Here is a 72,089-nt window from a genome sequence, read left to right as displayed (position 1 = left end):
TTTCCACATTCTTGTGCAACATTATTAGTAATAGTAAAGTCATCAAAGTTACGAAATAACACAAGGAATTATGGGAATGATGCGATGACAAATATGTGACACAACTGGAAACTTTTATATTTGAACTTCTTCATCTATACATCAAAATACATTCTTTTGGAAATCATGCTCAAAAAAGACATTACATTTTTAAAATCCTAATTTTAATTACAAGAGATATATTAGGATACAAATGATATGTTAATAAAGAATGATATAGGAAAAAAAAAAAATTTAACTGTAATGGACAGCTCAAACATTTAGTAGAGATTTAAAATAAAATAATATAAACAAAGTATAAAAATGAAATGTACCACAAAATTAATTTCATCTACACTATTTTATTATTTTTATTTTTTAAGCACTTTGAATTACCAGTGTGTATGAAATGTGCTATATAATAACTTGCTTTGCCTACAAAATACAAATAAATATATATATGATATATATATATATGGGAATGATGTGGTGCCTAAAACATGCAAAACAATTTGAAACTTGAAGCTTCTTTGTCTAAAGAAGAATTCATTCTGGGTGGTTTTTTGAACACTACTGAAGGAGGAACATGTGCGATGAGCAATTCCTGGAGCTTTCACACTATGCACTTCAAATTTTCCATTAAATAATAATAAAACTTGATTTGAGACTTGATTTGATTCATATAGGCTCTGTTTCACTGTTTATATTTATTTACAACACTACAACACTACAACTGAAGTCTGCAAGTCAAGAGGCCTTAAAGATCATGAGAAACAAGATGTTTAAAGTTGCAAAACGCTCTACAGATGACATTCACATCACCAACCATATCTCTGCAGAAGACCACATCAGACATTTCAATTAATCACTGTATGAGAAACAAGTACACAAATACATGATTGGATGGAAAAACTTTCTCTGTGTTCTTTTTTTTTGCCTGCAGCTATGAGTCTTAGAAATGATGCTTGTGTAAGCAGACTTTATTTCCTCCTGACCTTATTATGTGTAGTTTATCACAAGGGCATTTATATTTAATCATCTTTCAGGGATGAGCTGTCTAGTTCTAGCCATTAATGCTGCAAAGCTTTTGTGGTTAGATTTGATGATAAGAGGTCAGGGAACATTGTCAAAGTTAACCAAGAGTCTTGAGGAGGACAAAGATTTTAATCATCAAACCGACAGTTCACTCAGACATGAAAACTGTCATCAATTACTCACTCTCATGTTGCTTCAAACCTGACTTCTGTGAAACACAAGGGGATTGTTAAAAAAATCTTCATGTGCTTTTAAGCATACAAAACGTTATCTGCTGTAGCTTTCAAATATCATACATATTAGCTAAATCCAATAATTCAGTCTGTTCCTCACTCAAAACTAATATACAAATTCAAAAGACTCAGAATATAGTGCTCAAGTCATAAAATAAACAGCCAAAACAAATAAAAAGTCTTCAGTTCCAAGTTGAAAACTGTGTCGTGTAAACGGCCCCTAAAGTGTGCTTGATGAGAAGCAGCAGGATTGAAAACCAATGGTTTTTGGTGTTTTCACTTTTCAGAAGCTTGACAGCTGCTTTTGTTGTGTGGGAAACATCTTAGATGAAGATCATAGATTTCCATTGTGCTGCACAGGAAAAATAAAGTCATACGGGTCTGGAAGAACATCATGCGGGTGTGTGAGACAAAACTTTGATTTTTGAGTGAACTATTGAGTTGGTAAGGGATCATCTGATTATGGGAGACTGGGGGTTTAACACTCAGTTTAACTAAAAGGTGATAACTAATCATTGATAACTAACCATTATCATAATGCAGCAGTACAAGCCATAAGTCTTTGTATATAGATATAAAGGTTTTTGTGGACTAAAACCAATTTTAAAATGGGAAAAAATCAATATTTTTTATATTGGGTTATAATTTGTTATGCATGCTAAATGACAATTAGACAACATGCTTCTATATTAACAGATTATCTTGTTTAACATTATATATAACATTATATTGTATGACACTCTAAAAAATGCTGGGTTGGGTTGAAAAGGACAAACCCAACAATTGGGTTGTTTTAACCCAGCGGTTGGGTTAAATGTTTGCCCAACTTGCTAATAGTTTTATTTAACTCAACTATTGTTTAAAAATTACTGTATTGCTTGCTTAAAATGAACCTAAAGTATGTTGGAAATGAACAATTATTAATACACATTTATTAAATTGCTTATTAACACATGTTCTTTTGATTATTATTGTTGCCTCTAGTAATTATGTGTCTGATCTTTAATTTCCAAACTAATTTGGGTTCATTTTAAGCCAGCTTTATAGTAATTTTTAAACAATAGTTGGGTTAAATAAAACTGCCCAGCACGTTGGGCAAACGTTTAACACAACCGCTGGGTTTGTCCACTTTCAACCCAACTTGGGTTGTTTTAACCCAGCATTTTTTTAGAGTGTACATTACTCAAATCTTTAACCTAAATGTAAAAAAAAGCTAAAATATCATGTCTCATCAGACAAGGAGGGATGTGACATGACAAAGACTGAAGAAATTAGAGAAATTTCAGAGATAAAGCCAATTGTAAAGAGTGACTAAAGATAGTATCTAAATGGGTACATTTCACCTATAAAAACTGCTTTTAAAAAGTAGATTTGACTAACAAATACATTTTACACTGATGTATTATATTAGTGACAATGGGTCAGTTGTAACCAGTGTTGGGGGTTATGCATTACAAGTAACTTGAGTTACATAATCAGATTACTTTTTCAAGTAACTAGTAAAGTAACTATTTTTTTTTTTTCAATTTACAAAAAAATATCCAAGTTACTTTTTCAAATAAGTAACGCAAGCTACTTTTTCATATTTATTGACTGACAGCTCTCCTCTCCCCATGTTGAGAGAAATAAAGTGCAGAGGTGTTATGTGCGCTGTGTGAACATTCAGTATTCCTCAAAATGAATAAAAACTCTGAAATGCAATCTCAGAATTTTACACAAACCTGTAATAATTAACTATATTAAATTACACAAAAAAAAAAACCTCACTTTATTAAGCAATGTCTTTGCTGCGGACCTTCAGTGATCTACTGTAATTAAACCATACTAATAAGCAAAAATTACTTTAGATTAGATTTAGAAATAAGAGGGCTGAACTTCCTTCTCCTGTATCCTATTCTTCTTTAATCCAGAAAGGCTGAAAGACTTGTTTGAGCTGCGCCCTCTACTGTACAGACATAAATATCCATTTCCTTCAGCCTGGGGCTTATTCATTTCACTTTTGGAGTGAAAGTACCTTAACATTTGCCAAAAATATAACTTTTTTGTTGTTATTAAAAAACAAACAAGCAAGCCCAGCCCAGGTGAGAAAAAGTAACGCAAAAGTAATGTAACACATTACTTTCCATAAAAAGTAACTACGCAATTAGTTACTTTTTTAGGGAGTAACGCAATATTGTAATGCATTACTTTTAAAAGTTACTTTCCCCAACACTGGTAGTAACTACCTAATTTACACAGTTTTAAGCTGTAAATTAAAAAACAACACATTCATTTGTTGCAGATAAAAGTCGGAAAATCATATCACAGTTTGTTGTGCTATTCAGTGAAAAAAACAGTGAATACATCATTATTTCAAAACTACAGGGACAAGTAATTTCTTTGCCATCAGTTTCATGGGAAAGTGGGACTGAACCTGGAATTACTGGAAATATTTTTCAACTGTATAACTGCTTCCTGATAGCGAGACCAGACATGAACACTACTAGTGTAAACATATTCCAGAAAACTTTTACAGTTTTTTCCAAATTCCACCAAAACCAACACCATACAAAACTGGGATAAGAAGTAAGAAAGGTAGAATGATAACGATATTTGCTCAAATAAAGTTCAACACGCTTGGATTGACTTTCTGACATTCCCATTTGAATGTGGCCAGTCTTTGGTCTGTAGTGTTTGTCTAGTGTACGTCTCAGAGATTTGACATAGTCTGAGACATACACCTCAAACAGACGTGAAAATCCTCTCACACCCACTATATACACAAACACACCTTTTGTGAGACGCATTTGAGTAATGAGCCTGCTGACTACACCTGTACACAGACCTGATTTTGAATCAAATCACAGCACGTACTCACACACTACACAATTAAACACACATTTGTGGCTTTGTGTAAAACTGCAGACAGATTACTTGCAATTCCAACTTTTACAAGAATAATTACTGTTATTTTGGTTTCCATCTGACTAAATCAAACAGTTCATATTAAGCAGATGTTGTATTGCACAGCACTGGCTTGCAAAGGAAGTATCATGTCTTAACACGCATTACGCAGATGACAATATTCAAGTGACGTGCACAGAAAGAACTGATAATAAATGTGAGATGTGTGCTGGCATGAGCCACACTTTTTCCTGGAGTGCTGAAAGTTCTCGCAAAAAAAACAAAAAAAAAACAGCATTGACTGCAACTTTGTCTGCAGCCCAAATATAGCACAGGTTGCATACCGTGGCAGTGTGATGCACAAATACACCTGGAACATACAGTGATGGTCATATCATGATACTGTGAGAACCAGATTTATGTACTATGGTATTTTTAGGTTATTTCAAAAAGTGACATGGCACATGTCCACAAGAGTTGCATGTACATTGTACTGTTTGCTATCCATGCATGCATATTTTGTCATGCATAAGAGTCACATTAGGCTGCAGATCTATATTGGTTCTTGTTACTTTTATGATGTTTAATTAAATGCATTTAATTATTACTGTTTATACAAAGTGGTGCATTTCTTTGCAATGACATATAAACGTGTTCACAGGCTTTTTATTGCAGCACACAGGGAGTGTAAACTTATTTACATAAGAATCACAATCAGGCCATAAATGCAGTCAAGCTAGTCACTTGTTCTATGTCAGGATTTCTTAAAATTTATGGAATGTTACAGTATTTATTATAAATGATTTATCCGTGCACTTAATTTTTGTTTAAAATTCATGTGCCTAGTAATCTTTAAAGGTGCCCAAGAATGCTTTTTCACAAGATGTAATATAAGTCTAAGGTGTCTCCTGAATGTGTCTGTGAAGTTTCAGCTCAAAATACCCCATAGATTTTTTTAAATTAATTTTTTTAACTGCCTATTTTGGGCATCATTAACAATGCACTGATTTACACTCGGCGCCGCCCCCTTAAATCGCAAGCTCCCTGCCACACCAGCTGTCGACTATATTACAGCGCATTTACAAAGTTCACACAGCTAATATAACCCTCAAATGGATCTTTACAAGATGTTCGTCATGCATGCTGCATGCATGCTTCGAATTATGTGAGTAAAGTATTTATTTGGATGTTTACGTTTTATTCTGAGTGAATTTGAGGCTGTCCTCCGTGGCTAACGGCTAATGCTACACTGTTGGAGAGATTTATAAAGAATGAAGTTGTGTTTATGCATTATACAGACTGCAAGTGTTTAAAAAATGAAAATAGCGACGGCTCTTGTCTCCGTGAATACAGTAAGAAATGATGTTAACTTTAACCTCATTTAACAGTACATTAGCAACATGCTAACGAAACATTTAGAAAGACAATTTACAAATATCAGTAAAAATATCATGCTATCATGGATTATGTCAGTTATTATTGCTCCATCTGCCATTTTTCGCTGTTGTTCTTGCTTACCTAGTCTGATGATTCGGCTGTGTGCAGCTCCAGACGTTAATACTGGCTGCCCTTGTCTAATGCCTTTTATAATGTTGGGAACATCATGGGCTGGCATTATGCAAATATTGGGGGCGTACACCCCGACTGTTACGTAACAGTCGGTGTTATGTTGAGATTCGCCTGTTCTTCGGAGGTCGTTTAAACAAATGAGATTTATATAAGAAGGAGGAAACAATGGTGTTTGAGACTCACTGTATATGTCTTTTCCATGTACTGAACTCTTGTTATTTAACTATGCTAAGGTAAATTCAATTTTTGAATCTAGGGCACCTTTAATCGAAATAACTTCCCCTCCCTCTTGCAGTGACTTCTCTTCTTTGATGATGAGGGCGGGCAACCTGTCAATTATATGAGATCCACTAATAGCAAACCACAACCATCCAACCCATTCCCCATGAAGCTGTTTCATTCTGATTTATGTCACAATATGGAAGAAAAAGCTATTGCAACGGTTTAATGTCAACTTTAACTCTGGCCTTGAAGATCACTGTCCAACCTCCAAACCCAATCAAACTCCCCTGCATGTAATTTTCTAGTAATCCTGAAGACATTGATTAGCTTGTTCAGGTGTTTGATTAGGGTTGAAGCTAAGGTCTGTAAGGACCAGAGTTGAGACACCTCAATGTAGGTTGACCAGTTTCAACACCTTCTTGTTGCTGGACTAACAGATTGGATTGGAAAGATGGGAAATTTTGGACATTGTATTTTTATTTAACACTCTAGAAAAAGGGCTACCAAGAATACCAAGAATTTTAATCAATATCTTTAGGCAAAAAAAAAAAAAATTATAAAATGCATAACGAGAGGAAGATTGACCAATCAATTTACAAGCAGTTCATTCAAATCTACTTTAATTCTTCCTCTATAAATTTTACTCTATTGTATTTCTTTCCAGATGAATCTACACATACATTTAAATGTCTTCTGTAAAACATTCAAAAAGTTGCTATATAAATTAATAAAGTTTTCAGATGGTAGGTGGTGCAAGCAACATCAAGATAAGAGGTTCGATTCCCAGATAACGTAATGTGTATACTGAATGCTTCTATTAAAGGCAGAAATGTGCATTTATATTATGCATAAAACACAGATATGGTACTAATACAGCGAATAAAAATTAAGTAATTTAAGCTAATTGACCAGATTTCTCAACATCTCTGTTGCTGTAATCACAGTGATAATTATTAACTAACTTCACACGGATGACCGAAACAGATAAGACTGAAACGACTATTAGCCTACCTTCTGAGACGTCCAGTGGCTGAAACAGCTATGAATGAAAGCGAAGTTTATACGTTCCCTTTTCTTTCTTTCTCAGTTCCTCCACAGGTAATTCAGTGTTTCCTGGTGCTCTCACTGCGGTCGTCTCTCGTTCCTCTCGATAGTCCACATAGTTCTGTGGCTCTTTATACACTCTGTTCAGCCTCATGTCTCGGCGTGTTATCAGTCCCTCTCTCTCCCTGTCTGTCTGTCTGTAAGTATGGAGAGGTGGAGTTTATCTTTCCTGTCTTCGCCTTCATCGTATCATATCATTTGATCATCTGTGTCCTAAAATATTTCGAAATATGCAGCTATAAATGACTCACTTCCAATAAAAATGTAACTCGAGCGCACACACATCAAGAACCTCCCTCTTGTTAGGAATTATAAACTCCTGAATCAGCATCCTGCACTCGTACAGTTGCTTGTGTAAACTTGTGTTGGCACACACAAGTATACACATTTGCTTGGGTAGTAGGCTAGGCCTACTAAAATAAACGAGACCAAGCCATTGACTTTTGTCCTTAGTACGGTGTACATATTAGGACATCTTCACACTTCAGTCATACAACGAAAAGGAGTCATGCCTCAGACTAAAAGGCTTCAGTCATTGGAAAAATTCTGTCAGGTGTCAGGTCTTGTACAATTAGGAATCGACGAATCTCAGAATAAAAGGCATCAGACAAAAAGGCATCATTTTTTTTTTTTTTTTGGCCATGATTTTTTGTATAACTTTTTATTGGGTCCGTGTACATTTTGATAGTTTGTTTTCTAATTTGAAATGAAATACGCAGAAACGAGAAAACGGTCGTTTCCCGTTTTATTGGTTTGTTAAAAAAAACGGGAAAACGAGATTTTGACTCGATCTTTTTTTTCGGGTCACGGATAGAAAACGGAAACACGACTTCAAAACTCATTTTCCACATGTGGGCAGTCATTACACGCCCCTTTCAGCCGATTGGTCTATCAAATCTGAGCCAGTGACGTCATCTTCAGTTCGTTCAACAAAATAATAGTCCTCTGCCACTATATCAGTAGATGTCATAAATCGGCTTTCTTCTGTGCAACCTAACGCGTATTTCATAGAAATATGTTTGCACAGATAAAAAGTTTTAAAAACCTACAGTAAATTTAATTAAGTCTGTTTTTAAGCTGTCATTGTGTTTTTAAAATGTAAAATGTAAATGCCTCTACATCTGTTACCAAGCGCATGCCATCCTTTGGGCTACTACCACCGATCAATAGGCTATACATAATGATAGACTATTCTCTATTATAGATCAGTGGCTAGTGCACTCATTTTTTTGTCTTATTTTAATGTTTTGTTTACATTTTATACATTTAAAGTTCAATCATTTAGCAGACGCATTCCTTGCAGTAGACTATGCAGTCATATTAGAAAATAGGCTATCCACTAGGTGGCAACACCTAATAACGTTATCACCATCGGGGGGCTTTTTAGTTTTCCTTAGCTTATAAATGGCCATACAGATTTTATCTCTTAAATTAAACACTTTTATGAACACAGTGAACATTATTATATGTCACAGTTTTCTTGCTATTCTCACTTTTTCTGTCTTTCCTTCGCTTTTGAATGAATTAGCTATAAATGGCCCTGAACATTTTACTTTCAATTTCGATTTAACGGCTATTGGCGATTCTGCGTCAATTGCTTTAGTGGACACCAGCAAAACAAAAACTCTCGTATATTAAACATAGAACTTTTATTATCTTCGTAATTATTTTATTATCTTTTATCATCTTTGTAATTATTTTATTTTGTAAATATTCGTGGCTTAAACAGCGGGAAAATTTACGGTATGCAGTTCTGTGGATGTTTTGAAAAACTTAAACTAAACGAAAATTATTGTTGCCTTGTCAATATAATTTCTGTTTTTCCCTCTGACTTTAAACTGACGCGATCATCGTTTCATTAACCAACAAGATTATATTAAATTAGAATTAAACGAAATTTGATAAATGTCTGTGAATCATTAAACAAATCCCAGGGGTTTAGTTTTAGCCTATATGAACAAATAGCAGAATAAACAACAGAACATGAGGATCCATCATCATCACGCACCTGCAGCGCTTCTGTGAACGGAGAACAAAGGATTCAATTATATATAAAATAAATAAATAGCCTATGCGCGAAATTTATTTCACTTAAGTAATTAACATATTACCAAAATGAAAGGGGAAAAAATGCGACAATATGAGTGTCGGTTCATTTTTGAGAAGTTCACAGAAAGGAAACTGAGACGGCAGAAAATTTCTTTGTTTATTTTACGAGCAATGTTTTGTTTTTATTGTGAGTGTACAAAAATAATAGGCCTATTTAACCCTTCACAGATTCGAATGGTGTTACATATATTTGACCATAAATGTCTGAGTATTTTAAGTTGTTTCCGCTTTTATAAGAAAATTCAAGTGAACGCGTCGGCGCCTCACGCGCACAACATCAGTTTTAGTAACTTGACATAACAGCCTGTTAACTGTCAAAATTCAACCAAATATATAAAAAGTTATACTGCTCATTTTAAGTAGTCTGTGTACAATAAAAGCGTTTAAATAATAAATATAGTTTAGCCTCCAAATCGTGAATATTGAAACATTTGGATTTGTGTCAAATTACAGAGGTAGCCTAGGTTATAACGCCGGTTTCTGTTTCAGTTCAGCTTTAAATTAATTAGTTTTGGCTTAACATTTATATATTATTTTTGTGATAACTAAAATAGCTATGTAGCTGTAATTTTGATCTTTAATGTTTGATCTTTACATATTCCCTCAATCTTTTAACCAAAGGGTTATTAACATTAGCCTATATTCAGCAGGCAATGTTAGGCTATATAAAATAAATAAATAAAGAGAGATGAGCTATTGTTCGTATTTCAAAATTGCTTACACTATTTATTGTGATTTATTCTATTTATTCAAAATAGAATAAAATAAAAACTGTAGTTTTTCTTTTTTTTTTTTTTTTATCTGTGCTTTTCATCCAGTCCTCTGTGTGGGTAGTGCAGTTTCACTATGCATATTAAACTACAAACCGCATTACAACAGTCTGTGTGCTGATTAACATTTCTGAAATAAATATTTCTGTGAAATAGGCTACACGTTAGGTTGCACAGAAGAAAACCGATTTATGACATCTACTGATATAGCGGCAGAGGACTGTTATTTTGTTGAACTAACTGAAGATGACGTCACTGACTCAGATTTGATTGACCAATCGGCTGAAAGGGGCGTGTAATGACCGCCCACATGTGGAAAACGAGTTTTGAAGTCGTGTTTCCGTTTTATATCCGTGACCCGAAAAAAACGAAAATCGAGTCAAAATCTCGTTTTTCCGTTTTTTTAACAAACGAAAAAACGGGAAACGACCGTTTTCTCGTTTCTGCATATTTCATTTCAAATTGGAAAACAAACTATCAAAACGTACACGGACCTTATTGGCTTTTATCCCATCATAATGCAATGCTTCAGTTATCTTTTTATTTCTCCCCTTTTTATATTTATCTGTAACTATTCCCAAATTGATTTAATTGATCTAATAGCTCAAAAGATTTTTTACTTCCCTTATGAAAATTAACCATTTGAGTATTGAGCCGTTGACTACACCTGTACACAGACCTGATTTTGAATCAAATCACAGCACGTACTCACACACTACACAATTAAACACACATTTGTGGCTTTGTGTAAAACTGCAGACAGATTACTTGCAATTCCAACTTTTACAAGAATAATTATTGTTATTTTGGTTTCTATCTGACTAAATCAGTTCATATTAAGCAGATGTTGTATTGCACAGCACTGGCTTGCAAAGGAAGTATCATGTCTTAACACGCATTACGCACATGACAATATTCAAGTGACGTGCACAGAAAGAACTGATACTAAATGTGAGATGTGTGCTGGCATGAGCCACACTTTTTCCTGGAGTGCTGAAAGAAAAAAAAAAACAGCACTGACTGCAACTTTTTCTGCAGCCCAAATATAGCACAGGTTGCTGCATACCGTGGCAGTGTGATGCACAAATACACCTGGAACATACAGTGATGAACATATCATGATACTGTGAGAACCAGAATTATGTACTGTGGTATTTTTAGGTTATTTCAAAAAGTGACATGGCACATGTCCACAAGAGTTGCATGTACATTGTACTGTTTGCTATGCATGCATGCACATTTTGTCATGCATAAGAGTCACATTAGGCTGCAGATCTATATTGGTTTGTGTTACTTTTATTATGTTTAATTAAATGCATTTAATTATTACTGTTTATACAAAGTGGTGCATTTCTTTATAATGACATATCGTTAAACGTGTTCACAGGCTTTTTATTGCTGCACACAGGGAGTGTAAACTTATTTACATAAGAATCACAATCAGGCCATAAATGCAGTCGTAGTAAAAATGCATAAATGCAAAGTAGCTGTGCTTATAACAATGCAGTCTAATAGCTCGAAAGATTTTTTACTTCCCTTATGAAAATTAACCATGATTTTACTACAAAAACAAAAAAACAAAAAAACATGGTTATTGTAGTTAACCACAGTAACCACAAATTAACCATGGTTTTGCTACACTATATAGTTTATGGTATTTGTTGTCAAACTATTGTTATACAAATAGTATCAATCTGACAAAAAAAAAAAAAAAAAATCATAGTTACCACACATTACCTACGGAAGAGGATTAAGGCCAAGCAATAAAAAAAAAAAAATTAAACCATATCAAGATTAAAGTTGTTAAATTTAGAGAAAAAAGTTGAGATAAAACATTGAGAATAAAGTCATTAAATTACGAGAAAAAAGTTGTTAAATTACGAGAACAAATTCGTTAAATTATGAGAAAAATGTCGTTAAATTTCGAGAAAAAAAAAGTCGAGATAAAATGTTGAGAATAAACTCAATAAATTATGAGAAAAAAGTCGTTAAATTTCGAGAAAAAAAGTCGAGATAAAATGTTGAGAATAAACATTAAATTATGAGAAAAAAAGTGTTAAATTACAAGAACAATTTCGTTAAATTATGAGAAAAAAGTCGTTAAATTTCGAGGAAAAAAAGTTGAGATAAAATGTTGAGAATAAACATTAAATTATGAGGAAAAAAAAGTGTTAAATTACGAGAACAAATTCGTTAAATTACTTTATTCTCAACATTTTATCTTGACTTTTTTTCTCAATTTAACGAATTTGTTCTCATAATCTAACGACTTTTTTCTCGTAATTTAATGACTTTATTCTCAACATTTTATCTCGACCTTTTTCTCGAAATTTAACGAGTTTATTCTCAACATTTTATCTCGACCTTTTTCTCGAAATTTAACGAGTTTTTTCTCGAAATTTAACAACTTTAATCTCGAGATAGTTTTATTTTTAAGCAATAATAAATTGCTTGGCCTTAATCCTCTTCCGTAATCTCCAGGTCCCAGGGCAGATACAAAAATTCAACACCACAAGTTTCAAAATAACAGAAGATTAAACAAACTGTAGGAATTAAAAGTCTTCAGGAGGGGAGAGGCCAAAAACAACAAAACAAAAGAACATTCTCACTAAGGTTAAGGGATAATTTACCTACCAAAAGAAAATGAAATAAAAATACAAAACACAATTCCCTAACTCCCTTTCTACATAAACACAGGAGAAAATATGGTTCTTAAATAAGACAAAGGCATCCACCTCCCTTCAAAAATTAATAAGAAAAGACTTAAAGTAACAAGAAAATTAAAGCAACAAAATAGAATATGGGCTGTTCACAAATCAAACTTAAATTAACTGGAAAACTCAGTACTGCTCAGATTACACTCAAGTCTCAGGATTGTGAATGTTAGCTGAAACACTAAAACAGCTCAGATACACCACAGTTAGCTGAAACACACTTAACCCTCTACAGAACAGTGTTGCCCTCAGGCAACAGAAAGTTTTCTTAAGCCCTATGTTTAATAAATTTTTCTTTAAATGATAACAACCAATTAGAAAGGTCGAGAAAGTACCAAAGAACAGTTCAGTAAGGTGTTGGAGTCAATATCAAGTACCATTTAAAGGTGGGACGTCCTGTTCTGACACATGGTCACAGGAGCACATGATGTGAGAAGAAGGCAATATTATTTGCTTTAGTAATCTTATTTAAAACGACATGAACTGTACATAAAAAATATGTGTGTGTATGAAGGTGTAGAGAAGCCTTTTGTCAGGTTTTATGAATTTTTTTTTTATTTTGCATGTTCAGAAATTTTAGAGAGTACCTCTCATTGGCCACAATGTATTATAAGATGGGAAGATGCAAGATTCCTGGGTGTGCAGGAACACCCAAAGTGATGTGCAAAAATTGTAACATACACCGCTATGCAACAGCAGAGAAGAAGTGCTTTTTGAAGTTTCGTACGGAGTGAAATCTTATTACATGAAGTACATTATATTGCATAGCACACTACATGATACAGACATATGCATGTATCAAATTTAATATATCAATGTCTTTCAAGTGTTTTTCCCTTTTTACTTAATGATTTCTTGATTTTATTTTATTTTTTTTAATTGATTTTGATGATAATTTTCTCTATGACTCTGTACCATTGTCGCACAACGTTGCCCTGAGGCAACGAAAAAATATTTTGGGATTGGGGGAGGGTGGGGGGAAATATTTTTTTTTAATCAATAAAATGTTCCCAAATGAACCAAAAAATTATGTGGAATATTTTTTTTTCATGTGCCATCAACATGTGTGCAGTAGAGGGTTAATTGCTCAGGTTGTTGTAAAGAATTAGATATACACCAGTTGGCTGAGACACTTCACAGCTCTTTACCTGAACACTACAGGCAAAACAATATACACAAAGAACAACAGCACTGGGACCAGAAGATGTTAGTATCTCTCAGATAAAAGCCTCAGTCTCTCTTGTGGACTGGAAGTCTTTGGGTTCCTTGGTACTCCACCTAATGAGCTGCAGCAGGATTCAGGTGGCACTCTTGAGCCTGTCAAGCAGACAGTAGTAAGAGCAACCACCCCTTTAAGCAATGTTGCCGGGCAATGTTACAGACTGATGTTGCTTGGGCACTTTCCCACTGAGAATGGGCAACAAAAAATTTCCATCTGGATACTCGAAATATGTTGCCTGTTCTCAATGGAAAAGTGCCCAAGCAACATCGCTCTGCATGTTTCTAGAATTGTTTTTTTTTTATTTATTTTTTTTTGCAGGTTACATTACACTCAGGGTTGCCAAGTTTTCACAGCAAAACCTGCCCAATTGCTACTCAAAACTAGCCCATTCACGTTTCAGGGGGGTCCAGGGGACACATTCCAGGGGCTAAATATCATGTTATTTGGAGTCTTTCCAACCCACAGACATGAAATACAACCCGTGGCAACAGTGTAAAAGTAGCCCAATGCCGCAGGAAAACCACAGACTTGGCAACACTCGTTATACGTTGGATACTTAAGACAAATGGCGATAAGATTTACGAATGAGTGTTTGAATCATTCACTGAACCAAACTGCTTCGTTTAAAATACTAAGGAGACCACTGATCTAAATAACCAACATTAGTCATACAGAACAGTGATGCCCTAACTGTTGGTCGTGTATCACTAGGGTTTTGAGTTGATGGAAAGCTAATTGAATTACTTCATAAAATGTAAAATAAAATGAATACATATTTTTAAAATAAACGCAATCAAAATTTAACAAAATTGCGCAAAACCCTGAAATATTTCATTTGTTTACCTACATGTCATGTGACCATTAACTGACATCATAGTACCATAAACATGTTATTTTATTTATTTATTTATTGTTTGTTTGAAATGTTAGGCTAATTTAAAACCTTCAAGAAAATATTTTAGGGGTGCGGCAGATGGAAAAGTAGGGAATCCTTGATGTGGTGTTTCGAGATGCAAGTTTGGAACTATTTTTGTGTTACGTAGGCTAAGTCTTATGCAAGATGTAAATGTAAGATGAATAGTTGTGTTATGTATGGGAGACTTCAGATTTCAGTGAGATTTCAGGGGATTTTTTTTTTTTTTTTTGGGACAAATGTTTCCTTGTACAGAAAACACATTTAGGATAAATTTAATTTCTTTCCAATCAACTGTAGCTTCATGGTCAGGTTTCCTGTCAGGTTTTGTTTACATCAGGGTAAAGCTGCTTTATGAGGGTCTTGACAGGGAAATGATGTGTGGTGGTGTGATACTGTATAAGTATGTCTGAGTGCAGATTTAATGGATGGTATGAAAAAGGTCCTTTTACAAGTAGAAGGATCGATGTGAATTGTGAAAGGATGACTCATTGTGGGTTGTATAGATCATGCCTGGGGAAATTCTCTTTCCATAGAAATCTATTCTAGTACTTACTGTAATCTTGTGATTCCACTCACACTTGGAAAACTGCTGCTGAACATTGCTTCCAAGTAATTAGAGAAATTATTGTTCATAAATTGTAGACAACAAATCTTAAAAATCATGAAAAAAAATCATTATGTTAATGTCCATCCTGGAGTAAATGGCTGTTTCCACAAGTCTGTCAGAAGATGTCACTCATGCAACATGAAACTAAAGGAGGTCTAAAATACCTTGAGAAAACCGTTTAAAGGGCACCTATTATGCAAAATTCACTTTTACATGGTGTTTGACCATAAATGTGTGTTGGCAGTGTGTGAGCAAAACCACCCTAGAATGAGAAAAATCCACCCAGTGTTTTTTTTTTACAATCTCAATAATTCATAAGCACTGTCTCAGAACGCCCTGTTCTAAGATTGCTCTCACTGTGACGTAGAATTGCGCTAAGCCCCACCCACGTGGTTTGATTGACAATCTGGTTTTGGCATAGACCCCGCCCTTGGTGATCTGTCAACCATCCTCCATTGTTTCAACAACAGCCGGTAATGTCTCCTAAGAAACATAAGTGTTCTGTTGTGGGATGTAATAATGAACATAGTAGTTTTCACTTACTTCCGACATCAGAGCCACTGAAAACGCAGTGGATGGATTTTATTTACGAAGGAAAGGCGCCACTCAAAATTCCAAAATACCTTTATGTTTGCGCGAATCATTTTTTGACTGACTGTTTTGAGAACGAGGGTCAATTCAAAGCAGGTCTTGCTTCAAAGTTAATCCTCAAGTGTGGATCGTTGCCTACTGTTCGCGATCCAACGTCACCTCCAGAAGAAGTAAGTGTATTTAATGTTTTTTGAGCAAATAGTCATTTCAGTCGATGTCAGCCAATTCAATAACAAATGCGTCTAAAGTTGTTGTCGTCGTCGTCGTAGAATGTCTGTGTATATAATTTAAACCTTGTTTGTATAGTGTGTATCCACACGTATATATATATATTTTTTAAAGATATTGTATTAAAAACTGTGTATGTTTACTTAGCAAACGTTATCACAGTATTTGTGTTTGTAGTTTCAAAAAATTGCGCGAACGTTATCACAGTGTGTGTGTGTGTGTTGCACATCCATAATTGCAAAGGGGACGCGATTAAAACTCTATAAGTACATAAATGTATCAAATAACCATTCAGAGACGTCCTGCTCCATTCTCAATTGTGTTTCTTCTGCCGGAGTCTCTTCATCATCTGGGTCTGATTCCGGTTCAAACATGTACAGCTGAATGCCATACAAAACAGCGGGTCTCTCACTCTCAGCCATTCTGCTTCTACCGACTGTTTATTGCCATAGGTATGCAAGTTACGCCCTCATCCAAAGGCAGGGCGGGGATATGCAGCTCATTTATATTTAAGGTGGTACACACCAAAACAGCTCTTTTTAAAACAGGCCCCAAAATGACATTTTCAAATGGTTATAATAAATTAACTGTGGGGTATTTTGTGCTGAAACTTCACAAATACATTCTGGGGACACCCAAGACCAATATTACATCTTGTAAAAAGGGGCATAATATGTGCCCTTTAAGTTTCTACAGATAAAATTTTTTGCAATTCAAATGTTAAAATTCATTTAATTATAACACATTATATTCACATATAACAGTTTTTTTTCCTTCTAGAAGAGATTTCTATATTATTTGTTCCTATTTGTTACGATTCAGTTGTGGCAGAGATGAAGCTTAAACGGACTTCTACAAAAGATGAGTTTATTTACAAGGAGTGCAGCACAACTAAAGTGAACAATAGAACAGATAAGGAGTGAAGGGAGTGAGTCCATAATAAAGGGAGTGCAGATGATCAGGAGCAGGTGCAGGTAATCCGTGATGATGGGGCGATGACGAGGAAGTAAGTGCAGGTGTGGAAACAAGGAGGATCATGGGATATGGAGTCCGGGACAGAAGGGAACTGTGACACTATTATTATCACTTTCTTTTTTAAAAGATGCTGATGGAGGTTGAATGATGGTTCTTTTTGGATGTTTGATAGGCATGTGTCTGGACAAGTTAGGGTTTGTAGGTGTGTGGATTTATTACACTATAATAATTAGTCAATAATTAGTAAAGCAAAAGAGGAAACAAGGCAAAGCAAAAGGGTTTTTTGTTTGTTTGTTTGTTTGTTTTTTAGTTTAATTTAGCAGCACTGAGTGCATCTTTAAATAGGACATAACAAAGCAGCATACATTTAATTATTATGAGCAGTGTTCTGTGCTGGAGGGATCGGGGGACCCCCATAAGGCATTAGGGATCCCCCCATAAGTAAAAAATAATAATAATAATAGACTTAAGGGGGTCACCCTATTTTTCTAGTAAAGATAACAAAGACAAATCTGATTAAATTCACACAGTTAGGATAAGGTAAATTCTGTGAATTAATTATTTACAATCATTCATGTGACTGAAGTCTGTTTTTAGGCTAGTTGTCATGTTTATTTAAAATGTAAACACCCCTACATCTTAAAGGTAGGGTAGGCAATTGCGAAGAGGCTAGCAACAGCAAGTTAGCTTTGAAAGCATGAGATCCCACCCTCCCTTCAGAGCATCTCCAAAGCCACGCCTCCTTCAAAACACATGAACACATACAGCAGATTGCAATGAATGCAATGATTGGATGAGCGTTTTTTAGGCCTGAGGCACCTATAAAAGATATACAGTATGTACATGTTTAAATATTTAGACCACTTCTGTTATTGATTGCTATCAGGATGTGAAGAGAGTTTCAACCAGTATAACAAAAAGTGTTTATAAAACAAACTGCCTACCCTACATTTAAGACTGCTAAGTGCATGCTTGCTTGGCACCACTCCAGTGAAGCTAACTTAAAAAAAGAAAAAAGACTAATAAACCGGAGTCGATAAGAGAAAGCTTCTTAGACTACTGACTTTTTTGAGGGGTAATTTTTTTCCTCTTTATCTTTCTGCTATATTTATCCAGTCCATGTCAAGGCTTACATAAAGATAGGCCAAAGGGACAGTTAGCACCATTGCTCAGTAAGGCAGAAATTGTGACATTTTCCTCTCAATGTATTTTGCAGTCATATGTTTTTGTGGGTCTTCAAGTGCCTTATATCTAGTCAAGTCACTTTTATTTTTATAGCGCATTATACAATACAGATGCAGCTTCGCAGGAAAATAGCAGAATCGATTATGGAAACTCAACTATGGAGAGCTATGGCTATAAATCAGCTCTAAAAGACAACAGTGTCTTAATTTAGCTCAAATTTAGCTTATATGTAGTCATCCACTTCTTTTGCTATTGTTTCCCTTTTGAGGCTGCTGCTTTGTCAGCCTCTAAATCAAGTATTTCTTAGAGTAAGCCATTTAAAAGAAGAATCGCTCTGTTATATATATACCATTGCTTGGACTGAAAATGTGTGTGTGTGTGAGATATATATATATATATATATATATATATATATATATATATATATATATATATATATATATATATATATATATGAAGACTTCAGATGCAAAAGCCTCTAAGTGCCGTCTGAAATTTTCTTCTAAAATAAGCATTTTTATCAAGCTCGTATGTTTATGTTCAGTTCTTTCACTTTAATGGCAATGAAAAGGACCTATTAATTGCCGTACGCATGGTTTTATATTTACCGAGGTGACATGTATTATGCTAGGGGGGGTTCGGGGGCATGCTCCCCAGAGAAAATTTTGATTTGCTTTGTGTACATATATGCATTTTAAGACGTTTTAAGGCCAACTAATTGGATAACAATAGCTTTAAAACCATGTCAATAAATACATACATGCACGCAGTTTTGAGGCAGCTTTAATCGCATGTTTGGTAATTCCATATGACTTAATTTACCTCAGAATAATGAGGGCGCATGCCCGTAGTTTCTTTAGCGCTTTAGTTAAACTATAATAAAGTAATATGCAGCGCACGCCGGCGCATTTGCGCGAGCAATTCTTGAGTTCACGCGAGCAGAGTAGGCTATAGCCTAACGGCTGATTGGAGTTTTACTGACATAGCCTGACAACATCTCATCTGACCGCTGTTCACTGTTGTTCAGCTGAAGCTCCCTTTTCCGCGCTCGTTGACTTGCGCCTGGCGCTGAGGCGAAGTCGGAACGCGCGTCTGAAAAGTGTCCCGTTTGTTGTGGTCGTAAAGAGACATTTCTTTATAAACGCAGCGTTTTACTTGGCGATGTTTTAAAAAATATTTTTATTTTTGGTATTTATTATGCTCTGTTGGTGGTTTGTGGAGTAGCATCACCTGAGGGGGATTAGACAAATGCTGAATTAGAGACGGTAAAAGTGAGTGGGTCCAATATCATTGGTCTTAAAAAAAAATATGGTTCCGACGCCCATGCATATATATATATATATATATATATATATATATATATATATATATATATATATATATCAGGGGCGTTTCCTCCTAGTAGGCAAGGGAGGCAGTGCCTCCTCAAAAAAAAAAAAAAAATAGGATGAGAAAATAATCCATATTACATATAAAACAACACAAATATGACAAATTATGACATTAAAAAGAGCGCAAATCATGCGTATTTCTTAAGGAACACTTCCCAACAGCGACACCCGCAGGTAAAGGTACACAGAGGAGTCATGCTTTACAGTCTATGGAGTCATGCCTCCCTTTCCTCTCATAGAAAACCATTTAAAATCATCAGACCCCCGGCGTGCGGTGGGTTTTGTGGGGGTAATTGAGAATGACTGGGGGAAAGTCACGTGAGAGGAGGCAATGTCTCCATCGCGCTATGATTGGATGTAATTGGTTGTGATTGGATATGATTGGCTTGTGCGATAGATCCCGCCTCTCGTTGACGTGCGCGTTCCGCGCGTCAGTTTGACTGAACAAATAATGGCGTCAATCGGAAGACTAATTGAAAAGTAAGTAAACAGATCACAGTTATATATCACCGCTCTATGTCACGTCAAAATCAAACTTGAAATGGACTGAAAACATGATGACTGCGGGGTTTTTAGTGCAATCAGTTTGGTGAAATTAAAAATACAATTCGTTTCTGTGACAGACGGTGTTTAAGGAGCATGACTGATGATCCAAAATATCCTAGGTTGACAATTAAAAAGAAAAACCGCAATACACAAATAAAATATATTGTTTATATTATTATTGGCTTCAGTTATTATTTTGAAATGAATGTAGAAATGCTTAAAACACTAACTTGATGAGACTGACTTGGTTCTGAGAACATTACATTGTTAATATAAAATTACAAAATAGAATTGTATTTTGTTTCTTTTTTTTCTTTTTTGGTGTACTGTAAAGTAATGTTTATTTAACAAGGAAGATGTGTCAACTTTAAGAGTAATGCACATGAATTTGCATTGATTCATAAAAAAAAAGTGCCTCCTCATTTCAGAACACCACTGCACACCACTGATATATATATATATATATATATATATATATATATATATATATATATATATATATATATATATATATATTAAATATAGTGTATAAATATATTTTATATTGCAAGACTAACAATAACCTAACCCCCCACCCTGAAAAAAGGGATGAGATCCCCCATAAGACTTGATTCAATTCGAGCACTGATTATGAGTATTCTTTTTTATGTAAGCTACATGTTTGTATGTACAGCTGTATTAATTCATGTTGCACTGGGGCCATCTGCTGGACAGAAGCTCACCTTACATGGTTATCTGACACACCTTTAACTCTATTAAAGGGTTAGTGCGGAGGTCGGCAACCCGCGGCTCTAGAGCCGCATGCGGCTCTTTAGCGCCCCCTACGGAGCCCCTAAAGGGACATGGTGGTAGAAAAAAAAATGGGAAGGAAGGAAATTTTACTTGGTGGTGGAAAAAAAATTTGGGATGGGAGGAATTTTTTTTTTTTCAAATCTTTTGCGTTCCCTCGCAAAGATTGCGTTCCCTCGCAAAGATGTTTTGCGTTCCCTCGCAAAGATGTTTTGCGTTCCCTCGCAAAGATTGCGTTCCCTCGCAAAGATGTTTTGCGTTCCCTCGCAAAGATGTTTTGCGTTCCCTCGCAAAGTTATAATCGTTCCCTTGCTGTGAGCTCAGACAAACACTTCCTCTTTAATGTCCCGCTGGCTGGCAGTAGTGTTTTAGTTAGTAACATAATGCACACAAATAATGCGCGGCTCATAGAGTTTGAACTTGTTGGACTCAAAAATGAATGCAGTCAGTGCTTATGTCAAGCAGTTCGGTTGGTAATATAGGCTACTTTTCAGACGGTCCCTTCAGGCGTGTATCTCCGCCGCCTGCTCATAGAGACCAATTTATTATAAAACACATTTGAGGAAAATTGGGTTGTTGTAGCTTGTTGTCTAGGCTACTATGATTGGAAGTAGCTGCATTTGTGTTTTAACAACGTTGAGCTCACGAGTTATTAATCCGGGAAGCTCGAATCTGTGAATATATTGCCAACCGAACTGCTTGACATAAGCACTGACTGCATTTCTTCATTTTTGAGTCCAACAAGTTCAAACTCTATGAGGCGCATTATTTGTGTGCATTATTAACGTATGTTACTAACTGAAACACTACTGTCAGCCAGCGGGACATTAAAGAGGAAGTGTTTGTCCGATTATAACTTTGCGAGGGAACGCAAACATCTTTGCGTGGGAACGCAAAAGTTTTGCGTGGGAACGCAAAACATCTTTGCGAGGGAACGCAATCTTTGCGAGGGAACGCAAAACATCTTTGCAAGGGAACGCAAAACATCTTTGCGAGGGAACGCAAAAGATTTGAAAAAAAAAATTCCTCCCATCCCAAATTTTTTTCCACCACCACGTAAAATTTCCTTCCTTCCCTTTTTTTTTTTCTACCACCATGTCCCTTTAGGGGCTCCGTATCCCCTATTGGCTCCCTGGAGCGTTTTCAAAAATGTATGAAAATGGAAGAAAATGGAAAAAAATGGAAAAAAATGGGAAAAAAAGGGGGGGGGGGGGCGGTTATATATTTTTGTTTTCATATGGTTTCTGTAGGAGGACAAACATGACACAAACATTCTTAACGTTTTCCAATGCTGTAAAAATGTGTATAATAAATATTAAATTTCAACATTTCTGTCAACGAAGATTTGCGTCATAGCCTGCGACACACGTTTCAGCGCGGCGCATATGCATCGACGTCACTTTCCCGCCAAAAGCGCGCTCCCTCAGCTGGACTGAGTGGCAAAAGAACCTGCTGCATGACTAGATTAAATAGGGGAAACTGCGAAAACGCGAGTAAAAACAAACGAATTACACTAAAGGTTGGACTCGAAAGTGTTTCTTACAACTTGTCAAATAAACCTAATCCATGGATATTGACATGTAGCCAGGAGTCGTGTTTCCTGACATTTATATGTGCCTGATTTGACGCCAGGGAAATACATAAAGCAAATCTGCCTGTGAATATTTTATATAACTACAATACAGGTAGGTTTAAATCCGCGTTATCAATGTTATATATATATCGTCATATTGTCCAGCCCTAAAACATATAGTTTTATAGTATAGTTTTTGTCAGTGTTTATTATAAAACACACAATTATGCAGAATATAAGATGGAAAATATTTAATTGATGATACCTCATTATGTATTTGTAGCCTACTTAGTCATTTTGAGAGTAGGCTAATATAGCTAATAAACACTTACAGCCTGTGTTGCCTTCATATAAGGCTTATATAAGGCTTTTCATTTTTTGCGTCTCCAGACAGATTTGTTTTTTGTTTGTTTTTTTGGTCCAATATGGCTCTTTGAACATTTTGGGTTGCTGACCCCTGTGCTAGACATTTGACCCAGAGACTAGAGACATTTTCTTAACATTTGCAGAGTTTGAGAGAGTAATCCATATGTTCATTTCATCTGGACTTGACTATTGTTCTCTTTATTTTGGAATGAGGATATATTAGTCGTCTTTCAGATGGCCATGTTTTAGAGTTAGTATATGTAGAAAAAAGGTTTTTAGCGTTTTGAAATGTAGTTTGTATTTATTGAACAAAATTTGGTTTTAATGAACTGTTTGGCTAACTGTGTGGTGTATTGCTGTGTTAAAAGTTTAGAAAAAGCATTGGTAAATGCTTGTTACCAAAAAAAAAAAAAAAAAACCTTTCATGCTAATGTATAGTTAACCTGATAGCTGAAGAGCCACATTAAAAAGAATGGCAGCTGGTTAGCATATTAACCGATTAGCATGTTTATTTAATTAGCGTAAGACAACAAACAGTCATGATCTACTTCAGAGAGGTATTTCTCAGGAACGGTATAGTGAAAAATCCGTTCAGTCATTTCTGTACGACTCAGTCCAAAGATCATCTGAGCCGATTTTGAACAAAATTGGGAAAGATTTGATCGAGTGGTGGGAAAAAAATTAATTTACTTCAATATGGTGGACATGCAAATTGATGGAAAATGAAAAATGACATATCATCAGAATCTGCATAAACCAAGGAATGTAATGACACAAAGAAAACAAATTTTGGATAAAGTTGTAAAACAACAACAACAAAAGAAAACATATCTCTGGACCACTAGGTGATGCTGTGTTCAAACTACTCAGGTACCTTTAGGACATCCTGTCAATTAACCTTACTAAATTTTGTGTAGTTTATAAAATATCACAGTTTATGACTGTTCGGTTATCAATCCCAAGGCGTGCCTCATCCCAGTCCTCTTAATTGGCAATTAAGCACTGAGGGAGAGTATAAAGTCTAATTTTTATTTAGCTGGGTCAGAGATTATAAAGAAAGAGTACAAGACGTGTAGTATGGATTTAACCAATGAGAGAGAGAGAGTACATCATAAGCTCATGGTATAGGAAAGTGATACATATAGAAAAACAAGTCTAAATATGGTCAACTTCCGGCCATGTACCCATGCCTTACTGGGGATCCAAGAAGGCCCTCTTCCATACTTGCAATACAAAAGGCAGGGACCATTCCCTGTCTCCCCATTTGGCCCAAGTAGAGTTGTTCCAGTAGATAAAGAAAACCAGGGGCCTGTACCATGAAGCTGGATTAGCTGGCTATCCAGGTAAGTTTCAGATTAGTTTGCGCCAATCCTGGGTTTTAGATACCATGAAAGTAACTTGACTTTTAGCGGTGTTCATCGCCATGGTAACCTGCGCTCCACGGCTAACCTGCTCCGGGGCAGGTTATGTTCTGGTTCAGAGATCTCAAATTGAAATTGGAACAATCAGATGTGAGCAAAGTGACACTGACACACCCAACACAATAAAGTCACTCCCCCAGTTTCTCTTCCTCCAGATTAAATGTCATTATATAGTAAAAACAAATATTTAACAATGAAATTGTCTGGTTTTTAATTATAATTACTTTTTTTTCACTTACTATTTTATGATTTATATATGATTTGTATAATTATTTATATGTTATTTAGCATTTAGTTTCAATGAATATTAATATATATATATATATATAGATCATATGTAATATAAATAAGGTGTAAATATACTCTTTAAATATGACTACATGTGACCTTGTATGTTTGAGTCTCTATTGCTATATATTATCAACTATATAAACTAACTTCACAACTTTCACTTGCACTGATAGAAAAAGATCATTTCTTTTATTTGTCTTTCACAGACAAGTATTTTCCATTAGTGTAAATGTGTTTAAATTCTTCATTTTCAGCAAAAGAGTTTTGAATTAGTGATGGGATTTATGGCTCTTTGAGGGGATCCGGATCTTCGCGATCCGTTCCTTTCAAAGAGCCGTTCAAAAGAACGGCTCTTTTGGCTCTTTTTAAATATTTAGTCAGTTTTAAGAAGCCAGCTTGGGGGCATCTCAGTTTATCCTGGAAATAATCACTGGGAGGAATGATGAGGTGAGATTTGTAGTCAAACAATTAAAACTCGGATATCACACACCAATATCTGAGTTTGAATTATTCTGAAATATTGATTATTACCTCATTTGTCATGTGTGGACTATATTCCATAGGGTTGCACAAATCCCTCTGCTTAGACAGTGACATCACTATTTTGGATTTACCTTTAGTACAAAGTGTGTGTGTGTGTGTGTGTAAAGCTACGTTGACTTATGTTATTCATACAATACCTACTCACAAATAAACATCAAAAACAAAGCCGGCTGCAATGAATTTCTGTGCAAAACAGCTTTTACAAACACTTCCACACAAGAACATTGTTATCACACAAGAACATTTTGATAGAAAACAAAAAATATTTAAAGTAGATAAAATTAGAATAAATAAAATGGAAATGTCTACATACTACATACTATTACTACTGTAAACTTTGCAAATAGGACATCAGCCCCTTCAACTTCCACTCCTACCCAATGACAGAGGAACGCAGGGTTTTTTTCCACTGGAGTACTCACGTGAAGGATGCGTGCACAACTAATAACTAATATAATCATCACGCTATAAAGGGTTGGCCTGCGCTGGGTGCGCCCCTCCCCCTATAACTGTTCTGTCTCGCGGAGGAGCTCATTTGTGTGCATCTGTGTGAAACACGCATAGGAAAAAAGAACGACAGAAAGAACGGCTCCCCTCCAGCCGCGACTCGGCTCCCATCGTTCATGTTTATGAGCCGTTCAAAAGAATCGGTTCGTTCGCGAACGTCACAACTCTATTTTGAATGGTGCTGACTCTTGAGCGCGAGAAGTGAATCATAGTTTATCTCTGTTGCAAGGCATGTGATTGTTCACCACTGATGTCACGCATTCATGTGCACGTGCTCCACAAACTCAGGATCAAAGCCTGAGAAAGTTGATGATCAACATCATGGTATACCAATAAAGCCGGATTGGAGTGGTTTGGTTTTGTCAACTCGAAACTAATCCTATAACCCTGAGTTTGTTCAACTACCGTCATGGTACAGGCCCCAGATGTTATAGTATAGAATACAGCTTCAACAGAGGACAAAAGACCTTCTGTCTACATTCCTTCAATGCTGAGACCAACACTTTAAACATAAAATCTTTCAATGACAAATTTTAAAATGGCAGAAAGATGATTTGTCAGATCCTGGCATGGATCTATGATACATGGAATCCATAGATCCATAGAGTCTTAATCATTCATTTTATTAAATAGGTTTTCAATATAAACTTGGAATATTATAGCACTTGTTGCTTGTGTCACGGACTCACACACGAAGACGAGAGACAGATCCAATTGCAGGTAATTTATTAGGGAAATCCAAAATCGTAGTCCACAACAAGCATGAGTCAAAAACCAGGTATCAGTCCATAAAAAAATAACAAAAACAAAACACGGGAACAGGAAACAACACAGACTGGGAAAGTGAACTGAAAACTCCAGGAAGTGAACAGAAACAGACAGGGTATAAATAGACAGACACTGATTAAATGATACATGACAGCTGGTGGTAATGAAGTGATAATGGGATAATGAGTCCGGCAGTGCGTTATGGGTAGTGTAGTCAATGGGTGAAAGAGTCCAGGATGGAGTGCCCTCAAGTGGCAGATAGGGCACTCACACTATCGATCGTGACAGCTTGTTGACAGTGTAAGATAAATGATTTGACATTAAGCTTAAACATGTTTTTACACTGGAGTAAATAAACCAAACACACTCCTCATTTTGAAACACTAACACAAACCACTGGATGAGATTATCTATTACAGGAATAATTTTGAAAAAAGTCCACTCAGTTCATTTCCTGGCCACTAGGATTCGCTAAATCACTCATGCCCAAAGGGCCCTAGATACTAAGGATACATTATGCTTTTTCACCTCACAATAATGTTCAGTAGGCTATGTTACGGGGGTTAAATATAAGGGACATATATTCTTGTGCCCTCTCAACTACAACTATTCCGTTCTCATAGGTGGCTGCTGCTCCCATCAATATTGCATCAGACACTGAATCAGCTTCTGTTGCTGCATCCCATCCTGTAGCTCCTCCTGCAATGAATCCTGAAAGAGTTGCAACTGAAAGAGTAACACCGGCAGCATATGTACTAACCCCTGCACCTGCTGCAGTTCCTCCTGTGACCCCTGCATTTAGCGTAGCTGCTGCAATACCTGACCCTGCTGCTCTTGTTACTTCTGTAAGGCAGGTCCCCACTATTGCAACACAAAAGCCAATGCCCATTAAAAAAGCACCAGTTAGAGCCCCTGCTGATGCACCTGCAAATTTCATCAGAAGATTATCATGAACAGTCCTTTCCGCTCTTTCTCGCTGCTGGTTTGGAGACACATTGTCTTCATTTGTATTCATCATCTCCACTTGAATCATCCTCTCCACACTTTGAAGCAACTCATTGGTGTAGCGACGGCCGTTCCTTTGCACCATCCTGTTTATGGTATCCAGCAGATTTTTCACCTGAACCCAGTTGCTTTTGTACCCACAACTACAGGGGCAATGGAGACATTTTCTCCAGTATTTATTGTCAATGACATGACAGCGACCTCCACATCTATTAACAAGCTCCTGCAGGTTTGGATTTCTCTGGATAAATTCTTCGATGGTTTGACCCTCTAGTTCTTCACCATGAGTGAATAAAACCACTGCATGTCTAAAAGTATCCTCTCCCCAATATTCAACAATTCTATCCACAATCTCCATTTCTTGTCTTGTGTACCTTTTAACTTTTAGAACAATGACAAAGGCATCAATACCTGCAGTGCAATTAATAATGGACCTAATGATCTCAGATTTGATGGTCTCATCATCACGATCTGTGTCAAAGACTCCAGGTGTGTCGATAACGGTGATCTTTTGCCCATAAACATTTCTCTCTCCTCTTACAGATGTAACTGTTATGGAATTAGGTGAAGCGTCAGGTGTGAAACTGTTTTTTCTGAGGATTGTATTTCCAGCACTGCTTTTTCCATGTCCAGTTTTCCCAAGAAGGACGATATTTTTGTCTGTTGAAGACACGCTCGCTATTTGAAGAAGACATTTGTTATATAATGGTAATCTTTATAAGACAGGTATTATGTTTTTACAGCATTTCTTTTTACAGAGTACTTACCTCCCATTACCTAATTGATGTGAGTCTCTGCAATAAAAATAATACAGAGGTTATTCATGATTCTGACCCAAATGACCCTTTGCCAGGAGTTTGATTGGCAGGCAATCTAACCAGTCATAATGTCATAATGCCGAATCTGCCGTTATGTCCGACAAAGCAGTCAGGGGAGTTATGCTGCTCATGTGCAACTGGAAATTTGATAATTCCCACTTCTGAAATCGTGGTTACAAGCTCATCGCATTCAATTTTCAAAATGGGAGGGCATTCATGTGCAATATTTACCTAGGAAACTCGGATTTACAATAATTCCAAGAGCACGTGAAAGCTTGAACTTGGTTGGCTTGAAAATGGTGTGTACTGACATCTTTCTGTGGTTACAACAACATTTCTTCTGATGTTCATTCATGTTTATTTAATGCTATAAATTAACTAGATTAACTTAAATTAAGTTTGGCCATTAACTTAAGGTTAGTTCTCCCAAAAATGAAAATTCTCTCATTAATTACTTGCCCTCGTGTCGTTCCACACCCATAAGACCTTTGTTCATCTTCGTAACACACAAATTAAGATATTTTTGATACCAGAGAGACCTGAATTGCCAGCAAGACAATTAACACCATTTAAAACAATTCATGTGACTACAGTGATTCAATCTTAATGTTAAGAAGTGACGAGAATACTTTTTGTGCTCCAAAAAACTTTATTCAACAATGTCTAGTGATGGGCGATTTCAAAACACTGCTTCATGAAGCTTCATACTTTACAAATCTTTTGTTTCGAATCAGTGGTTCGGAGCGTGTATCAAACTGCCAAAGTCACGCGCCCCAGTGGTGAACCAATGAAATTTCAAAACACTTATGATGCAACGAAGCATCGTTTACTGAAATTACGTGACTTTGGCAGTCTGATACATGCTCTGAAACACTGATTCAAAACAAAAGATTCGTAAAGCTTCATGAAGCAAAGTTTTGAAATCACCCCTCACTAAATACGTTGAATAAAGTCATTATTTTGTTTTTTTGGCGAACAAAAAGTATTATCGTCACTTCGTAACATTAAGATTGAACCACTGTAGTCACATGAACTGTTTTAAATACGTCTTTAGTACCTTGGGCATTGAAAGTGTTAATAATCTTGCTGGCAATAGGCCTCTCTGAGCCATCGGATTTTATCAAAAATATCTTAATTTGTGTTCCGAAGATGAACGAAGGTCTTACAGGTGTGGAACGACATGAGGGTGAGTAATTAACCCTTTCGCACGTAAGTTTAAAATATTCTGACTGACCCCCCAGCGTGAGTTTTTTAAGGCGACTGTTATTTAGAACTTATTGCTTTATGGTTTCCATGGTGACGCGTCATTGCTTGTTACGTGACACACTGCAGCTGTAAGACTGATGATCTCCTTTTATTTAATTTTTCCTTTTTATTCAAAATATTCACAAAATTGTTAGCTATAGCATGAAATATCTAATATTCCGATTGCCAAATATGTGAAAATGGATGTGTTTTGCTGTTTAAACACCTTTATAACGATCATGTTAGTTGAGCCATATCCGCGATGGGCGCCGCCATGTTAGTTTGCGCCGCACAAAGAATCGGATCTGTTGGATTTACAACCCGTGAATTCATCCACTTCTCCCGAAATACATGACACTAAGTGAGTCGGTGAACTGGGGAAGAATAGAGTAAGCTTTAAAGTTACTTTCACAATGTGTATCTGATATGAATAAAATGTGTCGTCTAATTAATGGAAAGGGTTGTTATTTCCGCTTCTATAGACATCATTGTGTATTTTACAAACTCTAAATATATTGTTTTGTTAGTACTCATGTGTATTTAAATGTCTGAAAACTAAGCGCGCACGCACATTTGAATTTGGCAGTTGATCGTGATGCGCTGAACGTTCTAATCACACCGGTGTGATCGTACGCGTTAAAGGGTTAATGACAGAATTTTCATTTTGGGGTGGACTAAGTCAACTGTATTTATTATTTAATTTATTTGTTTCATATCAAAAGTAACCTGCTCTGTTTTGACTTCGACACGTTGTCAGTGTCCTCTTTGCTCCGCGGTGTATTTTTTACTGCGCAAGAACATGTGCGGCGTGAGAGTGGCATAGCTTGTCGGACATAGCAACAGTAACTAAATAGAGGAACAATTATACCCATCAGATTTATTGATATGTGCTCTTCACTATGATATTAAACATTACAATACATAACATTTATGTCAAACATCATTTTAAGTTTGCAGTGCAATATTAAAGGGAAAATGGTATTTTAAGAAAAAGGAAAATATGTTCTTACTGAACTGTTTTGCAAGTTCTATATTCATTTACTCTTCTGCTGTGTTTATTTATTTATTTGAAAGGAAACATTGAAAAAGTGTGTATTTTGAGGAACAGGTGTGTGATCTTGGATTGTACCGAACATACACATTGCTACTCTGGTGTACAATGTGAGTGTGCAATAACAGTGTGAGTGTTTCCAAGTAGCAAACGTGACGCAGGAACAGGGTAACCAGGTGATCAATACAAACAGAACGATGAATTCCAGAAGGTTTAGAACTGCAGTGGTATTATGGAAATCTTTTTTATAAATATTGACAACATAAGTCAATAAACAGGATAAGGAAATGTCCTACAGGTGTAAATCACATTATCATATCAGATTTTATGGTAACTATGGACGTTAGTTAACCCCCTTTGGAAAAACCTGTGTCAGTGGGGAAAAAAGAGCTATAATTCCCATCTGATTTACTATGTTCTTCTCAGTTAAAAAATTATATATGCACTGACCGGTATTTATGTTTTTAGAATTTTAATTAAATGGCCTTTTATGTATTCCTTTGCTGATGTGTGCACAAATAATAATATATTTTGATTTATTCACTTGTATGAATTAGCAGTGCCAATATGTTTATTTATGAAGTAATAATAATCTATAAAGAAAAAAATGCAAACATTTAGACACCTGGCAATACTTGAAATAAGCAATACATTTTTGAAAATTGTGAGACTTACCACATGAATCCAGGCAGAAGTTGTAGAGGATGTATAAGGGGTGTAACAGGATTTATGGCCCTGACTTTCACTTTCTCTATACTTATTATGCGAAGCTCTACATTTAGTTTTGTTCTCTTTGTTTTGCATGTATTCTATAAATTGACTGCTTCTGCTGCTTCAGGGAGGTGCCAACCTTTTTCTTATTAGACATACAGTATTAAGAATTGTGCCTTAAGCAAGGCACTAAACCCATTTATTTTATGGGTTTTAGTTAATAACATAACAACAGGCTACCAAAAAAATAAAAATAAAATGCAACTTCTTTTACTACTTGTACAATGAGCAAATAAACAATACAACATTTTCACTATTTCTATAGCACATTTAAAAAAATAAATAATAAAAACAGCAGCCATTGACCAGTTGACATTGACAAGTGCTTTCCAGCATAATAAATACAATATAAGCAATTACATACATCCACACAAATACAATTAAATCCTGTTCACTAAGATCTAAAAGCTATACTAAAAAGATACTTCTTCAAACTAGACCACAGATGGGGAAGATTTAATATGCATTAAAAAAGGCCCTATAACCGAGGAGCAACCCCAGAAATTAATGACTACTCTAGAAACAGGCTATTTTTAGACATATAGGCCTATAGAACCCTAAAACACCAAAACAGCACTTAACTGAAGCTAATTAGAGTTTGTTTTGGACAAAGACTGTTATCGTAAAGAAAGAGCAGAGAGGGAAATAAAGAAAAAATAACTATTTTTAAAAAGTTTCAAAACACATTTTAGTAATCCACCAATAGGAATTCAAGGAAAGATACAAAGCAACCAATAACGTTGTTGAATAGGCTAAGGTGTGGGCTGCCACAAACCTGCCGCACATCAGCTTGTTTTTCCAATTATAAACCTAATGTTAACCACAATTTAACATATTCTACGGTGTACCATAGTCAAGCCACATAGGATCCTCAATTGTGTGTGTGCCATCATGCATAACGTGTTGTGCGGTCTTCTGGGCCTTAAAGGTGCAATGTGTATGTTTAGTGACATCTAGCGAGGAGGTTGGGAACTGCAACTAATGGCTCACACCCCTCGCAAAACAGATGACTATTACTACTACTATTTCGTGCTGCCTATTCAATGTAGTGACGATGCAAGCTGCCTCTAAAAACATGAACGATTTAGAAGAACAACATAGTTACGAAACATGCTCTGTTGAGTGTTTGTCAATTTAGGGCTGCTGTAGAAAGATATCGGTGCATAATAGTGAATTGACATGGAGGGGGGACCTGTAGTACGGTGTACATTTTAAGACTTCCTCACAACTCAGTCATACAACGAAAAGGAGTCATGCCTCAGACTAAAAGGTTTCAGTCATGACTCAGAAGTGTTGTGTGCGTTGTGTGTAAACATTATTATAGTTTCGTTCACATGCATCTACTCATCTCACTTGCACGAAAACATTCAGTATTCCTCAAAATGAACAAAAACAGTTTTTTACGCAAATCTGTAATAATTTAAGGCACAATATGGATTAAAATACCCAAAAACCACTAGAACAATGTTATATATTTTGTTGACTTTGTACTTATATTATACCAAATGCTTCCAAGAATGTTTGAATCCAGAGAAATAAGCAATTTTAACCATCTATGCTAATATTAGTCTCTCTGTTTATCCCGACACGACCACAACGCAGCCATGAAGTATCAGCAGAGATTGAGTCAACTAGATCATCCACTGTGAGGGCCACATCAACACGACAGCCAGTGGCACAACTCCTCAACAAACCGTCCATACTGGCGTGATGAATATGATCCTCAACTGGATGGAACTGGATTAAATATTTTGACTCCCAATTTGACTTCTGACCTGACACTGACACTTGTGTAGAGGCCTGAACAAATGTTTAGATTTCTAAATTTGTAACTGTGTTTGGGTTTGAAATGATACACACATATGCTGACAAAATATAAATTGATTTTGGTTTTATTTGTAATTTTTTTTTTTTTTTACAAGACATGTTTCTAAAAAGGGTTTTCAAATATGTGTGTTTAAAATAATATAAGAATTGTGTTTTATTGTGTTTTCTGAGAACGTAATTTTGCCCTATGAGAGCTGTGGACTTTGACCCCTCAAGTTCAAGGGGCGGAGTCAGAAAAACAACGGGGAATGAGTTTTCGCGTGCAGAGAGATCAGTTCAGAGAAAAAAAGAGTTGATTTGAACACAGATAAAGTTGATCAGCGTGGAGAAAAGCTGATATTATTCAACGCTCACGGACATTCTGAGTGGCAGCTCGGTTGAGAAAGTTGGCCTTGCATCAGTTTGCAGATTGCAGCACGGGGGAAAATACTTCAGGAGAATTAGGCAAGAGGCCGCGCACTTCAGTCGTGAGTTGAATCGATGGATGAGAACTAGCACGTGAGATAATCTTATTTGAAATCGTTAAATATATTTGTTTTATTAGATTCATATTTACAAATCACCCGGAAGAATATTCCCGTGTTTATTTTCAAGTTCAGTGTTGCAGTTATAATAAGGTGCTTAATTCGGTTGTAATCCGGAAGAATATACACGTGTTTATTTTAATAATTCAGTGTAAAAGTACCACAGTGGTGTGCAGAGTTCATGTCAATTGCGTGCATAGTGTGTTTAAGAGAGTTCATCGAGTCAAGATCGGGAGTTCTGGGAAATTTCGTGGATGCACCACCAGTTCGAGGAGGGAGGAGTTCATCGGGATCCATTCAGCGTCATCGTGGGATGCGTCATGGATGCTGTTATCATCTCGTTGGGGAGTGAGGATTAGAGTTTGGTATTCTTTCTGCACTTGAAACCTCAATTTCTTTGGATTTGTGAGTACATTTGTTTGCATCAAAAGAGCTCCAACTAGCGCGCCATCTGTGTACTGAAAATCCCAGCTGGGTAAAATTATTATACTGACATTTGATTTTTGTTTTTACTACTTTTTGGTTATTGTTATCATTGTGACTTTGTGAATTGAATTGTTTGATCATTTAAAGCAACACAAAAAGGGGAAAAAATCACAAAGACAAAATAGTAATAGAAGAATAAATACATTTATTGATTTTCCATAATTTTGAGTGGTTTCCTGTGGGAAAAAAATAGTTTGTTAATTTGTTTTTTTCCTGTGAGGGATATTTAATTTCAAATTAATTTCAAATGTTTTAATTTTTTTTAAAAATAGAGAACATAAATCTGACACTATCAAGTGAAAATCTGAGATCTGGGTTGTGTGATTAACAGAAATTAAGAAAATTTAGAAATGTGCCTCTCACCAGAATAATTTAGAAGTTCCCCTGGACATAATTCCTACATTTGAGCCATATTTATTGGTGAGAGGGCTACACTTGATATTCAACAATGTTTTTGATCTGCCTACATTGACACCATTCTATGCAAATTGAACTGAGCAGTGACATCACTGACAGTGACATCACTGTTTTCTCCAGAGCTGCTGTATAGATAAATGAACTACAATGGAATGAATCAATAAAGTTGGACAATGACACAGTTTTCTTCTAGAGCTGCTGTACAGCCAAAATTATATACCAGTTATCACTGTAAAGCTGCTTTGACACAATCTGCACTGTAAAAAGTGCTATATAAATAAAGGTGACTTGACACACACACACACACAGAGAGAGAGAGAGAGAGCGCAGTGTTTGCTGGTTTCTAGGCTAAGCTGTTGTTTTTTTAATAAACAAATAACACAAATTAATTGCATCATACTGTATTTTGCACTGTAACACAAAGGCACAAACAACAAAGATGGGACTGTTTAAGTTTTTTCACACTAGTGTGTAATATATGACAGTTTACAGTAACCATGTGAATAGTTTGAAAGAGTTATACATTTTTTATGCAATGGATTGTATTGGTTTATGTCACTAGAAGGCAGCACTGTTGTAAAAATGTATATCTCAAAACCTACAAGTTTAAAGAAACTCAAGCAGTGCCTTTCACATTATTTATTTTCCCTGATAGGTAATATCCATGATCTCACTTTGAGTTATTTTAGCTTTGGTCTTTATTTTTATTGACAAAGCTATTAATAGAAAGACAAACATATTAAGAAGGACAACTGTATCCTTTCAAATGGCTACACTGTTGTCCACATTTTTGGGGTTCAGATAGATGTAGGGAAGCTCCAACTTCTTGTTCCGCTCCTCGATGAGATCTGACAACTCCCTCAGATCCTTTTGAAACTCTTCAATGAGCTTGCAGGGGACTTCTTCATCATACAGATTTTCTGGGAAATATCCCAGAGGGTACTAGGGACAGGGTAACAAGATTGTAATCATAAATCATAAATAGCATGTTGATAATAAACATGTTTATATCCATGTTTAACACATTACATATGACAGCACACTAATACTCTTAAAGTGCCCACTGCAACACTATGCGTACAGTGTGCTAAATGTCCTTTATAATGTAACCATCAGATAATGCACACCAGAGGAATGGAAGCCGTGTAAGTAGCCATTGTCATCCAGAGTAATATGATGGCATACACAAGAATTTTTTCACAGCTAAATTGTCATGTCTTTGAACCTTGATGACGTACAAACTCACATGGTCTGCAGAATCCTTGCTCAGCAGTCTCAGGACAGCCATCCCGTTCACCGTGGTGCTCACATCAGGCAGGGTCTCCAGGATTGAGTCCTCAGTGGTCTGACCTTTCACCTTGGGAGGGGGCTTTCTGAGGGCAGTGGGGAAGTTAGGCATCCACCCGCCTAGGTCAAACTGGGGGGAAAGAATCGGTGAAAAATGTGACACAAACACCAAATATTCAGAAAGACTTATAAGAGCACATAATTAACATCCCTTAGGCCATGAAAAGTGGAAATGGAAAGGTTTTTCTTGTGGAATATTTGCTCTTGAAGCATCTTGAGGAAATGTTAATAACAGACAACAGTTAAAAGGCCACAAAGAGTCCACAAATCTGTTTCGCAAAAGGTTGTTGATATTCAAGCTCAATAGCCAATCAACTGAAACCCCTCCCCTTCATGCTCCTGAAGCTTGATTGGCTGGTGTTGTTTATGGCTGAGGCCAAACCACTATGTTTGTTTCTTATTCACAGAACCAGGACAACAGAGGGCTTTTTGAGCTCGGACACTGAACAGACAGCTAGAGGAATGTATGGAGCAATACGCCGGATTTGAGAAAAATGGTATGGGATTAAGATCACGGACTGCAGCTTTAATGGCTCTGTGTGACTGGAAGTGAATTGACTTGTACTAACTGACCTGTCCATTGTTTACAGCGGCATGTTGGGCTGATGCAGTGAAGATCACCATGGTGACAAACTTGACAAGCTCTGTCACAGTCTGAAAAGATGATGGTATTCCTGGGAAGAAGAAAGAAAGGCTGTTTCTGTGTGGAACTCAGTTTAGGATGTTTATACATGCACAAACACACACACACACACACACACGCACGTACACGCGCACACACACACACACACACAACTGAAATGGAGAGTTGAGCCATAAACTATAAACTACTTTTGTCTGTTGACCTGGTTCAATTCTTTTCCACAAAACAGTGAATTACAGTGGGGTTTACAAAACAGGTTGTGTCTTAAAGCAAAAATATCTGTGCAAATACTGAGCTGAACATAAAAACAGAAAGGAAACCTTTGTTGGATTAAATGTCCTGATATGGCAACAGTTCCTTTGGAAATGCATACTCATTCGTCTAGCCCATTTCATTTCCTTTAATCGCTGCCTATTCTAGCTTATGCTCGTGTCTATTTGCCTCTTCACGATTAATCACTTGTTGTATTCCTCACTTGTAAGTCACTTTGGATAAAAGCATCTGCCAAATTAATAAATGTAATGGTAAATGATAACAGACCTGAGCCATCTCTTCCCAGAAAGCCATTGGTGAATATCTCACTGATCCACCGATGCAGCTCTGTGTCCTTCTGCACGTGTGCATCACTTTGATAGTAGTGTGACAAGAAAGCCGCAACAAACCTGTAAGCAACCTCACAGTCAGATGTTTTCAGGCTTTACATATTTACAGCTTTACTTTTTTTGGTAGATTTGCTTTGCAATTATTTCTTAAGCTGGAATTTATTCAAAGTGATTTGCAACACAATACAGCATGTTCTTACTGACTATAAAACCGATGAACCTGTATAATTGACACTGTATTTGTTGAAATATGAATCAGTGCACCAGGATGTATTGGTTCAGCCCTAAAAATCTGGATGTATTATGTAACACACATACACACATAGTTAGAGAGTATAAAGCATAATGCCTATTTTAAAAAAAACACTAGAATAAACTCCACTGGTAGTCATACTTGTTGATGATATTCCACAGTTTCATCCCATCATCTCTGTAGTAGTAGTGGGGAACACTCTCCAGGCCTCTCTCAGAGATGTTCTCAGGAAGACAGAGGGTGCTGTAGGTCAGCGAGGCAGTAGCACGCTTCAGCAACTTTACCAATGACTCTCCACCTACTCCTGAATACTGCGAGCGGAAACAAGAGAGAAAAGACACAAAAAAAGACAAAGAGAGAAGACACATGACATAAAGTTAGGTTAAAGGCTATAAACCAAGTACTGGCACCACAAATCCCTTAATAATTTCCCCCAAAGTTAAAAAAACAATAATTAATTTAGGAAAAGAGTAGATTGCTCAAGAAGTCAGTCATCACAGAAAACATTAAATATTTATTATGCATTTTTTACCAATCTTACAAGATATGTCTGCAGGTAGCTAGGATCATGAGGAGAAATTTGCTGAATTCAACAAAAAAGTATATTGGATTATAATTGAAGATTGAACTTTTAGTGCCTATTTAACAATGTAATATGCATACCATGGTAATGGCCCCATCCTTGGATATCAGGTCATTCCGGGCCATGATGTTGATCTGGAGCGTGTATCGGATATGGGGAAAGAGGAGCTACAAATGGAAAAGTAAGTAAGAGATTTGCATTCATCAGCTTACATTCTTTCAAGATAAAAAATATATGAATGAATAAGGAATTTTAATTTCTTGTGTGTGAGTGTGTGCGCTATTGCACGTGTGAGTGTGTTTGTGTGTGGTGCACCCGCAAGCCTTCTTTTGTAGGTGACTTAAACAAAAATTTACAGGAAGATGAATGGGTTTGAGTGAGACATCAGTGAGCCTTCATGTACTAATCAGGGCTCTACGGTAACATTTTCTTTAGGACCATTTTTTGATTAATAACAGACATTAACTTTCCCATTACAGGGCAATATTTGCCCCTTTAAATTAATTTCCTGGGGCATTTGTACCATTATAAGAGCAATTTTTCTAATCTTATTAAATGTATGCATTATATTTAATCAATTTCTTAAAGTTTTAAAATGTTAAACAATAAATTCAATTACAACAATAAGACCCAATCAGACTGTTTAACAATCAAAAGAAATCATCAAATAATCCATCTTTGCACTGGAGAAGTGGTATTATTTAGACATTTACATAGACTGCTTAATGCAGCTCATTGGTAAATAATGTTGCATGAATGTTTTTAAATATATATATTTTTTTTTTTGAATTTAGAAATATGTAAAAAAAAAAAAAAAAAAAATCTTTAAACGTTCAATATTTTTAGTAAAAATATCTATGTAAAGTGTAAATATGAAATTAAATGTAAATATGAAAATAAAACAGCCAGTAGGTGGCGGTAAATCTTAATGTGCGAGTCATTCATTCAGTCGTTCAAAACGCAGAATCATTCAGGAATCACCGTCGCTTGGAGATGCGCAACAGTTCTGGTGTGGCTTTGTTTGAAACTATTTTTATGAAATCGAGCAAAAACAGAGAGTATTGTGGCTAAAATTGTCACTTAATATCAGCTTGTTTACTGGACTTCAATCAGATCAGTAAGTATCAGATTTGCAATCATGCCATCTCTCGGAGAAACAGGAGTATATTCGTGTGATACATAACTTACAGATATTAGGCTTGCTGAGATCGACAGCGTTACGGTGTTCAGCAGCAACACCGGTTATATCACTTGCCCACCATGACCGCGACACCGTCCCCACTGTCTTTTGTATAGTAATAATAATAATCATGTAGTAAAACAGATGCTACAGTTAAAACGGAGTGCATCTGCTCAATTCAGAGCAGCAGGAGTCAGATTTCACACGCCCATTTCGCCTCACTTTTATGAATGACAAGACGATGGATGAAAATTTGGTTGACAAGCAAAATGTAAAAGCGCATATTTAAGCAAGTTTGTCATTGTACTGTTTTGTTGTTGTGTTTTTCATTAAGAATAATAATGAACCCACCCACCATTCAAGCAATTGCTGCCTCCGAATTGCCTCTCAAAAGTGAAATTAGTATGTGCACAGACATTCATAACGTTTTTTTTTTTTAAATCAGTTTTTGGAGGCATTTTAATTTGACTGTGATTAAGATAATTACATGTAGTTTTTACAATTAATTTGGCTGCAAAGAAACAGCAGCATGAGATGGTCTGTAAGTCACACCGGTTGCGCCTTGTAAACAATCTTTGGGGTGTAGGGTTAGTCCGGACCACACGTCTTTTGCACTTGCTCTGCTGATTGAAACAAAGTCTTTGAATTAAGGCATGAAAAGCAGCCGATTGCAGTACGAAGCATAACTGTTGTTCAGTTTAGATGCATATTGGGAGTTATACTTTTTATTCCGATTGTAGATCTATTCACGAGTATTGATCGGGTCACTCGCACCAGTGTGCCTAAATACAGTTGCACGCAGTTGTTTTTCGGAGCAAATGCGAGTGAAATGGGCGCACTGTAGAGCCCTGCTAATGTTCTGTGTAGTCAGTGTCCCCAGGCTATAGATGAGTCAGTCATGCTCTCCAAAAGGCAAATCATGAAGGGGAGGCTTTTTCACAAAGCAACATCTCTGAGACCACAGACTACAACTGCAAAAACTCCCCTACCGTCAAATAGTAGAAAACATACATTATTTAACTCGCTATCATTCTCTCTCTCTGTGGATGTGGCATGTCTGGGACATGCCCCTGTTTTTCTCAGAGCCCTCACCGTTAACACGTCAAACCAACTCATGTGTGACAGATTCAATACCTTGTAGAGAGGGTGTGGAGAGGGAAGATTGCGCAACGTCGCCACAGTGAACACTTCTGCCAGCAGGTGAGTTCTCAGCAGGTGAAAGTTGACCTCGTGAACGCCAAACTCTGCATTTCGGACGAAGATCTTGGCCAGTTTCCAGTCAGCCTTTGAATCCGTTGGGATGAAGATGGGATTCTCTTTGCTGGGCTCTTGCTTTAACTGTGCAGATTTAATTTGAACATGCGTGAAAATTGTACAAATGGTTCCTGAGGGAATCTAGGTTATAATTTTTCCCTTTTTTAAGAAAATGATAAAGGATTTCCATGGCATCTGTCATAATTACTCTATGAAGAAATTGACATCCTAAAAAAAGAGGTTTATTTAATGTTTAATTATTCAGACAATTCTGCCTACTCATCATTTGTACATTACATTTCACCTTTCCTTTGTTTCTTTTTAATAATTTGATTGTTTACCTCATCTTTAAAGATTTATTCATCTGTATTTAATGTATGACATTTGGCGCCCAGGTATTCCCAGGTCCTCTTTCGATCAAAGCACATCAGTGTCACCCTGTATGGGATTCCGCGTCTTGAGCATTTCCCAGCTGAAGCAAATTCTAATCCCACTATGGCCGTGTCAGTTTTAAAGCTGGTACATGCAAATGTTTCTGTCTCTTTCACTTCTTCAATTTGTCCTAGACAGCTGAGCTGTTGGAAGCCTTTTCATTGCACTTAAGCATTCCCGGGTTAGAATGCTTGAAGACTTTTAAGTGCTATCATCTCCAGCAGACTTCTGTCCCTAGTCGAGCCATCTTCAAGCATGGATTTGAAGAACTTCAAGAGGTGTCCGCCGCCATGCGGATGGTGCATTCACCGCGCCGACCCTCATCTCCTGTGTGTGTTCTGTCTGGGGAAGGAGCAGAGCATGTGAGCGAAGCGGAGTGGTGTGACGATATTCTTTTCTATGCCAGCGCACTCCGCTCATGGCCCAAGCGAGCGCTCCACTCGTGTACTCCTCACGCTTACCGGTAAAACGATGTTCGCTCAAATCCCGCTCCAACATTAAATTTCGATGTACTGTACTATACGTGTTGTAGCCTTTGTTGATGTTTTAAGGCATGTGGGCATTTACCATTTTGTATAGATGGCCTCAGCACATTACAGTAGCCTATGAATAACGCTTTCTGCCTGTGGGTGTGATCACATTAACATTATTAGCTGCAGCCAGGAAAAACTGTGTATCTCTTTAGTTTCAAACAGATTACATTGCAGGGGAATATTTGTTTTAAATGTGAATTGTTTTATTTAAAAGTAAACATTTTAAGTTTTATTTAGACATATGTTTCTTGTTTATGTGATAAGTATTCATGAGTTTCAGTTCATTTTAAGAAGTGTTTCATAAAAATTATCACAGAGAAAGAGACAGCTGAAAACGCACCCTGTTTATTTTCTTAACTTTACAAAAGCGGCCATTTTAGCATGTCATGTAGGTTGGGGTGGAGTTACTCCAGGTTCGCATTCACTGGCTATGTGATTTCTCAAAGGTGATCATCGATTACAGTCTCCTCCCTCCGTCACGGTCCCTCTGTGGGACCTTGCTCTGGTGCTCAGAGCAATGACCGCAGTGCCTTTTGAGCCATTAGATGAGGTCAGCCTTAAAATGATCTCAATAAAAACCACCCTCTCCCTGGCTATAACCTTGGTCAAGTGTGTCAGAGATCTGACCACTCCATCTGTGAATCTGAACTGTTTAAAGTTTGCAGAAGGGGATTCTAAAGGTAATCTTTCATCCCAATCTGTTTTATTAACATAAAGTCTTCATACCTGACTTTAGATCTAGAATTATTGAACTGCCTGCACTAACGTTTATCCCTCAGAGGGAGTAGTGGCTCCATGCTTTGTGCCCAGTGAACATTCCTGTGGCTTGTTCTGTATTGTCTGTATCTTGGCCTTAGGCTTAGTGGGCTTTGACTTTACAGGTAGATGTTGGCCTGCTATGGCACTGCTGCCTGACACACCTCCAGGCTGCCCAGGACCTTGCTGTGTCTCCACCTGTAACACTATTGGGAGAGCAGCTTCCTTCCTGGCACTTCCAGGTGCAGATTAAGGGGGCAGGGGAGTGTGACGTATGTGGTTCTGATTAGGAAGCTTAGCCTTGTTGTGGCATCTTCCACAGATCCACCTTACTGATGGTACGGCCGATGACACCTTCCCAAGTTGTCCATCCCCCTTGGTGTCCCTGAGACACAGCCTTGATGCTGTAGTGCTCGTTCTCCATCCTCACCACCTCTGACACCAACAGCTCCTTCCTCTTTTTCTGGCTTGGCTTTGACCATAACAGCGGTTCTTGAAGAAGCTGGCATATATCGGGATTGTGCTAGTACTGTCATTCTCACTGAGGTGCTGTGCTAGAAATCTCCCATACAGGTTGACGATCCCTCTCCGATCTCTGAGGGAGAACACGAGATGTTCCCTTTGTCTGCATCAGTGCTCACAATTGTTGAAGTGCAGGAAAGAGGCAGAACCAGTGGTGTGTACCGACTTTAAAGCCGGCTGAAGTGGCAGAGAGAATCAGCACGCTGCTGCTACACAGCAGGGTTAGAATTGGCTTCAGCTGGGACATGCTCAAGGAGCAATATCTCATACAGGGTGACATCTCATGTTCTCCCTCTGAGAACCAAGGTTATATACTTAACCCATGTATTTCTGCACTTCAAATGCAAGATACTTTACCTGAATGGCGATAGGCAGCATCATGCCATGAGGGTTACAGTACAGCAGAACCAGGGGAGCTGTGAGATACTGCTGCCTGCCACTGACTACATTTCCCACCAGCCCGTCCAACATCTTATAGTCAGACAGGAAGATGTTTCCTTTCTAGGTGTGGTGGTAGATCACACCAAATAATGAAAAAACACAGAAAATTAGACAAACCCAATGCAAACCATACCCAGTAATTCCAAATCATGCCAGTAGCAAGTAGTGTACCTTCATCTCCTGCTCCAAGCTACTCCCTCTTAGGAGTCTTTGACCATGTCATCTGTGACGGGGAAATTCACGGGCAGCTTTGAGCAGCGCTGGATCATCATTGGATTGAGGCCATTCAGAAACTGGTAGCCAAAGAACTCGTCCTCATCCCAGTGCTCCTGAGTGTATTCTGCAAAGGATACTATGTCAGAACATATGCTACAGTACAGACAGTACGTTATTTGCAATACAGTCATTTTGAATAGTTCATTTGTTTAAGATGAGTACCAATGGTTTTCCCTCTGTTTTCACAAATAATTACTCCCAGTTGGCTGATGCTTTCCCACGATTTTCTGCTGTCAGCTAATCCAGTTAGCTTCAGAGCAGCTAACCTACACACATAATACACAGGTACAAACATTATTACTGGGACTGACCTTGATATACCACCTATGATCCATCCTAGTTAGTTGTGGGCATCTTTGTAGTCATTATTAGATATTATTACTGTGTTCAATAAGACAAGGCTATTTTGCTAATGCCATCCACTTACATTCAAAATACACTGAATATACATGGATCATTTTTTAAATCACCACAGTTAATTTTAAAATAAAGCATACATAAAATTAAATGTAGCTATAAATATTCAGCATTTCCACCATTGCTATCTAAAACTAAAAACACACCATATTTAGGCTAACCTACAAAAAAAAAAAAAAAAAAAAAAAGAGACAGCCCATTGTCCAAACAATAATGGTGAAATGGTTAAGCTTGCCTATCATGGGCCCACTTACTCTCTGCTTTTAGCTGAGTATACATGGTGAATCCTTGAAAATTTATCACAGTTCATTTTAAATAAAGGGTTAGGTTAGGGTTAGCATACTCCAAAGTAATAGACTGACATTGCCTCTATGTCACCTATATAATCTATCTTTCCTGTGGTGCTTGGGTCCGTGGAACCCAGATGCAACAGAAATTTGTAAATCGTAGGTGGGAAAAGGCAAACATGAAAAAAAAAATCCAATGAAAAACAGATGCCACGCAGTGTGTGAAACTAGACCAACACTCAGACACAGTTGTAAGAGTGATATATTTTGAGCACGAGAAACTGTGATCTGGAAGAGGTAGCCTATATGGCAAAGATTAACCATGAATAGGCCTACTGTGTCACAGACACGCCAGACTCTACCCTCACACAGACACAGCGCATGTCATCACCGGAGTACTAACCACGCACACCTGTCATCAATCAGAACCCTCATCAATAGCACCATAAAAGACACAAGCTCACACTCAGTCACTGTCCGGTCTCATTAATGCATACACTTACCTGTCTGCTTACCTTAAGGACCTTAATCTGAGTTACTCTGCCACTATGAGTACCTGGTCATGCCGTATGGACTTGTCAACACCCTCTCCGTATTCCAGGATTTCATCCACGAGGTGCTCCGGGAGTTCCTGCACAAGTCAGCCCTAGTGTACACCACCGGAGTGGGAGCGGTCCTCTCCCAGCAGCAGAGGAACCAGAGTAGATTGCACCCATGCGCCGCCTTTTCCCGCAAACTCAACCCGGCGGAAGTGAACTATGACATCGGGAAGAGGGAGCTTCTTGCCATCAAGCTTGCCCTAGAGGAGTGGAGGCATTGGTTTGAAGGAGCTAAACATCCATTTGTGGTCTTCACAGACCATAAGAACCTGGAATACCTTTGAGATGCAAAGAGATTAAACCCTCCTCAAGCTAGGTGGGCCTTGTTCTTTACCCAGTTCAATTTCTCCATCACTTACCGTCCAGGATCCAAGAACGTAAAGGCTGACGCTCTCTCTCATATCCATGGCCCAGATGATACCCCTGAAATCCCAGAGCCCATCCTACCAGAGAAAATCTTTGTTAATCCAATAGTCTGGTCTGAAGAAACCCTTCCTGAGTCCAATGCCTCCACCAACGCTCCACCGGGTTGCCCCCCAAGTTTGCTCTACGTCACCCAGACACGGCGCACTCCCCTCATCCACACCTCTCACTCGTCACTGGGCACTGGCCACCCTGGGGTCAATGAGCCTCTCGTTGCTTAAACAATGCTTCTGGTGGCCGAATATGTCAACTGACGTCAGAAGGTACGTGCAGGGATGCAAGGATTGTGCCATCTCCAAGAGTCCATGCCATCTTCCTTCCAGCAAACTCCAACCTCTGCCCGTTCCTAATCGTCCCTGGTCACACCTAGGGGTTGATTTCATCACCGACCTCCCAGTATCTGATAACTGCACATGCATTCTGGTGGTTGTGGAGACTGCTGAACTAATGTTTAACTGTATTTTCAGATACTATGGAATTCCTGAGGACATTGTATCAGACCGAGGACCACAGTTTATCTCCAGAGTCTGGAAAGCGTTTTTCAACCTCCTAGGTGTGACCGTTAGCCTCTCTTCAGGTTACCATCCCCAGACGAACGGGCAGACGGAGCGGAAGATACAGGAGATCGGTCGCTTCCTGCATACCTTCTGTCACGGCCACCAGGACTCTTGGAACCAGTTCCTGGGTTGGGCCGAGTATGCCCAGAACTCGCTTCGTCAGCCTACCACCGGACTCACCCCGTTCCAGTGCGTACTCAGCTATCAACCCCCACTGTTCCCCTGGACTGGGGAACCCTCGGATGTTCCTGCGGTCGACTACTGGTTCCAAGAGAGTGAGAGGGTCTGGGACTCGGCACGCCACCAGCTCCAACGGGCCCTACGCAGGCACAGGATGACAGCTAACCTTTGACGCTCTGACGCACCCAACTACCAGCCAGGACAGAAGGTCTGGCTGTCTACAAGAGACATCAGGATGCGCCTGCCCTGTAGGAAGCTGAGTCCCAGGTTCATTGGCCCCTTCACCATCGTCCGGCAGATTAACCCTGTCACTTACACACATAAAATTCACCCCACTTTCCACGTGACACTTTTAAAACCTCATCATCCTTCTGTCACTCTCTCCACAGAGCCTGGTGCAACCGAAGAACCCCCCCTTCCTCTCATCGTGGATGATGGCGCTGCCTACCTGAATCAGGACATCTTGGACTCCCGGCGCCATGGTGGTCACCTGGATTACCTCGTGGATTGGGAGGGTTACGGTCCCGAGGAGCGCTCATGGGTTCCCAGGAATGATATACTCGACCCGAGCCTGCTTGACAACTTCCATGCCAGTCATCCCGACAGACCAGCACCGTGCGGCAGAGGTCGACCACCATGACGTCGAGGTCAGCGGCCCTCAGGAGCGGGCCGTGGAGGGGGAGGGAGGGGGTGGATAATCAGCACCCTCATCAACAGCACCATAAAAGACACAAGCTCACACTCAGTCACTGTCCAGTCTCGTTAATGCATACACTTACCTGTCTGCACTATGTCTGATCTGCTTCAAGTCTGCCAGCTATTCTCCATTCCTGCAATTACAAGACAAGTATCAGTTCTACGATCACATCTGTCTACTTATCCACTTGCATTCACTCACCTGCACTCTGCCTGCCATTCCTGGTTGTTCAATAAACTTATTAACTATTCCAGCTGTGTCTCAGTCCCCTTCTGTACTGTAACATACTGTCCACATTGCTTGTAACTGAAATTAGAGTTGACACCTGTTCAGTTGTTTGCCTAAATTTTTATGGTTGTGTTGTTCTAAAAGCCTAATATTGGTTCTAGCAAACGCTGAACAGTGTAAGTAATGGCTTCCTTTGATCTATACTTCCAAGTTGGAAAGTATCTTTGACACTACAACCTATTTGAGCAAGACTTGATTTTTATTGTAACAAAAAGGTGAAAACTTAAAAACAAAACTGTGATTCCAAAGTAAGCAGTATAGAGTAGTGTAGGTCAAAAACTGTCTCCCAAAAATAGGAAAATCCCAAAATGGGTGCAATTCATTCCCTTTAAAGTGGAAGTACAGAAATATAGTAACATATAGACAGTGAATAACAACATTAGTAACTGTATGGCTTCTACAGTGTGTTACTTCAGTGTGTAACAAAGAGATGAACACTACAGGAGTGTTAAAAAATAACTTGGTCACTTACTGCTTTCCAGCACTGGAGTAAAAATCAGATTCCTTTGTGAAAGAGAATCGGACTTCAGCTGGCAGAGCGAAGGCAGTGTCGTAATCGATAACTTGGGGCGTGCCCTCAGCATACACATGCCACCTGAGAGTGGAATATTAAAACGTATTTCAGACACTTCGCTGTCACACCCAACTTGTATTGGTGTGCTTCCCACAAACCTAAATAACTTTTGTTGCTCTTCTAGCTGCCTCATCCTTTGTCTTTGGGCTATTAGGTTGGTGTCCTGGAACACAAGTGAAGCTGAAATGCAAATGCCAACAGTAATTTAAAATCGTCTCAGGTTATGTATGTAACCAAAGTTCCCTGAGAAGCAGGGAACAAGACTCTGTGTTGAATACTATGGGGAACGTCACACGTGAGCTGATGTCTGAAAAGATCTCTGAAACCTATCTTATTGTTTTGAGGGACTGTTCAGCAGGCAGCCTGCAGCCTGAAGCATGGCATGGAAACACAGAGTCTCGTTCTCTGGTTCTCAGGGAACTATGGTTACATTCGTAACCTGAGGCGTTCCCTTTCGAAAGGGAACTTGTTCTGCGTTGAAAGCTATGGGGAACGATATACCCACGCCGCCATGCTTAAGGAGAGTGCGTGCCAAAAAATATGGCTGAAACAAACGTCAAGCACTTTTGAATGAAACGCCAGATAGCAACTCACCCATGGGTCACACAAGGCTGTCAGTGACAGCATTCCCATGGAAGCCTTCACCAATGATCAGCTTAGGGAGCTAAGCATTATTACACAGACAACCCTAGCAGGGAAGTACAAAGCTTGACCTAACAGGTAGACCATACTGTGGGCACATAACCATGGAGGCCAGAAGGTGCCTACATCATGATGTGGAGTAAGATTAACATGTGATAGAGTACTTTGTCACAATAGTAGGACATTCAATGGTGGCCTGAGAGGGCCACATTGAACAGCTATCTTGCTGGGAGCAAGAAACATGACTTCAGTAATACATATATAGGAGGTGGAAGAAGAAGAGGAGAGGGTAGATATAAATCGCCCTTATGTAGCTGGGGGATCGATTACAAACACAGCAGTGTTTACAGTTGATCACCCATCTCATTCTTGCTTCTTCCTCCTCCCGTCTGTCTGGGCTCAGATACAATGGCTAGGGATTTTTCCATGCCCTCCCGATCTCAAACGTGGAGATCAGGAAGGAATGGAAAGCTTATGGGAGCTGCAGCGTTCATGGACAGAACGCGTGCAGCCTCTTTCTTAACGTGCCCTCACGGCAGCCGCAGCCTGCCAGAAGCGCGTCTCAAAAACACCACCTCCACATATACAGCAGCCAGAGGAGTGCTCGCTGCCGGACGTGATGACGTCAAACACGGACGTCATCGTCATCCAACAACTCATCTTTGGAGCTGAGAGAGAATACAACTTTCTCAAACTTTCCAACGAGCTCACCTGCGAGCCCTCTGATTGAAGCTGCCGTTTTGCCTCAGCACAAATGGGGCCAGAATCACCAGGCACAGATGCGGACACCTCTTCCCTCGAGAAGAGTGCCAAACAAGAACGGAGCGTCCCAGTAGGAAGACGCTCACAGTAAATAACAGAAAAACACACAGACGGCGCCCTCAAGCACTGTCTATGCGCGCTCCTCTCCAGACAAAAAATGCCCGGAAATGTGTATATCAAGTATCAAAACCTGGGACACGGATGAACACACTTTCTTGAAACGTTTGTAAGGCATAATATAGATGCCCTTACCGGAGTCAATACAATCGCGATCAGACAGAACAGTCCCGAAAGACAAAAAAGATACTGACTGTTTCTCCATGTGCTCCTTATATACTTTCAGGTCGTGCCATATTACGTCATAGGCTGTTGCCAGCCAATAGGATTGGAGTTTGTTGATACTTGGCTTTTAGACATTAGCTCACGTGTGACGTTCCCCAAAGCATTCAATGCTTTCGAAAGGGAACTAAATTTGTTACTTGATCATAGGATGGTGACTTGTCATCTGTGTAATTTTAAACGCATTTTATGACAAATGCGTGTGTGTGTGTGTGTGTGTGTGTGAGTGTGATTTATGAGGACACAAATTTGTATAATGACCTGAGTATTATACAGGTATTATGATGTAAATATGAAATGTGAGGATATTTCATGAGTCCTCATATTTAAAATTATCTTTAAAAACACACTAAACAATGTTTTATTAGAAATGTAAAAATGCAGACAGTTTCCTGTGATGGTTAGGTTTAGGGGTAGGGGTAGTGTAGGGGGAGAGAATGTACAGTTTGTACAGTATAAAAACCATTACGTCTATGGAATGTCCTCATTTTGATAGCAAAACAAACATCTGTGTGTGTTAGATTACTTTAATCTCTGTTTATTGTCCCGAGTCGTGCCTCATTCTCAGTTTGTTCTTTTCACTCATTGAATGCATAGGCCTATGGGAAAAGAGTCATGGACATGAAGCCAATCCGTTCACAAAACCATCTCCCAATTTTACTTCTGTACATGGCTTTTATACTTGTTCAGAGGGTGGTGTAGCAACTGTCCAATGAGAATGTACATGATATAGGAATGTGGTACATATAGAAAAACAATATAAATATGGTCAACTTCTGGCTGAAGGCAACATTCTTACCGGAGCAGCCTTATGACCCTCTTTCTTAGATAAAGAAAGAGAGACCCTTTCTTGGCTGCTTTCCAAGAAACACACACACATATACATAGTGTACATTAAAAACAGATGTGTGATGAAATAATAAAACTCTTCTTCGTTCTCCATTGCAGCCTTAAAGACCAGAAGAGAGAAACATTCTCGGGACAATAAACAGAGATTAAAGTAATCTAACAGTGTGTGTGTGTGTGTGTGTGTGTGTGTCCATGCAGCACATTTGCAAGACATCACCACTGAACACTGGTAAATGAGAATTTTCCTATGACCTTAATTGAAAGTGCCTACCTTTAGCTGGTCTTAAAACGAGCTTCTCGTTACAGTCAAGCCAGCAATAGCATGGAAACAAAATCTTGTCACCTTCTGGCGTGTTGACCAAGATCTTATCGCAGAACCACTGGTTGTAAAGAAGACCCATAAACGGCTTGGAGTAGAGCTTGACAGATATGAGCTCTCCCAGGGATACCTTACAGTGTATTTTAAATGTTCGCTCCTGCAGAGACATATTTACGAGGGCTTATTAGGGCCATTGTAGGTCAAAATAATAATAATAATAATAATAATAATAATAATATGGGGTTGGGGGAGGGGGTGTACAATTCAGAGAAGGAACTCAGAATTTCCATGAAAAAAAAACACAGATATTCTGAGATTACAAAATACAATACAATACAATGTTTATTTATATAGCACATTTAAAACAACTGAAGTCGACCAAAGTGATGCACAGAGTATGCAAAACAGAACAGTCAACAGTCAACACAATCTATAAAACACACACTGTAGAATGGATGAGGTTCACTAAAATAAAGGATCATTGCACAGCAAGTCAGGAAATATTAAATGCCAGGGAGAAGTAATAAGGTTGAATAGTAGACTTAAAAATAGAGTTGGCAGCTTGAATATGAAATGGGAGACTATTCCACAACAAGCATGTAGCAAAAAAGCATGTAGAAAAAGCATGTAGCAAATGGATGTAGCAAATCAGATAGGTACTGTGGAGCCTGATTATGAAGATATTTATAGACAAACAATAAAATTTTAAAATCAATTCTATATTTGACTGGCAGCCAATGCAATGAAATCAAAACTGGTGTAATAGACTCACAAAAACACAAATTTGCCAGAAAAAAAATGGAATATTCTGATAATTAAGTCACAAATTTGTGAGGAAAAAATAATGTCAAGGAACCACATCACTTTATATTGGAAGGATGTAGCCTACCTCATCACGCTACAGACACAACCATAAACAGATCCCTCACGCACATGTTAGTGAGGAGGTGCAACTAGTATGGAACACTGAAACGTTCCTGGCCAGTAAAATAATCACATCGCTTTACTATGCAGTCAACCTGAACCTGATCCACAGCCCGTGTCAAGAAGGCATCATCCAGAGAGCATCCAGGATCAACATTCACTCGGAACCAATTTCTCCAGGTGGCTGAGGCAAGCTGTAAATGGAAGAAACAGCCTATAGCCTACCCAATTAATCTATTGATACCGTCTTGATTTGGATATTCATGAGAAGCTGCGAAGTGGGTTCAGTGTATGAATGCAGAGTGAAGCGATGTGGTTATTGTACTGCCCAGGCATGTTCCATACTAGTTGCACTTCCTCACAAATTTGTGACTTTATAATCACAGAATATTCAAGTTTTTTTACCCCTCCACCTCCTGCTCCATATTATTATTATCATTATTATTATTATTATTATTTTAATACGCCATCGTACATTTGGGAAGATAATTTTAAGGTAAATATAAAATGCATTTTTTTAATCATTACTCCATACAGCTTTTATACTCAATCTTTCAAATATCTTCCATTAAATGTAACATTCTGATTGATAGTTTTTGAACCAAAACTCTTTTACTGTTGGTTTAATTGGATGCACTTACCGATCCAGGCAAAAATGCCTGATGGCGATTTAGATTCTGTTCATCACTCTCAGCCTCACTACCACACAGTTGAATGTAGATAAGGCTAGTAGTGCCCGCTAAGAGCTTCTTTCCTGTGTATGCCGTTACTTTGTAGATCACCATGGCTGTTCTGCAAAGTAATGGACAATGATTTTTAAGAAAAATTATGAACATGATAAGACCACCAAAGAATGTATAAATGAAAGAGAGAGAGAGAGAGAGAGAGAGAGAGATTCTCACCTGTAATTGTCAGAGAAGTCACAACGCTACTGCCGTAAGAAATGTAAAATCTGCTGTTGATTGTAAAGAGAGAGCATTTTATGTCATGGAAATTAACACAAAAATTAAATACACTTTAACTGAACACTCTGTAGCAAAGATCGTGGAGAAAAGAAGTTTTATTACCAGGTTTTTGCCAAAACAAGGATCTTGCTCCTTTCAAAATTACCTGAACAAGAAGAGACCAAGAGCAGAAGACTCCAAGCATTTTATATCTTTCTTGTAATATATGCATTTTCATCACTGTCATGATACCCGATCTAAAAATGAATACCTACCTTTGTCCAAATAAGGAAACATCTTCAAACTTAAGTTTATGATTGGTTGCAATGTTTTTTGACACTGACATTTAATCTTTGTCCATGCCTTAGTCCATGTCTTGCAAAATCATGATTATTGTAAGGATGGAGTAACTTGGTTTGCTGTTGACAGAGGCATTACACAAGCCCCAATCCTGAGGGGGGAGGGACTTTCATACATACCTCATCTCACCTAGGATAACATAACTGACTGAGGACTAGGCTGGGGCTTTCTGACTTTTATTTAAAGAATGCTGAGTTTTTCCTCTCCATCTTGACCTGGAGATAGCAAGATGGAACACATGATTCACAGTGCTTTCATTTACCAATATTAAATGTGAGCCAGAGGGCTAAACAACTAGACTGATGGATGGCTACGGACGATAGCTGGTACTAGACAACTTTCTTGCAGAACATTGTATTAACATTTCTATGAATTCTGTGTCTATGTCACTATTTTTACTGATAACTGCACAGGCTGTTTTAGGCAGTTGAAAAACGAGGAAGTCTTATCTGACCAAAGCTCAAATTTTGAGCTCTTTTTAACAGAAATAAGAGAGAGAGAAGAAAGCTTAGTTAATTAAACATAAGTTTGTTACAAAGTAGAGGTACATATTCATAACAAAGCATCCGGTACACATGGTACAGATTTTCTATTGTAAGATTCATTAAACAATTAGTAAAGCTCTTCAGTTATCAAAAGAAGTCTTCATTCAGTCTTCAGTCTACATTCCCTAACGCAAATAAAATATATTTCCCTATATATGAATGATCAATATATTAAATGATTTAATGGTATATTTGACAATATACAGAATATATTATGTTAATATATTACAATATATTGAATAATATACAGTGCCCTCCACAATTATTGGCACCCTTAGTAATTATGAGCAAAGGCGGCTGTGAAAATAAATCTGCATTGTTTATCCTTTTTATCTTTAATTCAAAAAAATCACAAAATTCTAACCTTTCATTGAAGGAAAACAGTTGAAAGTGGGGGGAAACTCACATTATGAAATAAATGTTTTTCTCCAATACATGTTGGCCAAAATTATTGGCACCCCTAGAAATTCTTATGAGTAAAATAACTCTGAAGTATATTCCCATTCATATTTACATTTTTTAGCACACCAAGGTGATCATGAACATGAAATTGTCCAGCCATGACTTCCTGCTCCACAGGAGAATAAACATGAGGAAACACAGAGGCCAAATTTCCTTAATCATTCATCACAATGAGTAAAACCAAAGAATATAGTTCTGATGTGCAGCAAAAGATTGTTGAGCTTCACAAAATAGAAAGTGGCTGTAAGAAAATAGATAAAGCATTGAAAATCCCCATTTCCACCATCAGGGCAATAATTAAGAAGTTCCAATCAACTAAAGATGTTACAAATCTGCCTGTCTAAATTGTCCTAATGTGAAGTGATGAGTAGAGTTTGAGTGGCCAAAGACTCTCCAAGGATCACAGCTGGAGAATTGCAGAGATTAGTTGAGTCTTGAGTCTCAGAAAGCCTAAAAAAAATTATCAAACAGCACCTACATCCCCACAAGTTGTTCAGGAGGGTTTCAAGAAAAATCCTCTGCTCTCATCCAGAAACAATCTCCAGCATATTCAGTTGTCAGACACGACTGGAACTTCAAACTGGATCGGCTTCTATGGTCAGATGAAACTAAAAAAGAGCTTTTTGGCAGCAAACCCACCAGATGGGTTTGGTGCACACATGGATAAAAAGTACCCCATGCCCATGGTTAAATATACTGCTGGATCTTTAATGTTGTGGAGGTCCTGGACATCTTGTTCAGATACATGGTATCATGGATTCTATCAAATACCAACAGATAAAAAATCAAAACCTGTCTGCTTCTGCTAGAAATCTAATAATGGGCGTTGGTTGGATCTTCCATCAGGACAATGATCCAAAACAAACATCAAAACCAACACAAAAATGGGTCACTGAGCACAAAGTGAAGCTTCTGCCATGGCCATCTCAGTCCCCTGACCTGAACCCTAAAGAAAATGAGTGGAGTGAACTGAAGAAAGCACCACCATCATGGAGCTGGAATCTGAAGGATCTGGAGAGATTCTGCATGAAGGAATGGCCTCTTGTCAGTTGTTCTCCAAACTCATCAGGCATTATAGGTGAAGACTCAGAGCTGTTATCTTGGCAAAAGGAGGTTGCAAAAAGTTTTGAATAAAAGGGTGCCAATAATTGTGGCCAACGTGTTTTGAAGAAAAACATTTATTTCATAATGTGAGTTTCCCCCCACTTTCAATTATTTTGCTTAAATGAAAGGTTATAATTTTGTGATTTTTTTTAATGAAAGATCAAAAGGATAAACAATGCAGATTTATTTTCACAGCTGCTTTTGCTCATAATTACTAAGGGTGCCAATAATTGTGGAGGGCACTGTATAAGAAATTGCCGCTTATATTGAAATACATGTGACAAATTTACAAATATATCATAATGTATGCAATTGTCACAGAACACAGACTCAGGAGAATGGTGAGCACAAAGATGAAGTTTATTATCCAACAGAGTGAAGTTATAAAGCAAGTTATGCAAATCACAACAACCAGAGTGGATGTAGATAGAAACAGTCCAGACAGGCAAGGGCACCACACACACCTTGATGATTGCTGATGATGATAATGTCTCTTATCTTTGCAGGAGCTGAGCAGACAATAATTGAGGAGAACGGAATCTAGAGAAGCAGGAACATATGAATGGAGCACAGGGAGAGAATACGGGTAAGTCAATCCAGGTGAGTAGTGAGCAACAATATACATAGTCCAAGTTAGTAAGGACGAGACCAGACAAAGCCTGTCATTCTTTTGAGCCGGTTGAAACCGGTTCATTGGAAGGAACCGGTCGAGCCGGTTCACTAATTGAACTGAATCAAACTTTAGCTCCGGGTTGATGACGCAAGATGCACAAGCCGTAGTAGCACGTCCGACTCAAAAAGAACCGATTTGAGCCAGTACAACCAACTGTCGAAGTTTGCCGAGGATTACAGAGGAGTCTAATGAGTGAGTTGACGATACCATGCAAGCCTGAGGCATGTAATGGAAATATGCTTATTCTGACTATTTAATTAAAACCTGCTGTAACAAGACAGGACACGACATGGGATCCATCTGCAGGCTTTATTGAGCAGATCTCGTGGTCAAACAGGCAATGGTCAAACAGTCACAAACAGGTATAACAGGGAATAGACAGAATCATGGTCGTAACACAGGCAGAAGATCAGGGCAAGCAGATATCAATCACAAGTCCAGGAAACAATAAAGAGTCCAAGGGGCAGGCAGCAGAGAAATGTAAACGGAGAACAAGCTGGGTCAATAACAGGCAGATAATCAGAATAGTAACGCTCAGAAATGCACACCATAGCAATACAAGACCTCAAAAAGTGTGTGAGGAAGAGAGGGGCTTAAATAGTCCAGGTAATGAGCTGCAGCTGGGTGTGGTGATTAGTGATTGGTGGAGTGAGTGCAGGTGATTGGCAGGGAGGATTATGGGAAATGGAATCCGGGAATGACTGGAACTGTGACACCTGCAAAAACCTTTTTTTAACAAGAGATGTAAATAAATTGTACTATGGTTTATTATACATGCAGATTATACGTTGTAAAGTGAAATCAATGAGTTTATTCTTTCTATAGCCTATACTTTAGAAATTAGAACATATATGCGTTTGTGCATAAATGTGTGTTGTAGTTGCAAATCTTATCCAAGATGTAGGCTAATCAATATTAGTCAGTTGTGTCCGACATAAAGGATCCGCGATCCAATGAAACTATGACCACAAACGAGAGGGGGTTCACAAACCATTAAGTGAATGAAAGGCAGTAATCAGCAATAGGCTATGCGTTCACACAAATAACTTTTTATTTGAATGTTTCAATATGCATTGACACAAATGACTTTATTTAAACGTTTCATTGATATAACATGGCATTGAGTTGTTAGAAAAGAAATGCATAGTGATATCATAGCACGATGAACTAATGAATCTGCTTTTTGAACCTGTTCATTGAGCCGAACTGTCCGAAAAGAGCCGGTTCGTGGAAATGAATCAGCCTTTGCATCACTAAAGCCTGTGTGTGTGGTGCCGTTTTATTTGGAGAGTTGATGAGGATGATGGCAGACAGGTGTGTGTTTGGGAAGTGCGTGCAGGTGATTATCATGGAGAATTGTGGGAAATGTAGTGCACAAAAGGAAACAGGCATGGTGACTGGTTGTCACGTTTCCGCCCACTGCTGTTTCCTTCCACTCCCCACCAGAGGTCTACTGTTCACCATTATGACTTTTTCTTTGCACACAAACATTCACTTCATGCTGGACTACATTTCCCGCAATTCCCCAGCTAGACACTGATCACACACTTATACCTGTTTCCCATCAGTGACTCTTTTTAAGCTGCACTCAGACACACACACTTTGCTGAGTATTGTTTAGCCTTTGATTGCGCCTTGTATTCGACCTTGTCTCTGTGTTCCTTGCCTTGCCTTGTCTGTGTTTTTGACCCTGGTCTGATTCCTTGTTGATGATTGTTTGCTGCCTGCCTTGACCATTGCCTGTTTTTGGACTACTCTTTGTCTTGCCTCTCCTGATCCTGTTTGCTAATGTTTGACTACGCTTTCTTTTAGTAAAGCTTGCATGTGGATCTACCACCCTGTCGTCTCGATTCTCATCGTAACACTGGTGATCCTGACAATAATATTATATTCAGTAATATACTTCAATAAAACATATAGATGTTATAAATTACAATATAAATGTTTCATATTTTCAAGCTAGTTAACAATAGCACAAGCACACCCACATGTACTAAAGTATTTAGCAAAGAGACTCTCACTGTGTTGAAGACAAGCAGCAACCTCCCCCAGCTTCTTTTGAAGCCAATAAGGAAGTGACTTAAACTGCAATTCATCGACTGGCCGCTAGGGAAAGGCTCCAAAAGAGAGCAGAATCTCATTGACCCCCATGTTAAAATGTCCAGCTTTACAGCAGAGAAAATGTTTACAATCTGGTACAAATTGTGGTTTTGGTCTATACATTTTGCCCTTCATGACAGCTCTGAGGGGGGTAAAATTTATAAAATAAGGGCGTGGTCACTTAAATGTGACCAGTGTATTGCCGCTGCTGTCCGTGAGTCCTCACGTTACCTCAGCTAATTCCAGCCACTGAACTTGGCATCTCTGCCATGTTTGTGCTTTTTCAGGAATTTTTTAGACAATTATCAAATATTATGGCTTGCTGTGTGCGTCTTTGTACATGTGCACACATACAGAAGATAAACAGAACACACGTTTGTAACGAGGTATGTTGTTATGGGAAGAAGGAGGTGGGAATCGGCGAACATTTAACACAGTCCCTCACGGCCGACGCACGGGCTCAATATATTTAATAGATTTGCCGCTTTTGTGAACAAAACGTGCTGTTGTTTGTTTTTCAATGGACACTCATGGACATTTTACCCAAGTGCAATGGATTGGATTGATATGATTCACTATTTCATTACAAAGGTATGGAGTCCCATTTCGATATTGCGTATTGTTATTTGCACACCCAACAAAACGTCTCAGGTTACATATGTAACCATAGTTCCCTGAGAAAGGGAACGAGACGCTGAGTCCGAAGGCGATCCTCACGGAGGCAGTGCGAGTTCCCTCAAAAGGGAAATATTACTGGTGCTGGACCATCTATATCATAAAAAAGACAGTAAACCTTAGAACTTTCAAATGATATAACTTATCTTTATTAATATTTTAGATAGTGTCTATAGATAGCTTCTTTAGCCTGCTAACATGATCACATCACGGTAGGCCGGCGTGGTTTCAGCAACCAGGCACTTCAGTTTCAACCACGTCCCGCCTCTGTGCCCATTTCAGTTATCCAGGAGTGACGCGCTGCTAGGATAGCAGCGGCCGCTTTTTCGCTTCAGAAATGCTTGTCAGAAATCTATGGGTGACGTCACGGATACTATGTCCATTTTTTTTTTACAGTCTGTGGTTGAAGAGCACACAGCCATTAACACTAACAGTGTTTAAAGTTGTAATGCTATTTTTGTCTTCATTTCTAAATATTTTATATGTATCCATATGTAGCCATACACGGTTAATTCGTATATTTATAGTTATATTCGTATATTGAAACATATAAGCACTAGTTTCCCATATATGGAAATGTATTTTGTAATATACCACATCATATTTTGAAGTTTATTCCCATATATTTTTGTTCCTTAAGGGTTCACAGATATTCTTATACACTGGGGATGGGATGGGAAGATTTTTTTTCTTGGGATTCTGATATGATTCCCATGCCCAAACCTGTTAGGGTGATGCTGCTTGGTTGGTTTCAAACCTGTTTGATGGTTTCAGTTTGCACAAACCCCACCTTTATCAACAGTCCGCACTGTTTGAGTTTGGATCTCCGTCAAGTTGATTCATAATTACCTGTTTTTTCATGACAAATTACAGTAATTCTCATTTTTTTATACAGGAAAATTACTGTATTATTTATAAAGTATTTTTTCTGTTTTCTTAAATTACAAATGTATGTAAAATTACAAAAATAATCTGTAATTAAATATGTAGGTCATTATTAAGGTTTATGTCCATACTTACAATTTAACATTCTGCTTTGTAATTTGTAAAGTAAATCTTCTTAGTTTTATATTTAGGTGTACATTCAAAATCTCTTATTCTGGATCCAAATATAGCAAACTTTTTTCATTACATCATACAATGCATAGTCTCTTTTTAGAGAGTCAAAGCTGCAAAACTATCCAGGTTGAAATTTTCAGGCCTCTTCCCACACACCAGTTGATCCAAATTGCTTCATAAAAAAATGTAAACAGAGTTATGAAAAGCACACATATTTGCAAAACTCCCTAGAAACTACCCATAAACTTGTACAAACAAACTCATGGCATACAGCCATCTTAATTAGTTATATATAAGTTGATCAGAATGTGCATTTGTTATTTGGAGTGTGTGACAGAAACCCCATACTGAGATATTTGAAACTAGTCTGAAAATACTGAATTGATCCCAGCAATGTGTTCAAATTTGGAAAATTTAGAATCCTCAATTTGTCAAATGTGCATGTCTGTATTATGGAAACACTTTGCTGTGAGGTGACAGTAAAGTCCCTGTAAAGCAATATTAAAATATGTGTTCTGAGTTTGTCTCACCACAGAAAAAAAATGTGTTATTAACCACCCAGGCAAATTGAATGATTAAAATAACTGCCAAGTAAATGAAAAAGTTATTAAAATCTTGAAAAAATAAGCAGTATTCGCTGCTCTCAAACACTGGGTGTGTGTTCGCTGTCTGCGCTAAAACCACAACCACTTGCAAGAAAGATGCCAGGCTTGTTCGACTTGATGCAGCGCCGCGCAGACCGGCAGGTGACTTGATTCAGTGCATGCTGTAAGAAATTTTGTTGTTGTGACAGCGTCGACGCCATGTGACTGTGACGTATGGCTTCAAAGTACCTCGATAGCAATTCGAGATCAACCAGTGCAGTTTCTCTTTTTTATTATTGCAAACAATTCAAAGATGACATTAATACAATACAACTTTGCATACATAACACAGAATGTATCAACAATACAACCAATGTCATCTGAACATATGGAAGAGAAGAAAAAAAAGTTGACTGAGAAAGATACAAAGGCAGGAACAGAACAAATAAAGAAAAGAGTATTAATCACTGTAAATGAAAGATCTCATCATATATCTTCAAAAAAGAAATACATTTGTATTATTAATTACTTTTAGTGATTTGATTAAATGTTCTACTTCAGATAAGAAATCAATAAAAGTAGGTATTTTCTTAAGAAACCTTTGTTTGTGAAATCAGAATTTAGCCACAAGGATAAGAAAGTTAACAGTAGATTTTATTGTGTAAATTACAGTTCATATTAACTTTAGAAAAACAATAGGAACTCAAATCTTTCCAGAAAAGTGATGAAACATTACATGAAAAATAAATGACAAATATTCACTTTCTTTTTTTACAGAAGGTGCATATATCAGCTACATTACAAAATTTCAACACAAAAGCATTACGAGGGTATATATTATGCAAAATTTTAAAATGTACAAATTCAATTCACTGTGTTGGATATACAGTATTTATATGGTAATAACCATGTTTTCCTCCACTGAATGTTTTCTATTTTAGAACCCCCCCAAAATTTTCCCTTTTGGAGAAATTGAGTTTCGAGATTGAGAAAATTGACGAATAAATTTATTATTACATTCTTTACTTAAAAGCAAAACACCTCCCAAACATAACTGTGAAAGTTGTTTTGAGCATGACTCGTGGGAAAAGGAAGCCTTCATCAGACATATTATTCCATCAGGAATCGCCTTTATAACAGAGTTAAATTCTTTAAATGGAACAGGACATTGATGGATATTCATAAAACATTCATAAGATAACAAATCACCATTAGAGTTGAATAAGTCAGCAACAAAAAATGTTTTTATTAAACCATTTATCAAAGAAGACTGATCTATTTCAAATTGTAATATCCAAATTATTCCATAAGATGGTTTTGTCGGGGTTTCCAGGCTAACAAAGCTTGTTGATGAAATCTAGCCAGTTTAATAAGTAATTTACCAGTGGAGTAATTGCATTTCAGCAAAAAAAAAAAAGAAAGGTGTCCAATTAAATATATTATTAGGAATAAAATACCATATAGAATCTGACCCAAGCTAAAATCTTTTTAACCAATTAATTTTAAATGTTTTGGTAGTATCATCAAAATTCAGGACTTCAAGACCCCCATCACTCCATTTCTTTGCTAAAACATATTTCTTCAATTTGTGAGATTTATTTCCCAAATAAAATCAAGAAAAATCGTATGCATATTTTTTGGAGGTTTGATTATCTACAGCTAAAGACACAAATCTGGATAATTCTTCTGTTTTAGATAAGAAAACTCTGCCTAAAATTGATAAATCTCTTTGGAGCCAATTATTAAAAAATATATCTTGTTTTCAATTAACCGTTGAGAAAAACTCAGAAACTGTCTACTAATTACATTTTTCGTTATATGAATCCCCAAATATTTCACTTCATTTTTAATTGGTATATTCTCAATTACAGTTTCTACAGTGTCAAATAAGCAAATAATTTCACATTTAGATCCTTCAAGAATAAAGTCTGCTAATTGTGAGATTCAGATTTCTCTGTTAAAGATATTCATGCCAGCAAAGTTATTATTGTGCAAAATATAATGTTTCTACAACAAATAAAAATAAAAAGGGGCTCAAAGGGCAATCTTGACGTATTCCGTGAATAATAGGAAGCCTTGGTGATGTACGTGAATTTGAAATGATACAACTATCTATTTCTTTGTTTCTATTTTAGTGTCGAAGCCCAGCAAGCAATTTTATGTCTAATAGACGTCTAATAGCCGTCAAAACATAGCCTGGCCGTCTAGGCTAAAATAAGGCAAAAATTGGGCTGTCAGTGAAAATCTAATAGACGTCTAACCATAACCCAAGAATAGACTAGTCATCAATTAGACGACTATTAGACGACTACATATTTATGTCTAATAGATGGTGAATATGGATCTAGGCTAAAACAAGGCTGAATTTGGGCTGTCAGTGAAAATCTAATAGACATCTAATCATAACCCAAAAATAGTCATCAAATATACAGCTAATGAATGACTATCTATACATGCAATAGACAACAAAATAATGGCTAAAGGTCAAGGATTCTTTTCACTTAAACATAACAGGTTCTCATGAATGACAATCCGTCCAAACAAACTAAATATAAAAGGTTTTATTTAGAAAAATCACTCAAGATAATACACAATGATTAAAAAAAATTATTAAAATTAAATTTTACAAATACAATACAAATAAACATAAAAAAAATTATAACTTAATAAAAATATAAAACATTGACAAAAAAAAGTTAAACAAAAAAGTTTAACAATGTTTTTTGGTTTATAAAACAACCTGATTAATTTTCGGTTCCAAAAATTCCATGTTTTATGTAAAGCATTTTGAATTACCTTAAAAATTCTTATTTAAATGTGCTATACAAAATAAACTCATATTTTCATATCATTATGATCAAAAAATTAAAAGATATATGAGGCTTCTGTAACAAATAATAATAATAGGGTGCTCGAGAGCTGGGTCATTCTACAGAAACGTCCACTTTTGGTAAAATGTCTTAAAATGCATTTCTTTTTCTAACATTTAAACTTAGACCACATTATTATATTACACTTTGACTTTATGAATACACATAAATGACAGCTTAATGATTTTTTTTAATTTTTTTTTGTACATTTATTTAAAGACTGCATGTCCCCTTTTTTGTCACTGGTGTTACCTTACTTATCTGGCATTTTTAAACATTTTTATGAAATATTATTTCTCAGCACATGCAATCAGAGTTACAAAATAATAATGATAATGCAAAAAATAAGGAGATTATGTGTTATTTATTTTAATCAGGTTAGTTAAAAGTGTGATTGAATGATGATAATTCAATTGTGCAACCATGTATTTGCTATAACAATGAAAATATTTGAAAAACAGTTATAACAAAGTAATGATGCAATCCTTCTTGAGTGTAGCAGAATTAAATGGATGTAAAATTATTATCATATCACATGTGACACATTTTATTTAATGTGACAGACAAAAAATAGTAACACCAGTGACAAAATGAATCACCAGTGACGTATACAGAGGACCAAAGATCCTTAATTTTTCAACTATAATTGAGTAGATTGGACTACATTTTTACATTTGGTGTACAACAAAAGACTTATCATTGACACTTAGTGAAAGCAGTCAGTAAAAGATCATAAACAACATTTTAAAACTGTCAAATACTGTAAAATACGCTGTCTGTAAAGTCGCTGCACTGAATTTAGCCATATACCCTTAATTTAGCCATATCTGCCCAAAAGAGGATTAACAATGAGAAAGAAAAGTTATAATCATGTAATCTTAGTGCTATTTTATGCAAAAGAACTATGAATAACTTTAAAGTTTATCTATAAACGGGTAACACCAGTGACGGTAACACCAGTGACAATTTCATAAAAAGGTAACACCAATGACAGTAACACCAGTGACAATTTTCATGAAAAATGCATTTTGCAAAATGGCTGCTGCAAGGTGTCAACCAAGCGGCAACCTCCCCCTGTTTCTCGTGAAGCCAATACGGAAGTGAATTAAACTGCAATTCATCGACTGGCCGCTAGGGACAGGCTGCAGAAGTGAGCAGAATCTCATTGACCATCATGTTAAATTAGCCATGTTTACAGCAGAAAAAAACATGTTTACAGTCTGGTTCATATTTTTGGTCTATACTGCGAATTTTGCCCTTCATGACAACTCTGAGGGGGGTGAATTTTTTTATAGCTCATCTGTTTAAATTATATTAATCCTTAAAGTTCTGCATAATTAAGGGCGTGGTCACTTGAGTGACAGGTATGCCGCTGCTGTCTGTGAGCCGTAATGTTACCTCAGCAGCTCATTTCAGCCACTGAATTTGGCATCTCAGTCATATCTGTGCTTTTTTCTGTATTATTTTATACAATATATGGCTTGTATATATTGCGGAACACACGTTGTTGGATCATCGTGGCATTGGCTAAAAGTTTTGTTCCTGAGATTTACTACAATGACAATACCAGGAGGATATACAACTCCGACAGCACTGCTTGGATATAATTAAAACTGCTGCACTATTTTGAAAAATTATACTTTGGATACGTGCTCATTAGTTTGAGAGAACATTTGAGAGATATACCCAAGTGCCACGGATTGGATTCATCTCGTGATCTCTATTTCATTATAAAGGTATGAAATCCCATTTGATTTGTGTTATTTGCGCACCCCACACAAATTAATTAGCCTACTGGTGTTGGAGCATCTATAACGTTATCGTAAAAAAAATCACCGTAGATTGACAGTAATCCTTTAGTACTTTCTAATGATATTACTATCTTTATTAATATTTTAGATAGTATCTAAGATAGATAGCTAGGGCGGGCGTGGTTTCAGCAACAAGTCGCATGGGCTCCAACTTAGTCCCGCCTCTTTGCCCATTTTCAGTTATCCGTGAGTGACGTGCGGTCACGTGCAGCTAAGATGGCCGCGGCCTAATTTACACGTCAAATCTGCTGTTCAGAACTCTATGGGTGACGTCACGGACACTACGTCCATATTTTTTTTACAGTCTATGGTGTCAACCCACATGTTGTCAATCATGATATATCAAGTAATTTAATCCATTTGTATTATAGTTTTTTATAATTCCCTAGCAATAAAGTAGGTCACACCAGTGACTTCAACTAAAAGCTTCATATGAAATTATGATTTTCTAATTAAAATTTCTGATAATTGAAAAGAGACAGTGGACTTTCCATTGGCCTTTCTTCATGGATCTTCAGGAAATAGGATGAAGGAAGTCAAGTGATGTCATCAGTGTGATTTTTTCTTTCAAAATAAGAGATTTTTGTTAAAGGTAACACCAGTGACACCATATATATATATATATATATATATAGGATTGTGTGACAGCAAAAATATGCAGTTTCAAATGTAGGCTATACTTGCATTTCTATATATGTATATATAAATGCAAGCATATCATGAATCCCACAAGCTTTGTGGTCGAAAATTACTTAACACTATTTTGGTTACACTCATTGCTGGTCTGAATCAGGGCTATAGACAAGCCATAAAAATTAGACTAGATTGCCTCGATTTCGCCGGGTGGACTAAAAGCAGACTGCACATAACCTATCCAATTCAGAGCTAAATCGTGACTACATATAGACCATGTCATGAAATGCCACTTACATCTTGTAGAAATCATTGACATTGCGAACATGATGAGATATCAACCATCTCATGCACTTCCTGTCCAAAAACTACAATAAATCAGGATTGACTATAGGTGGGCTACAAATAGCCGGTTTGACTACGAGCTAAATCGTGGCTATGCACAGCCTATACAATATAACTTGTCAAAGATATGAAACCAAACACCTTGCAGCCTAATCACTGTTGACTTTGCTTACATGATGCAATATCATACATCTCGCAAGTTATTTTGGCAAAAACAACATGTAACCAAATGAAAGATTATTTTGGCTAAAAGTGGGTTACATTTTAGACCCGAACCCGGACTATATCGGGTCTATAGTTAACCGAGACGGTGAAATGACGGCTATTGCTTGCTGGGAGGCCTTATAAAAATCAAGGAATAAGATAATTGCATCAGACTGGATTTCATCTCTATAATCAATAGAGCGTTTGTACCTACGTCACGGTTTGGTCAGTTACCCGGATGCGCGGTCATATTGGAGATACTCGGATGTAAACAACAGCATGGATTGCACGGTTAATGTACTACATAAGACGTTGTTCTACTAATGTATTATGTGTAAACCACGGAAAAAAACGCGTGGAAGCTGCTAAATCATATAGAGAAGCACTTGGTAAGCAGGAAGGGTGCAATGTTTTGACAAACTAAAGTAAATGGGTGGTAAAGGTCCATATGATCCGACAATTCTGATGTCCATCTTCCAAAAGCCCAAACACAGCTGAGAACCTTAAATGTTACAAAGGTTTGCAGGTACTTTCCCAGCTGTAGTAGATGTCCCAAAAAGGGACCGGTAGAAGGGGCGCGCACGCGCTAAGCAGTTCAGTAAAAACCAGTCTATCGCATCAACTGTGTGTGTCGTGGAGTTATTACTACATGGTGTCAGAAGATTTGATAATATAATAAAGAGACACTGGGCGAACACGTCCGATATTCTTCCAATGCCCGAGAAACGTTTACGGATTACAAAGAACTTTGCATTGTTTACATCATGTCTGAGAACGAAGCGCCAGCTCGCACACATACGGAGAGTTTTCATGTCAGCGCTCCGGACAAATTCGATTGTGCTGATGGCAAAGATTGGCCGAGATGGATCAGACGTTTCCGAAGATATCGTGTTGCGTCGGGATTGAACAAGAGAGATGACGAATTCCAGGTCAATACTCTAATTTACTTTATGGGTGATGAAGCAGAGGATATTTTGAATGCTTCCACTTTAAATGCAGAAGAAAAGCTCAACTACACGGCAGTGGAGAACTGTTTCAATAGCCACTTTGTGGGGAAACATAACATCTTCGAGAGAGCTAAGTTTAATATGTGTAAACAAGAACCCGGCGAGTCTGCGGATAGCTTTATAATCGCCGTCCATAAGCTAGCAGAACATTGTAATTTTGGACTTTTGAAAGACGAATTAATACGTGATCGTCGTGGGGATAAGAGACATGGCACTTTCAGAAAAACTCCAGCTGGACAAGTGAAACAGAACGAGACGGTAAAACAGCAGCAAGCTATTATGCGGGGCAGTTCTTCACAGACTGAGGAGAAAAGTGAAGTGGATGCAGTTTCAGGTCCAGTAAAAAGAAAACAGGCAGCATATGACCGTAAACAACAAACAGGAAATGCAATGAAACAGACAGAGAATGTGTCAAACGTGAGTAAATGTTTAAAATGTGGCAAAAACCCCTCTCATGGTTGGAAGGAATGTCCAGCTAGGGATGCGGAATGTCGTTAATGCCGTAGACGGGGTCATTATGCAGTAGTTTGTCGATCTAGGCAACTGGTGCAGAAAGTGTTTGAGGAGCAAATGTACAGGAAGACTCACTTTATTTAGGGGAGTTAAAAGACTACAACACAGGATGGTACACAGACATAACACTGAATGGGGAAAACATTTCATTCAAAATAGACACTTCAGACAGAAATTTCCAAAAGTGTTCACTGCCCTGGGAAAGCTAGACAGAGACTACTGCATTCGCTTAAAATCTGACACTGTGCCATATGCACTCACAACCCCACGCAGAGTGCCAATTCCATTGGAAAATAAAATAAAGGAGGAGTTAGAGCGTATGGAACAAATGGGAGTGATATCAAGGATAGAGCAACTGATGGAATGGTGTGCCGGCACGGTGCCTGTTGTAAAGCCAAATGGAAAAATCAAGATATGTGTCGATTTAACCAAACTCAATGAGGCTGTATGCAGAGAGCGGCATATATTACCTTCTGTAGAGCAGTCACTGGCCCAGTTGAATGGAGCAATGATTTTTACCAAGCTAATCGCAAGGTCTGGTTTTTGGCAGATACCACTGGCACAAGAGTGCAGGGAACTCACAACATTTATCACACCATTTGGCCGATTCTGCTTTAATGTCTTACCCTTCGGCATCAACCCGGGTCCCGAACACTTCCAGAGACATATGGCTCCTAGATGGAATAACAGGAGTAATCTGCCATGCTGACTACGTGTTAGTGTGTTGTAAAGACAAAGCCCAGCATGACGAGCGACTAACTGAGGTCCTGTCCAGACTTCAGAAGGCAGGCTTAACTCTGAATGAGAAGTGTTCCTTTGCACAGTCTATAGTTTTGTTTGTAGGCCACAAAGTGAGCTCAGAAGGAATAGCACCAGACCCTGAAAAGGTGAGGGCAATTGTAGACATGACTACACCCCAAAATGTGGCTGATGTTAGATGCTTCCTGGGCATGGCCACATATATGAGTAAGTTTATGCCCCATTTCACTGATGATACAAAACCACTGCGGGATCTGTTAGCCAAGCAGAATGCATGGATTTGGAGCAGTGTGCAGCAAGCAGCTTTTGAAAAAATCAAATCTAACTTGTCATCAACCCAAGTTTTAGCACAATACAAGCCTGATGCAAAAACAAGAGTGTCTGCTGATGCATCCTCTTTTGGATTAGGAGCAGTCCTTACTCAAATGCAGAATGACAAGGAATGGCGTCCTGTGGCTTTTATTTCACGATCTCTGTCGGAGACAGAACAGAGATATGCCCAGGTGGAGAAAGAGACGTTGGCAGTAGCATGGGCTTGTGAAAGACTCAGCTCATACCTGATTGGCTTTCATTTCACTATAGAGACGGACCACAAGCCCTTGTTGGCACTTTTGGGGACGAAGGCATTGGATGACTTACCTCCTAGGGTTCAAATTCCGTCTAAGACTTCTGAGATACTCATACAACATAGTTCATGTCCCAGGCAAGGCATTGGTCATGGCGGATGCACTGTCAAGAGCCCCAATAGTCAGAGAACTATTAAGTGAAGAAAATGAGCTGGAAAGAGAAACACAGGTTTTTGTAGATGCAATACAGTCAAAACTACAACAAATAGAGGAGGGACAACAAGATGACATGATCTGCAGGCAGCTGATGGAGCGTTGTAAGATGGGGTGGCCAAGACAGGAGGAACTAAGAAAAGACATAAAACCTTACTGGATCCATCAAAATGAGCTGCACATTGCAAATGACCTCTTGATGAAGGGCCAAAGAGTGGTAATCCCAGAGAAAATGCAGACACAAATGTTAGCCCGGTTGCACGAGGGACATACGGGTATATCCAAGTGCAGGGCTCGAGCACAGCAGTCAGTGTGGTGGCTGGGCCTAAGTAGCCAAATTGCTAAAATGGTTGCGCAATATGAGATATGTTTGAGACATCAACCCCAGCACACTGAACCTATGATACCATCCCCATTACCCAGACTGCCCTGGCAAAAACTTGGGGCTGATCTGTTCTTCCAGAAGGGCACAACTTACCTTCTTGTCATCGACTACTTCTCAAGGTACATTGAAATCGAGAAGATGCTCATCACTACAGCTAAAGGTGTTATACAAGCACTGAAGGCCATTTTCTCTAGACATGGAGTGCCGGAAACACTTATAAGTAATAATGGCCCACAGTTTGCATCTGCAGAGTTTTCAGCCTTTGCTGCAGATTATGATTTTATTCACATAACAAGTAGCCCATACTTTAGCCAAAGCAATGGGGAGGCAGAAAGGGTCGTAAAAACAATTAAGAATTTGCTGTTAATAAAGAATCACAATCCTTACCGTGCATTGTTGGCCTACAGAGTTACACCGCTGCTACATGGACCCTCACCGGCTGAAATGTTAATGGGCAGGAAATTGAGATCTCCGCTGCCACAGGCAAAATCGCAACTCGAGCCGCAGTGGCCGAACAGGCGAGTATTCAGAGAAAGAAATGAACAGCTGAAAATAACACAGACACTGAACTTTACCAGGAGACACAGAGCCACTGAGAGGCCTGAGCTGAAAACAGGACAAGCAGTATGGATCTCTAAATCGCAACAACCAGCAACTGTGCTTGGCAAGGCAAATAAACCAAGGTCCTACATAGTTCCGGCAGAAACAGAGGAACTTAGGAGAAACAGAGCCCACCTTCATGCTCAACCAGAGCTCTCTGTGCCAGCACCAGAGGTCTCAGGGTCACAAAGGGACACTACAACAGTTCAACCAGAGCTCTCTGTCGGAACGCCAGAGACTGCAGTGCCTAGGAGAGAAACTGAGGTGGAACACGTGCCTGAAACAGCATGCACAGAGAGAGTACACCTTGAGAAAAGGAGAGAGCCTACAAGAAGACAAGTGAACCCACCAAAGTGGCTTAGAGACTATGTTCCCTGAGAAAATCATAAGGATGTCAAAAGAAGAAGAAGAAAAAAAAAAAGTGCACTTGTATTCTAACATGTTTGTTTACTTGTTCTCAGAAAATATGTTTACAGAGATGTTCAAAAGTTAATGTTGCCCCTGAGGAGAGGAGATGTAGTAGATGTCTCAAAAAGGGACCGGTAGTTCAGTAAAAACCAGTCTATCGTATCAGCTGTGTGTGTCGTGGAGTTATTACTACACCAGCGAATTCGAGAAAAAAAACCTGAAATCCTGGCTAATGGCAGAAAAGTCTGGGAGGATTCTTGTAACATTCTGTACCTTTACATGTTTTCATTTACATCTAATGTACAGCCTAGCTAAGCATAGTAAAGATTTTTTTTTCTTAAGCACTTAGGGCACTTTTGGTTTAAATTAGGCTGTTTATTTTATTTTAATATTTTATTTCCTTTTGAAAATGTAATGTGTGTTTTTGGGCAATTCACAAAGATAGCTTTTTTTGTTAGTTTTATTTCAGAATTGAGTACATTTTCAAATTTTTTTGTACATCATACAATAAAGTAAAAAGTTGTTGCATACCCAACTGCTCTGTTGCTCTTTTAATAAATTTGTGTTGTTCTAATGACAGTGGTATACTGTGTTTATACTACACAACAATACTATAAAAAGTTCAGTCTTGTCTATTGTACAAAAATTATCTTAAACATGACATCAATAACATCAGTGAATACCCTAGAAGAATTTAACACAAACGCAACTGAATGTTTTCTGTTTTCAGATTTTGAAGTAAACTGGTCATAGAATTTATAAAATCACCAGCCATTTCAGTTTGAGTTTCTACACAGCAGACATTTTCGCTGACATGATCACTTGTCGCCTTCTTTCCTCAGTTTTTTTGCACTCTTCTCATCGATTTGTTACAAACTTTTGGCAGTCTATAGCTAACTTACTCCAGATGTTTTTCCCGGTCCGACCGATTAGTACAGTCCAAAACACGACAGTAATCAACCAATTTCAGCAGGATGAATCAGCTAAATTTATGAGCTCCGTTCGGTTCCGTGGCTTTGTTTACGTTCAGTACCGCCAGAATGGCCGACTTCCGGATTGATGACGCGTCATGAAAACACCCTATAAGATCCAGAACAAGTCGAGTATTACAACTAATATGACGACCTTTCATAAATCCAGTCTGTTTCATTAATGATATGATGTAAATGTTGTTTTAATCTCTTGGTGAATATGGAAGCGATTAATTTATAATCAAAATTAAGAAGAGTGATAGGGCGGCAATTATCAATTATAGTTACATCTTTGTCTGTTTTGGGAATGAGAGATAACACCCCTTGTTTCATAGCAGGAGTCATCGTTCCATTTTTTATACATTCTTGAAGCATTAAGAAAAAAGTTGTTATAAAAACTCCCAAAACTGTATGTAGAATTCTAAAGTAAGGCCATCGGAGCCAGGTGACTTCCCCTTCTTCATTGATTTTATTGCATCTCTAATTTCATTAAATTAAAAAGGAGCCTCACATGATATCTTAAATTCATCACTTATTTGAGGTATATAGTTTGTCTGAAAATCAGGGGAGTACAGGTTCCTTTAAAAATTAGTAACAAATTCTCAATTTCTTCAGGGTGTTTAGAAACTGAATTGTTAATTTGTAATGCAGAGATACTTTTCCTTTTAAAGTTTCTTTTCTCAAGTGAGAAGAAGCTGCTCATATTTGTCTCTCCTTTCTCAATCCATCTCACTCTGGATCTAACGAAGGCACCTTTTACTATTTTTAAATATATATCGTCTACGGAGCCCCGCACATGACATGCAAGAAAAAAAAATTAAATTGTGCGCACAATTTACTATTTCATTACCTCGATTTACTAAAACGTGCGCATGATTTACTAATTCATTCCCTCGATT

General features: G+C 37.7%; 2 protein-coding genes, 1 long non-coding RNA gene and 1 pseudogene across 3 annotated transcripts in view; 1 reads left to right on the top strand and 3 right to left on the bottom strand.

Annotated features, from left to right (window-relative positions):
- The window catches only part of ltb4r2a (leukotriene B4 receptor 2a), a 19,750-nt gene extending 12,250 nt beyond the window's left edge, over positions 1–7,500 (bottom strand). The window contains exons 1-2 of the mRNA XM_048185390.1: positions 7,316–7,500; positions 6,972–7,201 (exon numbers count right to left, since the gene is read on the bottom strand). The gene's annotated coding sequence lies outside the window, so the exon portion shown is untranslated. The remainder of the gene's footprint in view (positions 1–6,971; positions 7,202–7,315) is intronic.
- An 18,989-nt stretch (positions 7,501–26,489) lies between these two features.
- Positions 26,490–28,488, bottom strand: LOC125264161 (GTPase IMAP family member 9-like). Its single transcript, XM_048183375.1, has 2 exons — positions 28,349–28,488; positions 26,490–28,259 (listed from the first exon to the last, which is right to left on the bottom strand). Exons 1-2 carry the CDS (start codon positions 28,353–28,355, stop codon positions 27,118–27,120), a joined length of 1,149 nt encoding a protein of 382 aa, XP_048039332.1. The 5' UTR covers positions 28,356–28,488; the 3' UTR covers positions 26,490–27,117.
- Positions 28,489–33,495: 5,007 nt separating this feature from the next.
- Positions 33,496–36,909, top strand: LOC125265274. Its single transcript, XR_007184239.1, has 3 exons — positions 33,496–34,222; positions 36,475–36,564; positions 36,658–36,909. It is a non-coding gene; the product is annotated as an uncharacterized LOC125265274 (long non-coding RNA).
- On the bottom strand, positions 34,453–52,777 carry LOC125265273 (annotated as a pseudogene).
- Positions 52,778–72,089: the final 19,312 nt, after the last annotated feature.

The sequence above is a fragment of the Megalobrama amblycephala genome, linkage group LG3 (genome assembly GCF_018812025.1).
Source record: "Megalobrama amblycephala isolate DHTTF-2021 linkage group LG3, ASM1881202v1, whole genome shotgun sequence".
Lineage (NCBI taxonomy): Eukaryota > Metazoa > Chordata > Actinopteri > Cypriniformes > Xenocyprididae > Megalobrama > Megalobrama amblycephala.
The sequence above is the reverse complement of the archived record's forward strand: the minus strand, read 5'-3'. Positions and strand labels throughout refer to the sequence as shown.